General features: G+C 35.1%; 3 protein-coding genes, 1 long non-coding RNA gene and 2 pseudogenes across 5 annotated transcripts; 4 read left to right on the top strand and 2 right to left on the bottom strand.

The window, feature by feature from the left end:
* The first annotated feature begins 427 nt into the window (after positions 1-427).
* Positions 428-1,333, top strand: LOC120123874. The gene is made up of 2 exons (XR_005516230.1): positions 428-681; positions 1,034-1,333. It is a non-coding gene; the product is annotated as an uncharacterized LOC120123874 (long non-coding RNA).
* An 8,976-nt stretch (positions 1,334-10,309) lies between these two features.
* LOC120123842 lies at positions 10,310-11,931 on the bottom strand. Its single transcript, XM_039142656.1, has one exon. It carries the CDS (start codon positions 11,857-11,859, stop codon positions 10,555-10,557), a length of 1,305 nt encoding a protein of 434 aa, XP_038998587.1. The 5' UTR covers positions 11,860-11,931; the 3' UTR covers positions 10,310-10,554.
* A 10,756-nt stretch (positions 11,932-22,687) lies between these two features.
* On the top strand, positions 22,688-24,621 carry LOC120123859 (putative clathrin assembly protein At1g03050). The gene is made up of 2 exons (XM_039142669.1): positions 22,688-23,355; positions 23,470-24,621. Exons 1-2 carry the CDS (start codon positions 22,713-22,715, stop codon positions 24,561-24,563), a joined length of 1,737 nt encoding a protein of 578 aa, XP_038998600.1. The 5' UTR covers positions 22,688-22,712; the 3' UTR covers positions 24,564-24,621.
* A 13,085-nt stretch (positions 24,622-37,706) lies between these two features.
* Positions 37,707-40,698, bottom strand: LOC120123822 (annotated as a pseudogene).
* A 2,920-nt stretch (positions 40,699-43,618) lies between these two features.
* Positions 43,619-48,270, top strand: LOC120123863 (annotated as a pseudogene).
* A 7,641-nt stretch (positions 48,271-55,911) lies between these two features.
* Positions 55,912-58,801, top strand: LOC120123805 (3-hydroxy-3-methylglutaryl-coenzyme A reductase 1). Of its 2 annotated transcripts, none has more exons than XM_039142630.1 (4): positions 55,912-57,009; positions 57,113-57,294; positions 57,391-57,737; positions 58,355-58,801. In XM_039142630.1, exons 1-4 carry the CDS (start codon positions 56,021-56,023, stop codon positions 58,598-58,600), a joined length of 1,764 nt encoding a protein of 587 aa, XP_038998561.1. In that variant the 5' UTR covers positions 55,912-56,020; the 3' UTR covers positions 58,601-58,801. The 2 variants fall into 2 exon arrangements, 1 of the variants encoding a protein (XP_038998561.1); XR_005516220.1 differs by lacking the exon at positions 58,355-58,801 and adding an exon at positions 57,892-57,940 and having other exon boundaries at positions 55,913-57,009; positions 57,391-57,850.
* Positions 58,802-59,600: the final 799 nt, after the last annotated feature.

The raw sequence follows: 59,600 nt of genomic DNA, 5'->3' as shown, positions 1-59,600 counted from the left end.
TTTCTGGTTTACTGAGTAACCAAGCTTTCTGGTTGACTGATGATGCAGAAAAGGTACAGTAAGCCGTAACTCTTTGCATATTTGATTGTGTTGGATCTTCTATATTTGGCCCTTCTGTGATACTAATAAGTGGTGATGGCAAAGTTTTGTTTCGGAAAGTAAACTAATGGCTTGTTTTGTGTCATGGACTCGTATGGTGTCATGCTGAATTAGTCATTGTATCGGTGTAGTACTCGTATTGTTGTTGGAAACCAATTGTTTGTCCTTAGTTGGCCCGATAGTGTTTTAAGCTTTCTTTGTTGTTATGAGACTTGCTAGTTGGTTCTGAATTTGATATTGCCAGTGCCCCTAATTCAAGTTGATACATGCTTTCCCTTTTATGCACTTCTTTTAACCATGGATTTCCGTTTTCGATTCTGCAGAAATTATGTTGTTCAGTTTATTTTGGATTTAAAAATTCCATCCGCCACTTCGACATTGGTTTCTCAATTCGAAGGGAGCTACGTGCACCTCTCTTCACAGAAGTTCAGCAGCCATGTGGTTGAAAAATGTCTCGTGGTGTTAAATGACGAGAGCCGATCGAAAATCATCAACGAATTGCTCTCTACAACTCACTTTGAACTATTGCTTCAAGATCCACATGCAAATTATGTTGTGCAAACTGCTCTCCATGTGTCGGAGGTATGAGAATCGATAACTCTTCTAATTATTTACGAAAACTCAAATCTGCCAATCGCATCCCATCTTTGTGTCTGGCTTGTATGATCCTTTATAACATTTATATGCATCGGTATTGGACTCGTCGATGTTTTATGGTAGACAAATACTTGTACATATAGTGACAGCGTTAGGAACCGGGGATTAAATGATTACCGGGACGGATAAGGTCGAAATTTGATGCTCCTACTTCGAAGACTTTGTTTTCGAACCAAATTGTTTTGTTTGAGATCCTCTTTTATTTCATGTTACTCTAAACCTCTTACTAATCACAGAATGTGTCTCATATCTCCTCTTTCCTTCCCACTTATGTTAGAGATCTCTGCACAATTCACTTGTCGAAGCAATCGAGTCCCATAAAGCACTATCGCGCAACAGCCCGTATTCGAAGAGGATCCTCTCTAAGAAGCTTCTCAAAAAGTGATGTACATTCTCAAAAAAGAAGCCGTCCTCTGTCGTTTTGTGTCTCTGTTACTGTAGTTTTCTACCGTCCACTATAATCGTCGTATATATAAACGGAAACCGGAAGGCGCGCTTCGACCCGAGGTAGAGTCTTTTGTATTCTCGGAATGGCATGGAAATCCCTCCCTTGTGCTCACAAGAGTGTAAAAGATAAAGCAAATTTTGAACCAAGTTGCTTAAATTTTGGACATTGTATTATTTATGTTGTTTTGTTGGTCTCTCTATCTATGCCATTGGATGTTTATTTTGCAAATTTTTTTATGCCCCAATGAAGAAATTCGAAAATAAAAAATATAGACATTAAATTTATTCAATAAATAAATTAAGGGTAAAGAACGTAAATAGTCATCCGACTATAAGATATTGTTTTATTAAGTTTTTCAACTATTAAAAGTTATAAAATGGTCACTCGATTATTCATCATGTTTCAAACTCGTAGTTTTCTGTTAAAAAATAGACGATTTTCTGAGTTGAATGTTAACTTGTTAATTGTTATATGATAAAACTTGATCTTAAAATCTCAAATGACTATTATATCTCCATCATCACTCATGTTAACATCCAGTTTAAACAACTTTCATTTTTTTAACATAAAAGGACGATTCTGGAATATAATGAATAGTTATATGATCATTTTGTAATTTTTAATAAATGAGAGACTTAACAAAGTAAATACTCCATAATTGAAAGACCATTTTATAACTTTTAATACTCAATAAACTTAATAAAGTAGTATCCTATAATCGGAACTATTTACGTTTTTTACTCATAAATTAATCAAAATAAACTTTCGGTTCTTCAATTTTAAAAATAATGATTTATGAACATAACAAGACAAAGTAATTAGTGTAACCTACGGGAAGTAGGCAGTAATAGAAAATGTATTTGCCAAGTGTTTTTGGGACACGTGTTGATCCTCCCCAAGCCTTAGGGACGTTGACGTATCACGTTGTCCGAAACTGATCAGATCTCCTCGCCGTTCTATTCATCCACTAATTCTTTGATATATATATATATATATATATATATATATAACCACGTGTCATTCTTAGAGTCAATTTATTTCATATTTTAACTTTTACTTATTAAATAAATCGGATGAGATTAGGGATGGAACCGGTCGGGTTCGGTCAACTCAATCCAACTAGAAAATTATATATTTTTCATTTGATTTGATTCGACTCAAAAAATATTCACTCACTTGAATTTGATCCGAATTTTTAAGATAAAATTTGAATCTAATTCGACTTGAAATAATATATTTATTAAAAATATTATTTTTATTCAATAAAAATAGCGATTTAGTTAAAAATATATATATATATATAGGAGAATTATTGTAATTATCTCTAAATATATAATATAAGATTATATATTTTTTTGGTCAAATCAGATCAGATATTTTTTACCCTAAATTCAAATCTGATCCGAACATAACCTCTAAAAAACTCAACCCAACCGGAACTTATTTTTTTTTAAAAAAACTACATGATATAGTCGGATTAGCACCCATTGGCTTCGGGTCACATGCTCATCTCTAGATGAGATTAAAATACATTTGAGGTCCACGTTCGAGCATTAGAAATATTTGGAGTGTAAGCATTCATTGTTAAATAATTAAAAATTATATTTAATCTTCGTATTTACCTCATATTAATAAAAAAAATATAAATGAACGACTAAAATTAAGTTAAATATAAAACAATAATTATTTTTATAGAATATGTATTACATTTAAACGCATCTGAACCAATCACCTCTAAAAATTGTAGCAAATTTTATCATATTCGTTTGAGATTATGGGATCAAATTTAATCATATCTCAATCATAGATTAATGTTCAACTCAGATTGTTGTCAAATTTTTTAATGAAAAATAACAAATTTGGAACATATAATCAGTTGATCATTTTGTAATTTTTAATAGTCGATAACTCAACAAAGTAATTCCTATAGTCAAATATCACTTTATAACTTTTAATAATAAGAGATTCAACAAAATAACACTCTATAATAATTATTATTAATATGACAACATTTATATATTATATCCACATTTTAGCAATTAATATAAAATACAAGTACGAATATCAAAATGTATGTATGCTTATTAATAATTTAACTTGGGAAATGTTAGGGTTTTCTCGGTCAATGTAAAATATATTATTAGCGACAATGGTACAATGGTCGTTGGTTTCGAGTAATTTAAAGATTTTTTAATTTAAAAATATTAATATTTTATTAATTATTTTTACTATTGTGACATAATAATAATTTTAAATTTCGATTATTTTAAAATTGAATTGAAATAGATCATAAATAAATAAAATTTATCTTAACGTTTATTTTCATTAACTTATTATAAAAATTCTTAATGCCAAAATAAATTAGTTAATTGCAGAGCAAATCCTTCGAATTTCACCATTATTGCCCGTCTTCACACCTATGTTACTCATCTTCACCATCGACCTAGCGAATTCCTTGTTAAAGTTCAATGGCTTTCTCGCCCAGTAACTGCTGGATGACGGTCCTTGTTGACGGGTCGGTCCTCAACTTCTGGTCCAACTTGAGCACGCCCCGGCCGTTCTTCAAGTTGGTGAAGAAGGATGTGTCGAACTTGTCGGCACTACCGGTGTCCAATTCGACACGCTGGAAGTTGTTCCCGTTTTGCCGACAAAATGTTCGCAGCTGAGGGAGAAATGATCGGTTGATTGTCGTGTCCGGACCTTAGTGTTGGGAAATAAACGAGAACGAGTAATTTCCCTATAACTAGTTTAGTGAGAATGCGAAATAAAAGCGGAAAAATAATACCCGAAATTGATAACGGAGTTCAGCCAATTATGCATACGTCTCCGGACTGCTGCAGATCTTTTTCTAAAGAGAGAAAAATTTACAGGTGTTTACAAAACACTCACTACTCACAAGAAAGCTCTCTAGTATTGAGAGAAAGAAATAATTTGGGATGATTATGAAGCTAAATGAGCTAGGATATTTATAGTTGAAGCTTAGGGACTAATATTTGAAAATACCCTAAAGTGCAATGACTAAAATTGCATTTTCCACTTTTTTATTTCAAACAAAGTGGCCGCCTAATTTTGGTTAGCCGCCCATGTTGTTTCCTTTCAACAATATTGGCTTGAATATTCAACAATCTCCCACTTGAAGACTGATTTTAATCTGTCTTCACACCTCGATCAATGCAACAATATTTCTAGTTTTGTTATTCTAGTATGTCAACTGAAGCTGAACACAACTTCAGTTTGTCTGTAGTCACCGCCCTGTAAACCCACTTGTTATTGGGCAGTTTCTCCTTTTGATAAAAGTGTCTTCATCCCTTTCTCGCTCATATGGCCAAGCCTTTGGTGCCATAGGTTTGATTTTCCATCAGCATCTGTTACTGCAATGATATTCTCTAAGTTTGAGGTTACATAGAGAGTATCAATCTTCTTATCACGAGCAATGACGAGTGCTCCTTTGGTAATCTTCCATTCACAGCCTGAAAAAGTTGTATTATATCCTTCTCTATCAAGCTATCCTACAGAAAAGTTGTATTCTCTAAGTTTGAGGTTACATAGAGAGTATCAGTCTTCTTACCACGAGCAATGATGAGTGCTCCTTTGGTAATCTTCCATTCACAGCCTGAAAAAAGTTGTATTATATCTTTCTCCATCAAGCTATTCTACAGAAATCAAATTTCTTTTGAGACCAGGAATATGTCTCACTCCTTTCAGCGTCCAAGTGGTCTGGTTTGACAACTTAAATCGGATGTCTCATTTTCCGACGATCTTCAAGGTTTAATCATCAGCTAGATGAACCTTCTCAAAATCACCACCGACATAGTTCTCTATAATTTCTTGGCATGGGGTGGAGTGCCAAGATGCCCCTAAATCCAAGATACATGATTCAATCAGACTGTTGACTCTTAGAATCATGGCATCATCTGTCTTCTCTGTCATGTTGGCTTCCTGTGCACCGATATCTTTCTTCAATGCTTGACAATCTCTTTTAAAGTGACCATTCTTGCCACAATTATAACATGTAAAATCTTTCTTTCTCGTTCTTGATTTTCCCCTTCTGGATTTGGATCTGCCACGATTTGAATTTCTTTATGAAGTTCTCTCTCTAGACTCCGTGTGCAAGGCTGAGGAGGTTGATGTTTCACCCGATTCTCTTCGTCGAATTTCTTCGCTCAATACCAAATCCCGAATATCGTCGAATTTCAATTTACTGTTTCCCGACGAGCTGCTAACTGCTGTAACAGTAGCATTCAAACTGTCTGGTAGAGATGATAAGAGAATTAAAGCTCGAATTTCATTATCGAATTCAATTTCCACGGAACTCAACTGGGTTGTGATTGTGTTGAGTTCATTTAGGTGTTGAGTCACTGATGTCCCTTCCGCCATCCGTAAATTGAATAATCGCCTCATCAAATGAACATTGTTTGAGGCCGATGGCTTCTCATACATACTGGAGAGAGTTGCCATAAGACCCGCCGTGGTCTTTTCCTTTGCTATGTTGAAAGCAACATTTTGGGACAACGTCAGTCGGATAATTCTAAGGGTTTGTCTGTCGAGAAGAGTCCAGTCTTCATTCTTCATGCCCTCTGGTTGTTTTCCTAAGAGAGATTGATATATATTTTTTCGGTACAGAAAATCTTCAATATGCATCTTCCAAAAGTCAAAGTCCGCACCATCGAACTTTTCAATTTTCACATTCCCTTCGTTTGCAGCCATCGCTCCCACTCGAATCTGGCTTAGTTTGGATCGTTTCTGACAATTCTTGCGAACCACCGTGTATTATAACACCTCCGTCGATAAATTTGTATCGACGACAAAATTTTACTATTCATGAAATTCACTATTCATATGAATAATAATGAATAGTAACCTCGCAAAAATTGACAAAATTCACAACCAAAAGCTCTGATACCAGTTGTTGGGAAATAAACGAGAACGAGTAATTTATCTATAACCAGATCAGTGAGAATGCGAAATAAAAGCGGAAAAATAATACCCGAAATTGATATCGGAGTTCAGCCAATTATGCCTACGTCTCCGGACTGCTGCAAATCTTTTACTAAAGAGAGAAAAATTTACAGGTGTTTACAAAACACTCACTACTCACAAGAAAACTCTCTAGAATTGGGAGAAAGAAATGGTTTGAGATGATTTTGAAACTAAATAGGCTAGGATATTTATAATTGAAACTAAGATACTAATATTTGAAAATACCCTAAAGTGCAATGACTAAAATTGTATTTTCTCCATTTTTATTTCAAACAAAGTGGTTAGCCGCCCATGTTGCTTTCTTTCAACAATATTGGCTTGAATATTCAACACTTAGCCTGTAGCTGAATACCAAGCAAGCTGCTGTCCCTATTGTGTGTCCTTAAAAAACGAAAATGATATTAAGGGTATAAGAAGGGTATGTGCCCTCAATATTATCGAATATATATATATATATCAAGTCAGATATCAAGTTTTTAAGTAACGTGTATTTTCATCGGATCGAACATATTGATCAGAAATCCAACTTAACCTGATCCATCGTAATCGTATACGGAAAATCACTTACCAACAAGGACTACAAGATCTTTAGTGTCTAGACCAAAGCGAGCAAATTGTTGCTTTTGGGACTCAATGGAGCTCCTAAAGCTAGGCAAGCTGGAGGCATCCGATTGCAACGAAACCCTGCCATCTTTACGTGTAGGCACCTTCCAATTTATTCCTTTTGTCTGCATTTTCATTTCACGTATAATAAAAAGAAACTATCAATTTTGATCAGTTTGAGTACTTAAACTTTTAATATTTTCAAAATAATACCTAACGTTTAGTTTTATTTTCTTTTAGTACCCGTTTTTAAAAACTTAACGTGTTTAATACCTAAACTATTAGTTTTGGTCCGATTATTACATAAACTTTCAATATTTTCAAAATTTAACAGTAAATTTTGAATGGGGGGTTTAAAACGAAACAAAAACTAAAGTTTTTAACGACGAACACTAAAATGAAACAAAAACTATACTTTTGGTATGGTTTTGAAAAAAAATGAAAGTTTAATTATTAAAATGGATCAAAACTGATAGTTTAGGTATTAAATATATAATTTAAAGCTTCCACATCCTAGAAGCTTGGGTAAGGTTTACTTAGTCGCAGAGAAGATCCAGAAGAGTCTAAGACTGCACGTCTCATCATATCTTAACTCTGATATTGTGTCATTTTGGACTTAAAGGGTTTGGCGGCGTGACACATGCATATAGTGATGAAATTACCATTTTCAAAGCTATTAACGAGACAATCAAGGAATATCAAAATAACATACGTTACTACCAAAATTTGATTTTCTTTCCATGAAAAAACGCATAAAACTTCTTAAATTTCATTTATTGACGTGTAGTTTGTATATATTTTAAACTTTGGATTTTTTTCATTAATTTTCACTTTTTTATTTCCAAATTAAACTTATTTTAGTTTCTTAATTCTTTTTCTTTTTGTTTCCCTTATGATTCTATGGCTTCATTCTGACTAATTCGAACGGATTTCCGTTGCACACATTACTTTGGTGAGACTCAAACCCAAGACCTTGCTTAAGCGGTATCAAGCTGATTACTACTTGAACCAACTCGATGATTCAGTTTCATACTTCTCATTTAATTGGCACATTAATAGCGTTGGAAATTTAACAAATTTTATGCGATTTTCATGGAAAGAGAATCAAGTTTTGGTAGTAACGTATGGTATTTTGATTTTCCTTGGTTGACTCATTAATAGCCTTGAATAGGGTAATTCAATCACTACATGCGTGGCATAGAGTATATATACCCCCTAAACCATCAACCAATTTCACACAAAAACATAAGATCTTTTCTTGTAAGAAAATATTCAGAAACATGACCAGATTTACTTTATCTAATGTTGTCGTCATCGCCCTACTCTTCACTGGTTTGTTGTCTTTATCCCTTGATCTCGTAGTTAATAGTGTTTTATTTTCTAAACAATTGGTTAATAATATGTAATATTGCAGTTATTACTGTTGTACCTGAGACCGAAGCATGCTTTGAGTTGTCACAACAAGGGAGTTGTCAACTGGTGACTTGTAGGGCAGAGTGTTTAAAAAATCACAATGGCTTTGGTCAATGTACTGAGACTGGAGGAACACCTGGCATTCATCCTACTTTCTCCTGTAATTGTACTTATGTTTGCCCTCCCAGTTCATTTTAGTTTCACTACCATGTACTTCAATAATATACGAGATCCCTAATTAATAAATTACAAATTATTCTTATTTACTATTATTTTATCAATAAATGGTAGTTCGATCATTTTGATTACTTTTTCATATATATATATATAGTTTGATATTCCCGTGGCTAGTTTGTCTAATTGATGGTCTATTTTGTAAGGTGTTATTGACATAAATGTTTAATTTTTAAAAATGATCGAGTAAGAGTCTGATATCTACAAATATGTTCGATGAAGGACATAGCGGAATTGAATAGACTCAAACAAATTGTTGATTTGGTTATAATTTTTCCATTTGGACTTTTTTCTTTTCACTACAGCCCTCAATTTTCAAAAGATGGCCAAATTGCTTCTAGTTTTTTAATATGTTTATTGGACTGTTAAAATTTTTATTACATTGAAATGATAAATCACATGACAAATCAGGACTTGAAAAGTTCATTTTAAAGAACTCTGAGATTTTTCATAAAATAAATCCACCACCTCCCCGCTGTTAAGACTTAAAGGATGATTCATTATCAAGAAATAAAAAAGAAAATGAAAACTAAAAAATTTTCAAAAAAAAATAAAGAAAGAAAATTTTAGGACTGTTTCATAATTTTGAAAAGATAAATGTCAAATCATAAAGATAGAATGACTAAAATATTTACAAATCAAAAGTTCAATGAATAAATTGAAAATTTTATACTTTACTAATCAAAATTAAGGATGACAATTTAATCCTAATCCGACGGGCAGGTGGGATTTTTTTAATTCGGGTCAGAATTTTAAGTGGTGAGGTCAGGTCAGGTCGGGATGAAGGGTGAAAAAACTCCGACTCGACCCGAGGATAATGTTGGATGATATATATTTTCTAATCGGGTTGGATCAGATTCGGGTGGAGAATACCTATTTTGGGTCGGGTCGGGTTAACCAAAAATCCGACCTTGGTCTGATCCGTTGCCATCCCTTCAAAATAGAATTGAGAAAAAAGTTCAATGAAAATGATTTTTATGTCAATACTATATCTTTCAACATTTCATTGGACAATATCCTAAACCTATAACATCCTCCGGTCGAACAGCGTCGTGACTTTAATCAAACGGTCCATAACCTGTTCATAGTGCATAGATTCCTATAGTGCTATAGGAGAATGCGAATAGAACAAATTAGAGAACAAAAATAAACATTAAGTTTCCCTATTTCATATTATACATGATCCGCTGAATAATATGAATCCAGTCATTAACTTGCAATGATTTGATAGTGAACCACACAAAAAGAAAATCGAGGCCATCTCTTGGTCATTTGCTAGTAAGGAACATGATATATGCCGACGAGATAATATATATCCTAGCCGAAATCTCAATCGTTCTTGTTCATCAAAGGATTCATATCCAAATACCATGCATTAGATCTCTATAGTGTAATATTATTATGAACAAGTCAAGTAACCTCAGAGCACAGATTTAGTGCTAAACTGCAAGAGCGTTAAATCTCTAGGTATGGCAACAATGCATATATAAAGAACTTGGAGAGACTCAGCATAACAATATCCCGCCTACTTGGAGCAGCCAATTCATCAGACACGGAGTTTCTTAAAAACTAGTATAACGTATGCAGTGTTCAAATCATCAGTCATGAGCTATATAATCTAGGTATGTCAACAATGCAAATATAACGAACTTGGAGTGACTAGCACAACAATAGCCAGCCTACTCGGAAGTCAGAACTGCCAACTCAACAGGTACAGAGTTTCTTAACAATTAGTATAACAAATGCAGTGTTCAAAGCTATAATCTTGACCAAAAAGAGTGACCCCAAGTTCGATGAAGGGAATTGTATAGTATAGCTATAAAAAAATGTTTCAAAGAAAAAACAGAAGCCTTGAATCCTTAATACAAAAGGATTAAAAAAATTCCACACATCTTATGCAATCATAAATCCACAAGAATCAAATTCGACCTCACAAACGATAAAAAATTACTAAACACAATCTAGGAGAAGGCAGGGTCAATACAATTTCGAGGATGATAATGATACTAAACTAGTAGTTGTAAAATTGATTTTCCACATAGTGTGTAAATAATCCTACACAAAGATACCCGAGCTTAAATATGCACACATCCATTACCTGCACAAGCAAAACCATGAAATCACTTGGAAACCAATAGGATTTCCGGCTTCTTAGCCTTGCTAGGTGTGTTAGCATTGGAAGTCGTATCGGTTGCCCTCATTGCAGCTGCTCTTGCACTCTTATCAAGCCTTATAAGACTCTGCAAAGCCAAGATTGCTCGTGGCGCCAAATCATGAGAGGCCCTCGCATATAAACACCTAACTGTGACGGAGGCGGCGTCCTTCACCTCTTGGGAATTCAACGGACCAAACAAACAATGCCCTAAAATCGTCACCACCGGCCTTAAAAGTTCCCAAGGTAACGGGATCCTCACACCCTTTGCCTCCAAATTCTCAACATTGCCATTAATCCCCAAATTGTTCATCTCCACCACCACCACTTCCTTGATCACATCATCCTCGTAGTCCGCTTCATCACCGTCGCGGCTTCTTGTTCCGTTGCTAAAACCAGAATCCTCTCTACAAACTTGATCGTAACCGTTACTGTTTGCATTAACGTTTTCACGGTGATCATTGTCATCCCGGTCGAATTTTGTCTTGCAAGGACAATCTTGCCCGCCCCAAGCGACGGCAAATTTGCAGAAATCCAGTTTAGACCAAGCCGGCATTTGAGAAACTTGCTTGTAATAACAATCGAACACCGTTCCAACGATGATAGCTCGCTTAGTCGACTTAACTTCTAAATGTGGCTCGAGTGGAGGTGATAAAACGCCGACGGATTGTCCAGATCTGTCGTCAATGGACTTGTAACGAGGAGTGTGGTAAAGAGATGGTTGGGAGAGGTCTGGAATTTGGACGAGAAGTGGTTTTCCGGCACGGGATTTAGCTTCGGAAGCGTAAACGGCGAGGAGAACAGCTTCGAATCCGGCTAGCGACGGCAGAGAAGAAGAATCCGATGAGTGGATACGGGAAAGGTAGGTTCCGGAGAGAAGAGGTATAAAAGAGAGGACGAGAAGACGGAGATGAGGATCGGTGGATTGGAAAGTTTCGTAGAGCCATTGGCAGAGAAGGTCGGATCCGGAACCGGAGGTAGCAGAAGAAAGGGCCGAGGAAATCAGAGAACAAACCGAGGGAGACGAGAGGAGAGAAACGGCGGGACGATCGGAATCGGCCAAGGAAGAAACGATGCCTCCCCCAGAAGGGAGGAGAGCGGCGAGGGATAGGATGCGGGAACGTTGTTTGGAGACGGATTCCCACCAAGAGTGCATCGGATCGTTGTCGGTGGCGGCTGTGGAGGGAGGAGGTTGGTGGTGGACGATGGAGGAGGAAGTGGAGGAGGTGGAGGATGAGGGGGAGTTTGTGGAAGGGTTGCGGTGGAAGTCCATGGCGGAGATTCGGAGCTAGATTTGGGGATTGGGTGATCCGGAACGCGGTAAAGTCGGGTCTATTCGCGGCTTACTAGATTCTATGGACTATAAGTTTAATGAAGCTGACTTTCATTTTCATCTATTTCCGTATTTATTCCTCAAATTCAAGATTTAAATTTAGAGAAAATCGCCTCAGTGACCAAAAAAAAGTTATAATATACGATTTTAACCAATTTTTTTTGGATTTGCCAAAATGACCAACAAAATCGCAACGCGAAATAAAAATCGCAACGCGATCCCCAGAATCGCAAATCAGTTTCCAGAATCGCAAATCAGTTTCCAAAATCGCAACGCGATTCTTGAAAATCGCGATGCGATAGTACAAATTCGCATTGCGATTTTCCATAATCGCAACGCGAATATGAAAATCGCAACGCGAACACATAAATCGCAACGCGTATCCGTAAATCGCAACGTGTATCCGTAAATCGCAACGCGTATGGGTAAATCGCAATGCGTATCCGTATATCGCAACGCGTATCCGTAAATCGCAACGATAATACATAAAATCGCAACGCGTATCCGTAAATCGCAACGCGATATTTAAAGCGCCATTATAATCGCTACGCGTATTATCCCGTAATTCATAACCTAAAACCTAAAATCACAACTCAGTCCCATCTCCATCTCTCACTCTCTACGGCGAAGAAATCCGTCCCCATCTCCGAAGATTTCCGTCCCCATCTCCGGCGAAATCCCTCACAACCATTCACGGTCAGAAATCCCTCACAATATTCAGAAATGGAAAATCAACCTCCGAGGGTTAGTTTTTTTAATTATTTTTATTTTGAAATGTTTGCATTATTGTAGGTTTTTCATATTGAAACTGATGATAAGTTTACTGGTCATTTCAATAATAGATTAACCATTTCACTTAGATTTCATTTCGCGTTACGATTCTGTCGTTGCGATTTTCATTTCGCGTTGCTATTCTCTCGTTGCGATTTTCAAGTTAGTATTTGTCTTTGTCTTTGTTCTGTCTTTTGGTTGAAGTAATGCAATCCATTCAAGTTTCAATTTGCAGAAGAGTCGCAACGAGATAAATGAAAATCGCAACGAGAGAATGACTGTCGCAACGAGAGAATCGCAACGCGAAATGAAAATCGCAACGAGAGAATCGCAACGCGAAACCAAAATCGCATTGCGATTTTCATTTCGCGTTGCGATTCTCTCGTTGCGATTTTCATTTCGCGTTGCGATTCTCTCGTTGCGATTGTCATCTCGCGTTGCGATTCTCTCGTTGCGATTTTCATTTCAACCAAAAGACAAAACAGTGTTGCAAATTTTAGTTTCAAGAATAAACTACTACTTTTTATGTTTATTGTTTTTGGTATATCTTCACAGTGTAGTTTTTGGTATATCTAACTTGGTATGTTATTGTTTTTGTAGAAATTTTTTTCGGCTCAATTGACCTTGAGAAATAAAGTCAGCCTGGACACTACAATTGCAAAGAAGCTTTCACCTGCTCAAAGACAATTGTTTGAGGAAACCTGCTTCGGGCCATGGCTGAGAGTACAGCATCCGGGTGGAGATGCTAATTTGACCCATTTGTGGCTTCAGACCATGACATCAAATCTACCCGACAGTATACAACGTGGTGAGGAAGAGATATGGTTTCATTTTCCACCAGCGTATACTTGCTTTGGGCGGAAGGAGTTCTGCTTAATCACTGGTCTACGATTCGGACACGATGATGTAGGCCGGTACACTCGTCATATCGCCCGCCCATCATGGTTATCCCGGGTTTTTCCGGATGAGTCAATGGAGAAGCCGAACCTACATGTCGACGACCTGAAGAAATTATTTAATAAGAAAGCTGGTTTCACTCGGATGGAAGACGTCGATGTTGTCCGAGTATGCCTTCTACTACTTGTGTATGCCGGCTTTTTAGGCAGAGAGGCCAGACAACCTATTCATCGGGAGCTAATAATATTGGTAGAGGACCTGAATGCATGGAATCTGTTTCCGTGGGGTTCGTATATATGGAAAGCTACCTGGACTAAGTTGTCGTCTGCCTTTGATGACCGCAAAAGTTTGCGGGGCGATGGGTCCAAATACACTTTGTCAGGCTTTGTTTGGGCCTTTAAGGTAAGAATTTCTATATAATGTTTCTAAAATTATAATTAATTATTTAACAATTACTAATTTTGTTATTATATTGTTTGTAGATTTGGATATTCGAGGCTTTCCCCAGCATGCGTACATATGCAATAAAAACGTCAAATGATATTCCCAGGGCTATTTCCTGGAAGAGGAAAACTCTGTTGGATTGGGAAGACTTAATACCATATGCCACAATAAATAATGTAAGTTAACACAAATACTTTCATATAATATATAACAAGTTATTAATAGTAGACGTTTAACTTTGTTTGAGTTTTTATATTTTAGGAGGCCAACATTCCATTACAAAGACTGACACCCACGAGGAAGAGCTTGCCACTGATTGGTGGCAAGCTAGTCAGAATTTTTTTGATGGCACGGATGATGAGCAGCATCCACTTCCTCCAATTCGAGAGCCATCACCTCACCTAGAGCCATCACCCGATCGACCCGACTATACATCTCTAGAACGAGAGCCATCACCTATCCCGTCACATCATCGAGCCTCTTCTCCACCATCACCTCATGATAGGCGACCGGCAAAGATGCCACGACTCCTATCTCCCTGTTCTCCACCTCCACCTCAACGGGATGAGTCAAGGGAGTTACGTGATGAGGTCAATGCCTTGCGTGAGGAGATCGGTATTCTACGCGATAACGATGGTGCATGGCGTGTGGAGGTGTCAACTTTACGTGGTGAGGTTGCCGCTCTACGTGAGATGATAGTATCGTTGCAGAATGAGGTTCATACTCTACGCAACGAGGTAAGTTTAAGATTTTCCATATTTAACTTAATGATAAATTTACTCGTAATTTCACTTAGATTAGCCATTTCACTTAGATTGCTTAGTAAATTTATTCGGTTGCTGCCAATTCTGCTAAACTGTGTATTCTTTAACACTGTGAAATAGTATTTGTCTTTGTTTTGTCTTTTGGTTGAAAGTAAATTTGTTCGGTTGCTGCCAATTCTGCTAAACTGTATATTCTTTAACACTGTGAAATATATTTGTCTTTGTTTTGTCTTTTGGTTGAAAGTAAATTTGTTCGGTTGCTGCCAATTCTGCTAAACTGTGTATTCTTTAACACTGTGAAATAGTATTTGTCTTTGTTTGTCTTTTGGTTGAAAGTAAATTTGTTCGGTTGCTGCCAATTCTGCTAAACTGTGTATTCTTTAACACTGTGAAATATATTTGTCTTTGTTTTGTCTTTTGGTTGAAAGTAAATTTGTTCGGTTGCTGCCAATTCTGCTAAACTGTGTATTCTTTAACACTGTGAAATAGTATTTGTCTTTGTTTTGTCTTTTGGTTGAAAGTAAATTTATCCATTCAAGTTTCAATTTGCAGAAGAAGAAATAGTTTACTTTCGCAACACGAAACTTAAAATCGCAACGCGAAACCAAAATCGCAACGCGAAATGAAAATCGCAACGACAGAATCGCAACGCGAAACCAAAATCGCAACGACAAGATCGCAACGCGAAACCAAAATCGCATTGCGATTTTCATTTCGCGTTGCGATTCTTTCGTTGCGATTTTCATTTCGCATTGCGATTCTGTCGTTGCGATTTTCATTTCGCGTTGCGATTTTGGTTTCGCGTTGCGATTTTAAGTTTCGTGTTGCGAAAGTAAACTATTTCTTCTTCTGCAAATTGAAACTTGAATGGATTGCATTACTTCAACCAATAGACAAAACAAAGACAAATACTAACTTCAGGGTATTAGTTTGAAACATATTTTTCTTTGTTATCTGATGCATTTTGTGAACTATGATAGAATAATGACTTGGGTGAATACAATGCAAGTTTGAAACATATTTGTCTTTGTTTTCACTGTTTAAATATCATGTCTGTTTATTTACTAATTTTTGTATTTAATTATTTAGCGGCCCGATAGAGTGGATGCTTTACGTCGGGTTATGCTTGCACGACGGAGTTCACGCATCAGACAGCGTGCACGTGCTATTAAGTCTCCGTACACCCCAATAGTGCGAAGACACCGCAAGAAGAAGCCCGACTCGCCTGTCATCCCTCAAGAGTCCACTCCTATCGTTGAAGAGGCCCCCCATATCATTCCTCGAGAGTCCCCTCCCACCGTTCAAGAGGCCACTGTCATCATTGAAGAGGTCCCTCCCACCATTCAAGAGCCCGATTCACATGGCGTCATATGTAGGCTTCTTGAGAAACCCTCTGTCGTGCCGGACATGATGGATTCAAGTTGGCTCTCGTATGAGTTACCGGCCAGTACCATACCGGTATCTGAAGAGGAGAGGGAACAACTACCGGACACAATTTTGGATAACACCCTTTGGGCTAAGACCGCAGTTGATTTTATCTACATGAGCGGAGCAAGGGGTGTTTCACTGACATATGCAAGCTCACCGATGATATCTTTTTGTTGCTTGAACGGCCTTGGTGGGGCGTATTATTAGGGGTCGAAGACAATGGCTATTTCGATGGGGGGGTAAGTCTTATATTTTTCTTATATTTCAATTTGATTAATTTTTTTTTAAATTTATGTAAGTCACTAATATATGTCTTTTTTGTAAAACAGCATATCGATGCGTGGGTGACACGTCTTCTAATAATAAGAAAACTTAAGAAAAATAAAAATATACGATATACAATAATGCCGACGTCTTTTCACGCCGTTCACTTGAAGAATGCACGAGATGAATCATTTGATTTGGGCAATGGACAAGCTAAACTTTATCCTGCATGGTGGGAGGTCGATAAGGTTAGTATTTATTTAGATTGAGTTTAAAGGTTTTATGAAATAAGTGCGCAAATGAATGAATTATTACTTATGATTGCAGGTGTTTATCCCTGTTTTGGAACGTAAACATTGGATTCTCGTCGAGCTTCAGCTCCCATCCCTTAAGACAATAGTGTATGACAGCATGATAAATTACATATCATTGGCTGATTTAAGAGATGTTATTAAGGGATGGAGCTCTCATTTGGCTAAATTCTTGGATGCGATCAATTATTGGACTCGTTCTGGAAACAAGAAGCCAAAGAAGCTCAATATTACAGTTATTAGAGACGAGACCGCGCCACAACAAACGAGCGGAGCCAGAGGAGATTGTGGTCCTCTCGTATGCTTGGCGTTGGAGCGTTTGACGACGGGAAGCATCAAGTATCTACCTCCCACCGATAGAGATAAAGCTGCAGTAGGCTTGTGGTTTCGGCATTATATGGCTAAATCGATATATACGAGACGCTGCCTACCTGCATCCGCGTTATAAAAATGTCCATAAACAATTGGTAAGTTTATATACTTATAAATGAAAATGTTTGGTTAATTAACTAGAATTCAATAATTTGCGTAGAAAGTGTTGTTTGAACAAATGTTTGGTTTCTGCAGGTTAATCTCAGAAGTGAACTGCGTGAAAATGATGTCGAGCTGCAAAAGTTGATTCAATAGTTTAATTGATTGTTTTTTGATTGTTTAATTGATTTGTAAAAGTTGATTCAATAGTAGATGATCGGAAATAAGAATTATTGCTTATTTTTGATTGTTTAATTGATTTGTAAAAGATGATTTGTAAAAGTTGATTTGTGTAATTGATGCGAACATAATTCTTATTTGTGCTTGTTTAATTGATTGAAATGTAATGGTTGATTTTGTTGATTTCAATCTGCATTATGTTGAAGGCAAAAATGACTATCGCAATGCGAAATGAAAATCGCAATGCGAAATGAAAATCGCAACGAGAGAATCGCAATGCGAAATGAAAATCGCAATGCGGAAATGAAAATCGCAATGCGTTTATAATTTCGCATTGCGATTATCTCGTTGCGATTTTCATTTCGCATTGCGATTTTCATTTCGCATTGCGATTCTTTCGTTGCGATTTTTATTTCGCATTGCGATTTTCATTTCGCATTGCGATTTTCATTTCGCATTGCGATTTTCATTTCGCATTGCGATTTTAATTTCGCATTGCGATTCTGTCGTTGCGATTTTCATTTCGCATTGCGATTTTCATTTCGCATTGCGATTCTCTCGTTGCGATTTTCATTTCCGCATTGCGATTTTCATGTTGGGATTTTCATTTCGCGTTGCGATTGTATTTTCCGTGTTGCGATAGTCAAATGCATGCCTAATAGTGATAACAACTGAATAACAAGAGTTGGTTAAGTCAAAATGGTTGGCCTGAGTCATTAATTCAACTGAAAATGTTAAAAGTTCACACATAAAATCCACATAATACAACGTTTGCATTTAAAAATCACCTAAGTTAACAGTCTCAAAAGGTGAAGCCAATCGTGATTGGGATTTTAAAGATGATTGCCTTTTGCTTGACACCATATGAGCTTTGGATTTGATGAGGATCCATATTTTGGTAGAGGAAAGATGATTTTGATGGCACTGGTGATCCACATGTCAACCTTGTATGACCACTTTCCTTGCACCGACTACATGTCGATCTCTTCTTCTCTTCACCCTTAGACGGTATACGATCGTGACTTTTTGGTCGGCCAGGTAGCCTTCTGTCCATGGCTGGTGGCAAAACTGTTTGTAAGTCATCTGGTATGTCCCACTCAGAAGGATGTGGAATAGGGTAGACAATCTCGGCATAAGTCTGTCGATAAACTTCTGTAGTGTAGCAATCCATAGCGTATGCGCTTGAATCATCTTGGTTTAAATGAAGAGCAACTTTTATAACATGGCCACACGGATAACCAGATGTTTGCCATTTCATACAACTACACGTCTTTGCATTTAGATCGACTAGCCCATTTAAGTTATTATCCAGTACTTGAAACAAAGTGTTTGAACATGGTTCAACTCTCCATGACGTTGACTTCACAACACGTTTCGTTATCTTTTTTCAGTCCATGGTGTAACACGATGTTCCAATGTTCCTGTAAATTTAAATAACAATACTTAGTAAAATATAAATATGATAAGTACGAATTCAAAGAAATAATACCTGCATGGTTTCTTTTCTTGTAGTACCACTGTTGAATAGAGGCTCGAAAAAACTCCATTAACATAGTAATGGGTAATTTCCGGGAATGACGACTTAGAGCGTTGATTGATTCTGCACTATTAGACGTCATGAAACCATATCTTGCTCCAAGTTGATGTACTCTTGACCATCTTTCAAACCCGACATCTTCTAGTGTTTGAGCACACTGAGGCAAAACACGTCTTAAACAATTTATATGCTTATTGAAATCCACTTCCCGATAAGCTTTTACAGCCTTCCAGTATGTCCATTTGTGCTTTTTTATACCAGCAGACCTTGATTTTAGATTTCTATACAAATGAACACCACAAAGTCCATGAAAAGCATCTGGGAAACACCTTCTAACAGCGTTGTCAATTGAGTTTGCCCTATCGGATATGATTGTCAGATTGCTAATAGGACCTATGCAATCCCTAAGATGCCCCATAAACCATGTCCATGAATCAGAGGTTTCAGATTTGCCAACCCCGTAAGCTATTGGCAATATCCCATTGTTAGCATCCATGGCTACTGCTAATAAGTTTACTCCAAGGTATCGACCTTTCAAATGTGCTCCGTCAACTATAATAACTGGGCGCATGCAAGTAATAAACGAACGAATCTACAAAATAATATACACAGAAATATAATCATTTAAATGTGAAATGCATGTAACTAACAAAAATGAGTCAACAAAATTATATTGATTTACTAACCGTAGCACCAATGGCGATAAACAGCAACTCAAAGCGTCCATCTCTATCTGTTTTGATATGAGTTACCGACCCAGGATTTTTCAGCTTTAAATTGTGACAATAAGCCGGCAGTTGGGCAAACGATGCTTCTGGCGACCCCCTCAACAATTCCAAGGCATAACATTTGGCTCTCCAAGCTTGAGAATATGATATACTAATCTTGAACCGAGCATTCATGTCAGTCATAATTTCATGTCCCCGATATACCCTGCCATTCAAAACATTAACTCAGCCAGAAAATCACCAACACCTTTTTGTTTGCCTGTCTATGGTGAGGAAAAACTTGGGTTCTTGAACATGTATGTTTATCAATAAAAGTCCTAACTTGAAACATTTTGCAATCTTTTATTCTCTTTGCAATCATACGCCACGTACAGTTTTTGTCAATCATACACCTTGTTTCGAAACGATCTTTGCTTGATTTGTTAACTTTTAGTTGATAGCCATCTTCCACACATTTCGTATATAAAGCTATCTTCAAGTCTTCCTTTGTATCAAAACAATCATCTTTCTTGATACGAATAACTTTTGTGTAACAATCAACTGCTTTCTTTATCAACTCTTCTTCCGGTATCTGAAGTAATTCTGGCATATTCCAGTTATACGCCCGTGGCATTTTCTTTTCTTCGGGGACTTTTTCTTCTTCTTTTTCTTCTTCAGGATTATATGAATTACAGAATGGATGTTCAACATGTTCATTCACAGTCGTAACTTCCTCCTCATTATCATCAACATTACATTCTTCGGCAACGGCTGTTTCATCATCAAAATTCGGGTATTGACCAATATCAATATCATTACACGCATGGTCTGTTTCTTCTTCTGAAACATCATCAAAATCCGTGTATTGACCAATATCAAGTCCGGATATTGACCAAGACCAAATTTCGAATACTGACTAGTACTCACAATTTTTTCTGTTGGCTCATCATCGTCTAACTGGTCAATACGAAACCGGAATTTGGTGCTGAAAGTTGATTGGGATTTGGATTAGAGAAAGGTTGTGGGTTTTGAGAAAAACTTAGTTGATTACTACCCGCTACTGACCCAACAATACTACTTCTAGGTTCAACAACATACAATGTAACATCATCTTGTGAAACCCTAATGTAAGCAATGAATCGTTCAACATCTTCATTGTCGGTTAACAAATAAACTTTACCATTTCTCTGATAAGATAGCCTAAATCCACTTAGGGGCTCTAAATTCAATTTATTTGAAACACGTAGCATTAGAGTTTCATAAGTTAACTTTTGTAAAGACAATTTTAGTTGAAGATTCATGGGTAAAGGCATATATTGTAAAACACCATGAACATTATCCCATGACCCTCCAAAACACAAATCTATCCAAACATGATCAACATTAGATGATTTCATGGTTGTAAATTAATTTACTAAACAGACGAGCTGCGAAACTAAAACCTGTTGCCGGATTGGGAAGGATGTCGTTTGATATAGGAACGGATGTCGCCGGAGAGAGTGATAGATGGAGATGGAATGAGTTGCGATTTAGGGATTTAGTTTATGATTTCAGTGTTATATACCCAAAATTTCAGTGTTGTGATTTACAGATTCTCGTTGCGATTTACGGATTATCGTTGCGATTTACAGATTCTCGTTGCGATTTACGGATTATCGTTGCGATTTACGGATACGCGTTGCGATATACGGAAACGCGTTGCGATTTACGGATACACGTTGCGATTTACGGATACGCATTGCGATTTATGTGTTCGCGTTGCGATTTTCATATTCGCGTTGCGATTTTGGAAAATAGCAATGCGAATTTGACTATCGCATTGCGATTTTCAAGAATCGCGTTGCGATTTTGGACACTGTTTTGCGATTCTGGGGATCGCGTTGCGATTTTTATTTCGCGTTGCGATTTTGTTGGTCATTTTGGCAAATCCAAAAAAAGTTGGTTAAAATCGTATATTATAACTTTTTTTTGGTCACTGAGGCGATTCTCTCTTAAATTTAATCAAAATAAATATTTAAAAATATCATATTATTATAATATTATTGAATGCCTTAGTGATAAAAAATAGGGTCAATTATACAAATGTTGCATCGGATATTGTTTTATTTAGTTTTTCGATTATTAAAAGTTTTAAAATAGTCATTCGACTATAGAGTGTTATTTTGTTGAGTCCCTCGACTATCAAAAGTTACAAAATGCTCACCCAACTATTCATTATGTTCCAAACTCTTCTTTTTTCGTTAAAAATTTGATGCCATTCTGATTTGTAAATTAACATGCTGATTGAGATATAATAAAATCTAGTCTCATAATCTCAAATGATTATCATATCTCAGTCAACATAGTAACTCTCTATAATTGAATAATTATTTTATAACTTTTAATAGTCGATGGATCATTTGTGTATTTTACCCTACAAATAATTAAAAAATTTGGATTCAAATAAGACTTTATTACCAAACTTTACCCTCTCTCCTATTTGTATTTTTTTTTGGACAAAAATGAGAAATTGAACGGATTTAGAGTACAATGAATGAAATACGATAAGAGTAAAATTTAGTAATGATTGGTGTAATTTATCCTAAAATATATTTATAGAATTATAGTAAATAACCCAAAGACAAAGAATTTCCTTTGACACGACACAAACTAATCAAACCCAAATTTTCTATCTTAATTCTTAAACAGAATTCACGTTTTCTTTAGCAAATAGCCAAACAGAATCTGCCATGCCTGCTGTTAAAAACATTTCTAGTTTTCTTTGTTCATGCTAAAATATAGGGTAATAAATGGCAATGGCCATGCATGCATGGTTGATTCAAAGATCGAATTCTGTTTGGTTTCCAAGGAAAAAAAACAAAGGCGAATCATAGTTGAAGAGGGAAAGTTAAAGAAAGTTTAACAAAGGGGAAGAGTGGGAAATTTTCTTTCATTTTCCCATCAACAATCTTCTCCATCGATTGTTGTTGGGAATTTCTTTTAATTGGTATTTTACTTAATATTTAGAACCTTAAAATCCATGGCGAGCAAGCTCAAAAGGGCCATCGGCCGTGTTAAAGACCAGACTAGCATCGGCCTCGCCAAAGTCGGCGGCAGCACGTTACTTTCCGATCTCGACGTAGCCATCGTCAAGGCGACGAGACACGAGGAGTACCCCGCCGACGAGCGACACATCCGAGAAATACTCTCATTGACGTCGAGTTCGAGGGCCTATGTCAGCGCGTGCGTTAACTCCCTCTCGAGACGTCTCAACAAGACCAAGAACTGGACCGTGGCGTTGAAGACGCTCGTGTTGATCCACCGTCTTCTTGCCGAGGGCGATCCGGCGTACGAGCAAGAGATCTTCTTCTCGACGAGGCGCGGGACTCGGATTCTCAACATGTCCGACTTCCGCGACACCTCGCGGTCCAACTCGTGGGATTTCTCCGCGTTCGTGAGGACCTACGCTTTGTACCTCGACGAGAGCCTGGAATTCAAGATGCAGGGGAAGAACGCGAAGCGGAATATGTATAAATACGACGAAGAATTCGGGGAAGAAAATAACGATAAGGCGGTCGTCATTCGATCCACTCCGGTCCACGAGCTGAAAACCGAGCAATTATTCCAAAGAATGCAACAATTGCAGCAGATTCTTGAACGTTTCTTAGCTTGTCGACCAACAGGTTCGCATGTGTATATATATATAGATATATATATCTAATCTTACTAATGAACACCTATATGACATGGATTAATGGTGTACTATTTGTTTTTGCATGATTGGAAAAAAAAAACAGGTGAAGCCAAATGTAACAGGGTGGTCACGGTGGCGCTTTATCCGATCCTGAAAGAGAGTTTCCAGATATATTACGACATGGCGGAAACAATGGGAGCTTTGATCGACCGTTTCATGGACGTTGACATGTCGGATACCATGAAAATCTACGACATTTTTTGCCGACAAAGCCAGCAATTCGATGAGCTCGATGCTTTCTATTCGTGGTGTCGGACTTTCGGCGTCGCACGCCCGTCGGAGTTCCCCGAGATCGAGAAGATCACCCAAAAGAAACTCGACCTCCTGGATGAGTTGATTCGCGACAAATTGGCTTTGGAGCAAGGAAACACAAGTAAAGAGGAACCAATGGAAGTACATGAGGAAATCAAAGAAACCGAACCTGAAGAAGATATTAACGCGGTTAAAGCATTACCACCACCGGAAAATCTCTTCGAAGAAGAACTGGAGAAGAAAGATGACGATGATAACTCTAAAGCTATAATTGTGCAACTAGAGGCAGACTTGTTGAACTTAGGGGAGGAAGCGATTTCGAGTGAAGACCACGCCAATAAATTGGCATTAGCATTGTTTGACGGCCTTGCACCGGCCGTTCCGTTGCCGGGACCGAGATGGGAAGATTTGATCAAAGACGAGACCGATTGGGAAATTGCACTCGTTCAATCCGTGAGTAGCTTAAATAATCGAAAGGCGGAACTCGGCGGCGGTTTCGACAAGTTGTTGCTCGACGGAATGTACCAAAAGGGCCAAACAATGGCGGCGATGCAAAGTTGTGCAGCAACCGGAAGTGCAAGCAGCGTCGCGTTCGGATCAGCCGGAAGACCAGCAATGCTAGCACTGCCGGCACCGCCTTCATCGAACGGTTGTGATAAGAACAATAATGGATCGATGCAGGTCGATCCCTTCGCGGCGTCACTCTCGGTGGCCCCTCCACCGTACGTGCAGATGTCGGACATGGAGAAGAAGCAGAAGCTCCTTGTGGAAGAACAGGTGATGTGGGAGCAATACAGAAGGAACGGAATGCAAGGACACGTTGGACTGTCGAAAGTAGAAACGTATCCGTACAATCAAGGAGGGTGGTATACTCATGGTTATTGAAGCTTCAAAATTGTTCAGTGTGGATCGTAATTGTGTAACCAAAGTGGGAACATTATGTTCTTCCTTTTAATTCTATTGGTTTGCTTTACCTAACAAATTTCACATCCATCAACAACCAGTTTAGAATCAATCATTACTATCATTATTTCAAATTCACTTTTTATTCGAATGTCGTATAGAATCGCGCCACCTCTATTAAGTGGTGTTTTTCACGTCTATTTTACGACGAGTGTTCTTAAAAATATTCGAGTAAAATATGTTAAAACTTATTATTTTATGCAATAACATTTCAAAATTTTATGAATATTCATTCAAAAAAAAACAAAGATAAAATATACGTGCATGAATATGTAATTAAATGTATATAACATACTGCACATGTAATTAAATATTCTGGATTTTCCGGAATAGGTTAGTTTATTTTATTTTTTGATTTGATATTTATTTGGCTGCAGGGATGACGACGGCACAAATATTGCAAAAACTTATTATAGAAGTGATTCTACTCTCTCAGTTTACTTCGAACGTCAAAATTCTAATATAGTTGGGTAAACAGCACAAGGAGATCTTATTTCATCGAAGAGGAACCCAAAAAATGTTGATATTCCTATCAAAATCAACAAAGAATCATAAAAGAATGACCCTTTTCTTTACCATGATAAAAGAATCACAAGTGTGAAAAAAGGTGAAAGCAAGAGGAAAGGGAAGGGTTGAAAAACTGTCATTCCCTCATTTTGCAGAGTTGAAGGTAAAGTTACCAGAACTCACATATTGGGTCCAGTATGACTTGTACTTGGCGACCGCCAGATCCAACCATGGCTTATTGTTCCATTGTAATGGATGACGGCTGCATCTTCTATCGCTTTTTTGTTGAGGGCCGGATCGTATCCGAGTCCTAATACGTGTTGCGGAATACGGCTATTGGATATAACAAAATCGTAACTGATAATTTGAGAAAATAAAAATGATGATAAAAAGAGACACAAAATTTACGTGGAAAACCCCTAAATAAAATAGGGTAAAAATCACGGGCAACGGTAGAAGAATTTCATTATGAGAAAATAGGAATTACGACTTCTCTCGATCTACTAAGGAGGAAACAATGATAATTCTCTCTTGATAAAAAAAAAAGAGAAAACAATTCTCAAGAAACTCTATAAATTCTCTCTAGTATTAGAAGAAAGCTAGAATACTTTGGGATGATTTTGAAACTAAATGAGTTAGAGTATTTATAGTTGAAACTTGAGGACTAATCTTATAAATACTCTAAAGATTAAGGACTCAATTTGGTAGTTATGCCTTTATTATTTCAACAATTTGCAGCTACTTTATTGACTCCACAATTCCACTTGCACACTTGCACATTCGGTGCATTAATGCACCGAATAATTGGTTAAATTTCAACAATACGTGCCATTTTCGGTCCAGCGGATGAGTCAGGTTATGGAAAGTGATCAGTCCCGGTGGCAACGTGCCAAGCTTCCAAAGAGTTCTATCCTCATTCTGCAAAATAGTTTCTTCATCAGTGACAATCCAAGTGGTTTCTAGATTCAGCTAATATGATATAGAGACATGAGTTTCAATTGGCCTTTTGTAAATATTGACCAAAGGCTCGAATTTCGGATTGAGCCGAATTTAGATAAGCATTATAACAGTTTAACATTAATACCGTAAATAGGTCCGACTTGAACACAACCCATTGAAGGACACATCTACAAGGAACAGTAATGAAATAAGAGAAGAGCAATAGTGAAGCAATACCAAATCTTGCCAATGATGATATATGGCTGTGATGTTTCGCTTTCTCCACTCTTTCAAATCAAAAATATTCATCCCGAATGCCCAACCGCAAGCATTCGGTTTGAAATTCTCTATGATTATCGGATTGGAGAAGTTGAGATACTTATCGAATCTATGGAAGCTCTCTTTACAGGTCTCCACTGCTCCATTTACCATTCCTTGCAGATCAATATCCCAGAGAGGCGTCAAATCCTTTTGAACTACAATGTCATCATCCAAAAACAGGATTTTGTCTAGCTTCGGATAGACTTCAGGAAGATAGAATCTAAGATGATTAAGCATCGATAAGTATTTCGAGTTCCTATATTTGAGATTGTCAGCACCAACGGAGAGAGAGGAAGCGTGATTTGCCTTGAAGTAATAGTCTTTAATTCTAACAGATGCGAGTTGTCGAAGAACGGAGCAGTAAGACGAATTCAACCACTTGAAATCATCGATGTTCTTGACCTCGACTGTTGCGTTTTCGGGAGTATTCATGATGAACCACATCCTCATCGCTGCAAAATTCAGTTTATCGGTCACTACATGGAAAACGTGTTTCTCCGGCTCGTTCGCGTGCACTACTGTTGAATTGACAACCACTGATGTGGCCAGTACATTATCGGAAAAGATTGCATAATGGTATAAAGAAGGATCTTCAAGCTTTTCATTTTTTGGATCCTTCTTGTTCTGATATCCATGAATGTAGTAGTCTGCTGCTAGCTGCAGAGTTAGGCAATGCAATGGTTTCGGGACGGTTTTTGCGGCTAACTGAATCAAGAAGGAACTCTCTTTCTTCAATGAATTGAGATTATCTTCCGCTGGCTGAATCATGGCTCGAAGTTTTCTTGCAACTACGTAGCAATCATAGAGTTCATCTTTTGCCATAGACAATGCATGCCCCATTGCTTTCGCACTATCAAGTGAACTGCAAATACAAAAGTTCTTCATGAAACCCTGTAACACACATACCTGATAACCAAAGATTAAAAGTAGCATAGGAGCAAATAAAACCATATACAGGTAACTAATTGCTCACTTCTATAGTCGAGGGACTATTTTGATGATCAACCTATAGTATAGGGACCTGTAAAATAATTTAACTAAAAAACCAAAACAAGGGACATAGAGCAGCAATACCCAGGATGAAGCTCGGCATCAGAGTCAGCATCTCCAATAACATATAAACTTTCTCTGACATGTTGCAAAAGAGAATTGTAAAGAACAATTTTGTTCTTGGACTTGGCAATGTTTGCATATACTTTTGCCATGATAATCTGGTCACGCATAAGCTTCAAGGTGGAATCAGAATTAGGGTTCTCGTAATCTCTTCTCCATATACTGTATTTTCCCCGGACAACAATGTCATTGTTTTTCAAGCTCTCAATTGCTGCTGTTGCTTGCATCTGTTTGTCAGCCTCTTTATCTTGGCGAATAAGTTTTGCGGTACGGAGTTCCCTCCTCTTTTGCCGCAGCATCTGAATACCCCACATGCTATCACAAATATAGACCATGAAAGAAATTGGAAAACACAATATAGGGCCTAGATGGTTTACCTGGCGCTTGAACTTCACAGGGCTCCATGATGGCCGTCGATGATTTTCAACTTCATCTTCTCGGAATTGATCGTCGTCGGTAGAGTGTCCAACATTTTTTTCAAATGGTGTGGCAGTTTGACATGATTCTTTCAGCTTAATTACCTAGGAAATAATAACTCAACTATTGATGCCAAGCCATGTTACTCAGTTCATGCATTTAATTTGGTTATACAAACTGTTACGAATTTGAACACCATGAATAGGAAATGGAATCTGAAGTTTCGATATCAGATCATGAATTGCAAGAAACCAGCGTAACACAATCAAATAGAAATACCTGTGATTGTGAACCCTTTACATTGATAGGGTTTTCGAGAACCCACGAAGCAGAAAGGTCCTTCATTTTCACCCTACTTGTTCAAATAGTTCCCGAAACATCACTGTATGTTGCAATTATGTCAATGTCCTGTATGAAACAAGATATATATGAGCACCCTTCATGTTAGTAGTGTAGTCAAAGACAGATAAATTCTGCTTATTACCTTCTCATCGCCATTGAACATTTGAGCTGCAGAGGAAACGTCTCTTTCCTGCTCGTCAACGTTCGGACTGATGGTTAGTTTGTGCAACATTAAGAAATCATGAATGCAGGCTGTGGTACTGCACGCTATGATTAGTTATGAAGCAATTCCGAATTTCAATAAATCAAACTACAATGTAATTCAAAATCTACAAATTGTAAAGGAAATCTCTGCCATACAACGGGTGATATGCAGGCAGCGGTATCAACCACTATGTTTACCTAGGAAACAATTCTGAATTTCAATAAAACAAACTACAATGTGATTTGAAATCTATGAAAGATAAAAGAGATCTTTTTGTGATACAGCGGCCAACCTGCACCAGCGGTATGGAACACTATGATTAACTATGAAACACTTAGGAATTTTGAAAAATCTAACTACAAAATGAATCAAAATCTAGAAGAATATAAAGGAAACCTTTCTGTCATGCGGTAGACGATATGCAGACAGCATCATCAAACACTATTATAGCTATGAATTACCTTTGTATTTCCATTAATCAAACTACAACGTGATAAGCTAATAAACACTTCTGCAATACACTGGTTGATATGCAGGAGGCGGTTTCCAATGCAGTGATAAGCTAATAAACACTTTTGAAATTTGATAAATCAAACTACAATACGACTCAAAATCAATAAAAAAAATATAAATGAAACCTTTCTGTTCTTCGGCAGTTGATATGATTTGAGTTCTCTTCCACTGGGAAACAATATTGAACAGATAATTAAGGTCGATTAAAATTAGGATAAAAATCACTCAAAATCCTAGAAATGATCTCACATTGTGTCGTCATCTGATATTTCAGCATCAACAATGATAATACTGGAAAAAACCTGAAAAAACAACCATTAATGGTGTTAGTATACATACGGAAAATCAATGATAATTACAATTAGAACTGGCATAGAAAATAAACAGAGTAATCAGATCATTATCTGATAAACATTCCGCATTTTTATTTTACAACAATCTTACAGTTACTTTGGATCCTAATTTAATGAAATCAATGCGTAAAGATCTAAAACTTTTGATCGATCATTGAAACGGAATAACTAGCTAATTTAAATCCAAATTAATCAAATTGAAACAAAAATAAAAAAGGATACGAGAGAGCGAAACATATCAGAATACGTACGAGTGCAAAATAAGTGAGTAGCAGGGAATTGGAGCTCCACAAAGTCCTCGAAGCTGCTTCCATGGAGACGAGAGAGAGATTTTGGTCTTCGATTTTGCTTGAAATTCAGCGGGAAAGTGACGAACAGGATCAATATAACTTATTTTTTTCGAACGCTTTCCTTCCTTTCTTTTTAAATTATATCAAATTATTTCTCAAATTTCTTAAATCGCATGAATATTACTCTATTTTAATTATTATGGTATTGATGCGATGAATTAGTTGGTTATTTACATGTTGACATGATAATTTACAATATTAATACGATAATTTATGTATAAATAATTAGATGATAAATTTTAAATTTATATATATATTTGGTTTTTATAAAAAGTTTGATAATTCATTTAATTTACCAATACAAGTAAAGGTAAATTATACATTTAGTACCTAAACTATTGATCTGTTTTTGTATCTAAACTTTTATTTTTTTCAAAATCATATCTAATATTTAGTTTGCATTTCATTTTAGTATCCGTCGTTAAAAACTTAACGCATCTAGTACTTAAACTATCAGTTTTGGTCCGTTTTAGTACCTAAAATTTCAATCTTTTCAAAATTTAATGTTAAATTTTGAACGGAATACTAAAATGAAACAAAAACTAAAGTTTTAACGGTGATGTACTAAAATAAAACAAAAACTAAACTTTAGGTATAGTTTTAAAAAATTAAAAGTTTAGATACTAAAACAGACCAAAATTGACAATTTAGATGTTAAATACGTAATTTACCTTACAATTAATTACAACATTAGTATAGTAAACCGATATACGAATGAACTTAACAACACTTAAATTTAAACAAATAAACCTCAAATACGACTCCAGAATGCTTAATAAACACGAGCATAGTTCAAACAATATGAACACGAACTAAAAATTTATTTGTTCAAATTCGATTCATTCGTGGTTCTTTTGCTTGGCAAAGACGCAAGCAGATAAAGGCTTCAAGAAAGGCTGGCATGTCCCCTCAGGTTTATCTTCATGGATCCGGCAGTGTTCTTTCTGGATTTTATATTGTTCACTTAAACCGAAAACTGCCATCAGAACACAAACATGATTCAGCAACTCGCCACCTCTCCTCAATTGTTGACCATGCTCTTTCCACCCACAGTTTGTTCACCATGTCCCATTTTGCTTCGAGTTCCAATGCCTGCAACTGCTCTGCAAGTCGGGTGCCGTAGAAGAGGACTGATTTCGTTGCTTCTCCTTTAAGTTCTTCTAATGAGTCGGTTTCGACCCCTAACAACTTGTGGCAAGCTTCGTCTACCTTGCCTCGGATTGTCCCTCTTCTCTGTCGGAAAATCTGATGGCTTCAGCACAAGTGTCTCTGTACCTTATCTCGCCAATCCCTTTGGGTAGCATATCTGGATGCATGACGAGAAGGTACATCATGTAATCTGATAACCCTTTGTTAATTTTGGATTGTTTGTCAAGATTTCCAAGAGAATTGGATTCCTTGAGCCTCAAGGCATCATCATGGCAAATAAGTTGAGTAGCAATGTGCCAAAGAAGAAGTTTGTGGTCGAAACCTACCTCGATTGTGCTCCATTTAAGAAGCTCCAGGCATCCCATTTTGTCCAGCACATAATCTCCTCTGTAATTCAACAGTTTCTTGCACGAATTGACGTCAAACGTATGGATGATATCGTCACTTCTCTCCTTCAGCTGCCAGAAGATGAAGCTTTTCAGATCGGCATCCACGTCTTCTTACTCGATGTTCAGACTTTTCACCAGCATTTCCTCGATACCGATCATGTCTTGAAATTTTATCCACAGAGAATCCACGTCCTGTTTTTTGAGGCAAAATTTGATCAAGTTGAACTTCGATATCTTTCTCGACCATCTCTTGCCAATTCTCACATGTGTTATTTCTGCATAGAGCAGTAGCCATAGCTTTGTCCAGTCGGAGCGCATAAGAAGGACGAAACCGTAAAACTCAAGAACAACCGCTCCGATCAGCAGCGAGTACGAGACCGAAATGTCTGCTAGTGAACTATTTTTGTAATCAGCAAATTTCATGAACAAAGCCGATTAAACGAGGGATGTAAAAAGGATGAAAACCCGATGCCTGTAGCCCTCGATTTTATAGTAAAGATTTGCTAGTTTGGTGTAGAGCGCATCATACAAAAGGCCGAGCTCACCTTCCACCAGTTCAAAAGCTTCTTCGGGTGACTTGGAGCTGACCATGGAGTGACAAATTTCTCGCTCATTGTAACCAAGGATAAGATCTGCAAATAAATATCTAAGCCTATTGAATAAGTAGAAAGCTTGAGAGAGAAAATCTTCTTGAGATTCCCGAATATCTTTGAGGAGACAGAGACGGCGACTCCGAGCTTGTACCTATTTTTGTAATCAGGTCCGGAGTCAGTAAGATAACGAGTACGCATCAGAGCGAAACCGTTCTCGACAAACTTAGTCCAAGTAAGGAATACTGCGCCGACAATCCATCTAAGATGATTGTCGGGCAGTGATTTCGAAGTCACATACAATGCGACTCCGAACTGGAAAATAATCTCCAGGAATTTCCTCGGCCACAGTTCATTTTCTTCTAGAGAGTAAGCAGAGATGGTGTCGGGGCCGCCGAGGTGCAAGATAAGGAATGGTGGCCACAACGACGGGATCAAGTTTTTGGGCACGGTTCCTCCGTTGATCTCCCGGGCAAGAATGCCTAATGCTACGTTTACCACCATGCCTGCCGACATGTATGCCGACCAAACAAGAAACTTGATCCATATATTTGTCGAGTGTTTCCGTACAGAACCTAGCGTTGTGAGTATTACTTGTAATGACAAGCTGAGTAATAGTAGTGGTCGGATCTCCCACTCATCCCAAACTTCAATTATATTTGCATTGGTTAATCCGGATCAACCCGCCGAACACTTGGTTGTAGTGGATGATAAGCGTAGTTATCATTAGATTTTAATCGAATTAACCGATTAAATCAAATTAGTTCGGTTAATTCAGTCATTCACCGAATTAAATCGGTCAGGGAACGGTTAATAATTTTTTCAATATTCGGTTAACGATTAATTCGGTTTGAAATCGATTAACTAAAGGAATTAACCAAAATTATTAAATAAATATTAAATATATATTTTAAGTTCAAACACGCTACACAATTATTATTTTTAACCACACTAAATTTATTAAATTATCAATACCTAAATATCTTTATTATAATCAAATTAAGAAAATAAAAAAATTATAAAAAACAATTTATAAAAAAATTCAGTTAATTCAGTTAACCAACCGAAATAACCTAACTTAGTTTGGATCAGTTAATATTTTCAAAAAAAGTTTGATTCGATTAACGGTTTAAGAAAAAAAGTTTGGTTAATTCGGTTAATGATAATTCGATCGGTCAGTGGTCGAATTAACCATTTAAACACCCTAGTAGATGAACCTCCCAATGAAAATTTTCTGTATACATAAGAACTTGAACTCGAAACCTTGCTCAAACGATATCAAACAATTTACATGCATTTGGTTCATATGAGACATAAAAAAAAACACTTAAGTCTTTCCAAAGTATGTGGAAAATTATTTATAAACAATTCAAGAATACATATCGAAGCTATTGAGTGATCCATAATTGATTGTTTAACGAACAAAACTCTATAATTGTCATGCCTCTCTAAACAGTGTCGATGGAGCCGCCAGCTAGTCGTGTTTTGGGCAGAGTTCAGTTGAATGCTTAAAAACTGAAATACCAGTCATGCTATTTATAAAGTTGGACTATCTTTTAGGGTAAACTACATATTTAGTCATCCATCTTTTTCTAGAGTTCCATTTTGGTCATGTAACTAATTTTTTCAAAAACATACCTACCATTACGCTTTGGTTCTATTTTGATCACCCACCGTTAAAAAGTTAATGGTGATGTTGTAATGCCACGTCACCATTGAAAAAATAAAAAAATTATCACGTTGTCATAACATCCCGAAAATTTGAAAAATTAATTTCATGGTTCATTTTTTACTAAAATTGGATTTTCCTTTTAAGATAAAAACATAGTTCGAGGAAGCCACCACTAATATTCGTTTAGGATGTGATTGGATAATCCAAAAATATTTTATCATTTTGATAAAATTTAGTTTTAAAAATTATTAAATTAATGTTTTGGTCTACTTTCTAGAAAAAAGACTTCGAGAGTCGATTACGTGTGTGGAAGAGTTAGCACCCTAACAACGCTCGAAAATCGGTATCTAATGAATTAATTATTGTCTTTGCAATGGGATTTATGAATTTAAATTTAAATTAGTGATCCCCTTTTAGTTAAATAAATACAATGTTATTTGACCAATTAAAATTTTAGAGAGAAAAACTAATAATTCATGCATTTAACTGGAGATATTTAATCACCTAATATAAGGTAGAGTGACATTCCTCTTATTTCCAACTAAAGCAGTGCATTATCAATATTTCTTCTCTAAAATTTTGACCACCCACAGTTAAAAATTATGGTGATGTTGACGTGTCACCGTAAGATAATGCCACATCACCATTAAAAAAATCATCATGTTTGTAGTTATGTTTATTTTTTAATAACGGGTGATCAAGACGTAACGTTGCGTATAATTTTGACCAAAAAATTTGTTGTTGATCAAAACGGAACCGCGAAAATAAATGAATGACTAAAAATGCAGTTTAACCTATCTTTTATAAAGATGTTCTTAGCAGCTAGCTTGGAGGCTTTTTCTGTGAGGATTTTTATTCTATTCGTTGCGTGGCATTCAAGGGCCATTACAGTACTATCTATGGAATTGTAAAACGAAAAGAGTATATAAATTTCGAGTTAAATCATTTTAGTTTGGTAGTAATTTATTAGATTATTTTAATTTGGGGATAATTAATTTTGGAAATTAAATATCTAAGTTTGAATCATTTTAATTGATTATTTTAAAACTAATTTTAAATAAATTGTCTCATCCAATCAGGTTATATAACTTGGAATATATTTGAAATATGGTCTTAAAAACGAAAAATGCAGATAGAAACAGAAAGGAAATAAAATAAAATAAAATAAAATAAAATAAAATATTAGGAGAACATAGACGATGGGAATAAAAAAAAAGGAAAGGGAAATGGAAAGGGTAAAGATATTATTTTATTTTTATCTTTATATCTTTGTTTATTTATCTTAACTTCTTTTACCATCAATTTATTTTTATCTTTATTCTTATATTTAGGTTGGTGTGGTTTCTAAAAATCAATTTTAAGTAAAAAAAAATCATTTTGACGGTAAAATTAATGCCAAACGAATGAAAAATGAAAAAAAATTGTGGTGAAAATCAATCACAAAAGTTAGGATTTCTAATTTTTTTAATTTTAATTTTGTGTTTGTAAACAAATTATAATTTTACTCTTACTCGGGTAACCAGGTACCCGGAAAAACTCAATTTTGTGACTCAGGCCCGACCCAGGAAATATCGGGCCGAGTACCCGACCTAGTCGGATAACTTTTTTTTAGAACATTACCCGATTTTTTAAGTTCTGGTTGCAAGTCTAACCCGACCTCTATGGTCAAAGATTTGAGCTTTGAAAAAGCTCAATTCGTTTTGATGACCACTAAGGACATTATCAGAGATTCTCGTCTCAAAAATAACGAGATTCGAATTCAAAAGGTCCTTTACATCCATGCATCAATTCTTATTCCCATTGCTCAGTATTGGATTTTGATTCAATCTAAGTAAAGGGAAGTTCTTTAGTCTGGGGATTTAATTTCCTGATTTTAGTTTATTATTTGATCACTAAATAAAAAAAAGTATCAATTAAGGTACTAATGTTACATAATTTAATCGATCAGGTCACCGCCATTTAATTAATAAATATAATTACTGACGTTATAATTTTTAAATTCGTATAATAACTTATTTAATTCACACTTTTCTATACATCTTATCATTTTTTTTGTGTAATCTACAATTACGTAAATATATAAAAGAAATAAAGTACAGTAAATTATAGAAAAATCACCAAGTATTGAGGGAAATAAGAGTTAATTGCATTATATGTCCTCAAATTATGATTCTCATTTCAAATTAGTCCTTAAACTTTTAATCATCCAATTTCATCTCAAAATTATGACTCTCGTTCTAAATTAGTCTTTAAACTTTTGAACATTCCAATTTCATCGCCAAACTAAGAATATCAGTCTAGACTGGTCCCTAAACTTTGCATCTTCAATTTTATCCACAAATCCATCCAAATTTGTAATCCATTCCAACCACAGTTTAACCTAAATTTTATTTTTTTCAAACATATAATAATATAACTTGGTCTAACGATTTTATTAACAATGGATGTGATTAGTATATACGTATAATTTATAATTAAATTGAAATGTTCAAAAAGTTTGGGGATGAAAATGAAATGTTAAAAGTTTGAGAACTAATTTAGAACGATAGCCATAATTTATCGATAAAGTTAAAATATTTAAAAATTTAGGGATCAATTTAAAATGAGAGTCATAGATTAAGAATGTATGATGCAATTAACTCGGGAAATAAATACAACCTTTGAAAATGTTCCGAGAGTTTCTCTCTATTTCACCCGTGTATGGTTATTAGGCACAAAACAAATTAACAAACCCCTGAATTAGCAGCAAATTTCTCCTCTTAAACTCTTTAAATAACATCTCATCTCCATCCTTAAGCTGCACCAGCCAAAATTTATTGCTTTTTAGCTTAACCTTCAAAAAAAATAAAAAGATGGCAAATATGAGTTTAGTTGTGTTCTCATTGGTCTTGGTGCTCTCAATCCAGTTCGTGATAGGGCACGAAAACTCCGTTACAAGTGAATTAACCTTCATAGAAGGTACCATCGAAGATGCAAAAGACACATTCACGGATTTAAACACCGACGACGTGAAAAACATGGGCAAAGATATCCAAGAAGCCCTGGAAAAAGTTATCACGAGCAACAAGGTTGTTAACGTAGCACTTTCCCCGGAACAGGAAGAGAAATTCGTCGAAGCCACCTCGTACCTAACCTCAGAGACAATCGTGGGTGACGGATTAATAGAGCCCAAAGTCGCAGAGGAAATAGCATCGAACCCCGAGGTTTTGCCGGAGGTTGCCGAAGTCCTTCAAGAGACGGAAAGCACGGCGGACAACGATGATGGTTTGATCGATGAGGAGGATTAGCGGAGGGATTGTGAAGCAGTATCACTTAAACATGTACTATAATGGCATTGCACGAACCACCTACGATGTACGGATACATCTAAATCTAATATAGAGCCATCTGTTAAGCTAAAAATTCAATAAACTAAAGCAAATTTGAAGTTTATCTGTATATGGCGTTTGAGCATAATCCAATCATTTTCCCACTTTAAGTCATATTCCAAATGAACCTCTGAATCAAATTATCAAACAATATATTTTTGGGTTAAGTATATAAATAGTCCCTAGACTATTAAAAGTTATAAAATAGAGAGTCACTTAATTGAGTCTATTGACTATTAAAAGTTACAAACTAGTTACTTGATTATTCATTATGTTCCAAAAGCATCATTTCCCGTAAAAATTTGACAGCAATCTAATATGTAGATTAACCTGCTGGCTGAGATAGGATAAAATTTGGTCTCATAATCTCAAACGACTATCATATTTCAGTCAGCGTGTTAACGTCCAACTCAGATGACCGTTAATTTTTAATGGAAAAAGATGAGATTGAAACATAATGAATAGTTAGTGACCATTTTGTAACTTTGAATAGTCGATAGACTTAACAAAGCAACTTCCTACAGTCGAGAGACCATTTTGTAACTTTTAGTAGTCAATAGACTTAATAAAGCAATATCGAGACCATTTGTGTACTTTATCCTATATTTTATATTCAGCACATAATTTTTAGTAGACAAAAAACAAGTTTTATAATTTAAATTCATATCGAAATACGAATATCAAACACAAATAACGACGAATATCGAACACAAATATTCATAATACACATAGAATATCGAAGACGAATACTCGTATACCAACATATTCTGCTACAGCTCATAGGATCATAGGGAGTAAAAAAAGTAGAGATTTTACAATTTGTAGACATTTCCAAATTTCTTTAAGGTTTAATTTCACTTCAACTGCAGGTAATATTCCATTAAAGTTACAGTAAGATATTAATGAACTTACTGGTGTTGGTTTGAATCTTCTGTTGCTATACACCCTCCAAAACTGTAGCTTCACGAGCTACTGAAACTTCCTGCAAAGTAAACATATTGTTATTGCAAACATGAAACGACACGTACATTTCGTGTCATAATCGTGTTTAATATATCGTATTTTCGTGTCAAAATCGTGTCCGTTCCTTTGCATTGTGTTTGCATGTTGTGTCGAGTGACGAGAACGGAAAAGAAAGCCCTGAGCTTCGATACCGTGTTAAACATCCAACCTAAAACCAATTGGTTATCAAGTGGTGTGGCTTGGCTTGAAAATAAGTTCACAGGCAATGAGGCAATCCTGTATGATCAACTCGAATATAAAACTACGAACAACCTAGATTTCAACTGATACGAGCTGACACCACTTTAACCTATGTTGCTCGGACTCTTCATTTTTCATGAAGTACCCATCAAATATCCTCCAAATATATAGAGAAACTTAACAAGAATCTAGCCATACCATGTCAGATACATACCCATGTCTAACGGTTACACCCGAGTCTAAGTAACATAGCTTTTTGTAGTTGAATCCGATAAATATCTCTCGTTCTATGCATCTATATATCTATATAAGTACAAGTTATATATAAATTTACCTTCAACTTTCCATCACTTGAGATGCAGCATCTTGATGTAATAGCTTTTCCTTGATCATAAAGCCACCCAACCTCACTGCAGGTTTCACCTCCACTTTCTTTTAAAGAACACCATAATTGTTTGGGAAGTAATATGAGATTGCTTTCATCTCTTATTGACTTCATAACTCCATTTTCTTTGAGCTCTTGAAGAAAGTTCTGAAGTTTTCACAAAAAAAAATCACGGTAAGACAAATGATCAGGTTATATAACAAAAAAGTCAAACACAATGGTGTCGGGCACATACCCGACAGTTATACTCGAGTCCGTGTAACATAGCCCATAGGTATACACAAGTAACTTCTGTTGGTTACGTATGTTTATTTGGATCAGCTATGTTTCTTAGAAAATCACCTATTTAGTATTCACACATCTTCACTTACTTACTTGTTACTCAGATTCGGATGTTAGTGTCGGATACGAGTATGTATCCGACACGGGTATGGTCAGGCTTTTCTAAGTTTTCCCATATATTTGTAAAATATTTGGAGGCCGTATCTCCATATCCGTGTTTCAGATACGAGTATTGGGCATGGGTATTCCAAGAAAAAAGAAGAGTCCAAGCAATGTAGGTTTTTTAGATTAGAGAGGGAGAATACTGAGCTACGTTGCTCCGGCTCTTCGTTTTTCTTGAACCGTGTTTAACAACCACATCCAATACACATTCGGATAAGGATTTTGATCCTTTAAACAATCCAGCATCTGGTGCTTACATCAAACAAACATAATGATAAAAACTAAGGATGTTAAAGAAGAGCTCAGAGCGACAAAAAAGATAAAAATGCTTAGCAAGTGAAGGAAAAGTTTTTCACTCACATCCCCAGAACTACCAAAACTGGCAACTGCATTTGGCCCCTGCCATACACCAGCAACATCAGAGGCTTTCGTAGGAGCTGTCGAGGCAAATGCAAAATCATGAATAGCACATCCACCTAGCTGATCACCATTCCTAAATGGGCCATACCATTGTTCGCAAAAGACTCTAACGCTCCGTAGCACAAACTTTGTACCATCGACCCGAACAACATGAATTATCCTTACACGAGACTCCCTATCCCGAGGATTGATCATGCAGTGCTCCAACTCCAATAGACCATTATCTGCAACGGGCCAGACAGCAGTGTAAGATCCACTAGAATGATATGCAAAGGCTGAAACTTCATTGTCTACGCCCCCGATGTTCCTCTCATCAATGCTATATCGTGTTGCGGCATCGGCTTCACATCCAACAGTTGGAAGTAATTTATGTTTTTGTAAGTCATGATGTTCTCCCCTAGTTCAGCAAGGGTAGGGCACTGAGTTTGCCAATCATAAACCTTAACTTCCCATTCCCTGAAAGCTTCGGGTACTACGGATTCGGGAAGTTCAATTGGATTCCCTTCAACGGAGAAATCAGCACCAAATCCATCCCACTCACCAGACACATTCCTAGCAAATTCTGACCAAGCTTCACAAATAAAAGAACAACAAGATCACAATTTTGCATGATAACACCAAGTCACTAACATTACATTCATTGTATCTTCAAACCTACGATGTTCGGACTTTCATTTTTTTCGAAGTAACGTCCTGCACTTACGTCCTACGCAAATATGGACAAGAATACTGGATATAACCCTCCCAAGAATCTTGTTGAGAACCTCTACATCTTTCAAATACAGTATTCATAATTATTCAAGACTCTATTCCACACAGAATCATGTAGGACACTATACCCAACACTTTTACTCTATGTTACTCGGACTCGGGTGTAAGCGTCCGACACTTTGGCACTGGTAATTCATGAAAAATGAAGAGTCCGAGAAACATAGCTTATTCCGGAATTCAAATAAAATAGCTTCCGACCCATTTCTAGAATAAGTTCATCAAATTATCAACTTTTCTTTTATTAAGTAAGGAGATTGCAAAGTTATATCTTCAACCAATTTGACAATGAAAGCAAGAAACGAAAAACAAGTGAACCACAACTTACTGTTGTCAGCAGCATCTGCGGTGAGATTGGAGTTCTGAAGCTGAACATCAGAAACAGCAGCCTTCGCTAAGCAAGATGAGGTGAAAATTCTACCATTTTTGCACTGATGAACACATTGATTCTCCGAAAACGACTGGAGATTGAGTCTCGAATGAAGTTGCTGATGATTAACCGCCAAATTCACATGCTTTGGCAACGAGAAAGATAAGAAACGAACGGCTCTGTTGTGAGATATTACAGTGCTAGCTGCTGATACTGCCATTTTTGGAACCTTTTGATGATCCTTGTAGAACCCTTTTTTTTATTTACCTTATCTTAAGCTTTGTCTCGGAACATCAATGGCTTCCAAGTTCAAAGGATTAGAGAAACCACAGCCATTGCAAATTACTATAGGTTGAAATTACAATTTTAGTAATTAAATTATCAGTTTTAATAATTTTAACACTTAAACTTTTAATTTAAAAAAAAATACCTAAAATTTAATTTTTGTTTCATTTTAATATCATATCGATAAAAACTTTAGTCTTCATTTCATTTTAATACTTAGTTCGCAAATTACTATAGGTTGAAATTACAATTTTAGTAATTAAATTATCAGTTTTAATAATTTTAACACTTAAACTTTTAATTTTAAAAAAATACCTAAAATTTAATTTTTGTTTCATTTTAATATCATATCGATAAAAACTTTAGTCTTCATTTCATTTTAATACTTAGTTCAAAATTTAATGTTAATTTTGAAAAAAAATTAAAAGTTTAGGTAGTAAACGCATTAAGTTTCTAACTATAGATACTAAAATGAAATGAAAACTAAATATTATATATGATTTTAAAAAAATTAAAAGAATAGATACTAAAATAAATCAAAACTGATATTTTAGATATCATCATCTCTTTTAATTTTGGTTTAATATTGAATTTAACCCCTAAGCTATATCCATTTTCTCATTTTGGTATCTCAACGTTTTCTACTCATTTTGAAGCTCAATTCGTCATTGAACGAGATTGAAATGACTATGATAATGGTAAAGATTGATTTTAAACATCTATTTTCCATTTGTTTATTTAGAGTAATGTATATAAATGGTCTCATGACTATAAAGTGTTGCTTTATTGAATCTTCTAACTATTAAAAGTTATAAAATGATCTCTGAATTTTTTAAGTCTATTGACTATTAAAAGTTACAAAATGGTCACCCGACTATTCATTGTGTTCTAAAATTTTCCTTTTTTTCGTAAAAATTATGGCAATTTAAGTTGGACATTAATTCACTGACTGATATATGATACAATCTGATCTCTTAATCTCAAACAACTATCATATTCCAGTAAGTGAGTTAACATCCAGCTCAAATCGCTATCAATTTTTAACGAAATGGGACGAGTTTGGAACACAATGAATAGTCTGGTAACCATTTTGTAACTTTTAATAGTCGGGTGACTCAAAAAAGTAACAACCTATAATTAAGAGATCATTTTTTAACTTTTAATAGTCAGAGGATTCAATAAATTAATATTCTATAGTTAGAGGACCATTTATATACTTTACCCTTTATTTAAATGGACATAGTAAATAAATCTAAAAAAATAATGGAAACATTTATTTCGATTAGAAAAATTAAACACCTAAAATGAAAATATAATATAATTACTTATTTAATTAATTCGTAATTAGAATCAAAACTTTTTACTATTGTTATTAGGGTAAATTTCACATTTAATACTTAAATGATTTATTTTTAATTTTTTAAATTATACTTAAAGTTTAATTTTTATTTTATTTTAATATCATACCGTTAAAAATAATATGTTTAGTATCTAAACTATCAATATTTGTACCTAAACTTAAAAAAAAATCAAAACTTAACGTTAAATTTAGACGGCAATACTAAAATGAAACAAAAACTAAACTTTGAGTATGATTTTAAAAAAATTAAAAGTTTATATACTAAAACGGATCAAACTGATAGTACTAAATGCATAATTTACCGTTGTTATTATAGTTAAGAATTTTATGTTTAAACTTTAGCTTGTATAGAAATTTTACTAATAAATTAAAAGCCTAAAACTTAAGGGAGGGAATCGTTGGCGGTAAGTATAGTGAATAGGTGGACGGTCATGATGATCTTATATTTTTTCTTGAAAAATAAAAACATTAGGTCAATTTCCTCTATTAGTCCTTATTTTATGTGTAATTTATATAATTTAGTCTCTATAATATAGTTTAATGATTTTTAATTTATGTACCTTTAAATTTTAAAATTTTGATCCTAACCCAAAAAAGTAGTAATTGATAAGTCTAAGCCTGTAAACGAACTGAACGTTTAACAAACTGTTTATGAACCGTTTGGCAGGAAGTTCATTTATGTTCCCTTATTTATTAAATAAACGAATATGAACAAGATTTTATGTTTGTTTAATTAAATGAATAGGCATGAACAAAAGGCTCGTTTGTTCACTTGCATTAGTGAACGTTCGATAATCTGTTTGTTTATGTTCGTTTATATTCTCGAGACCCAATAAATTTTAACCTTAAACCCATTTATATTTTTAAATTCAATAAATTTTAAACCCAAATAAAAAAAATACTCAAATCAATTAAATAAAATATAAATCATAAAATTATTTGAAAAGAAAAAAACTCTTATAAAATATAAACCCAAATAATTTTATGTTTGTTCGTTTATGTTCGTTGACGTTCGTTCATTGTGTTCGTTTATCATTTAAACGAACAAACACAAACGGACACGAACAAGCTAAATTTCTTAATGAACGAACACGAACAAGAAATTTAATTCATTTAGTTGTTCGTGTTCGTTCGTTTATTCGGTTAAAGTTAAACGAACGAGCATGAACATACCCAAGTTCGTGTTCGTTCGATTCATTTATACGGCCAGATAAGTCCTATAACTTACTATATTATTTTTGTGTTATTTGATTCGGTCTGAAATTTCAGATTTCAAAATTACAACAACTAAATTGACAAATTAAAATTTATATCATATGTAATAATATAGGGATTAGTAACAGAATTTGACCTTTACTAAATTCACCCCCTTACTTCATCGTAGCCGTTCATCTCTTCCGAAAGAGGCTTATATCAACGGCTGAAACTGCAAGCCTGTAAATGCCAGCTTACTAATATGTATCAGTCTCCTATCTTCTCCTATCACAGTATCTTCAACTCCGTTTTGTCGTTTAAAAAATGGCGGTACTCGTTGCTGGGACGCCATGGATGAGAATCAGAGTAATCCCTGAACTCGCTCCTCCGCTTATTTTCCGGCGCCATTTCCGTAGAAATTTCTACGTGCGCGCTTCAGTTGACTGCAATGCACCGGTCAGAGTCCGTTTCGCTCCTTCTCCGACCGGCAATCTCCACGTAGGCGGCTCTCGAACTGCTTTCTTCAACTAATTATTCGCTAGGTTTGATTTCTTCTTTTTTTACATCTTGTGCGTTGTTATCCTGTTTCTAACTTGTCGAATTTTGATGATTTTCTCTTTTCTGCTCTTAATTTTCTCTCTCTAGATCTAAGGAAGGAAAATTTGTGCTGAGAATCGAGATACTGATTTGGAGAGGTCGACGCGAGAATCGGAGGAGGCTGTGCTTCGAGATTTAGCTTGGCTTGGACTTGACTGGGATGAAGGTACTATTTATATGTCGTTGCCATTGTCTTTCTGCTTTAATTAAATTGATTTGAAATTTATTGCTTCAAATCTTCAATTTTACATGTATGGTTCGATTGTGTTTGTCACTTTTAGCGTTAAGTTGATATTGATTCTCTCACTTGCCATGTAAGCCCTGGCATTGGTGGGGATTATGGTCCTTATCGACAATCTGAGAGAAATTCTATGTATAAACAATATGCTGAGAAGCTCTTAGAATCCGGTCAGGTTTTTCGTTGTTTTTGTTCCAATGAGGTAATTGATTTCAAGACATTTCAAATGCTAGATATTTGCATTTTTGAATTACAATTTTTGTCCTTGGTTTCATCCTAATGCCTCTACGAATTGGAATAAAGCTATTCCTTTGGAGTCAAAAGTGTGAACTTTGTGTCTCACAGAACATAACCTTTAATTCAAATGAACTATGATTCTGTGTTCCGAAGCATGCTCGGATTTTAACATTTAACTAATAAGATCATTCTTCATTCTATAGGAACTTGAGAAAACGAAGGAAATTGCAGAGCTAAAGAAACTTCCTCCGGTACACTCGGGGAAGTGGGCCACTGCAACAGATGAAGAAGTACAAGAAGAGCTAGCAAAGGGAACCCCATATACATATCGATTTCGTGTTCCAAAGGAAGGGAGCTTGAAAATTAATGACTTATTCGAGGTGAAGTAAGTTCAATTGATTGAACTATTTCTCCCCTAATAGCCTTGTGACCAGCGAACTGCAATTTTTTGCTCTGTTGATTTGAGGATTTTTGGCGGAAAGCATCATTGGCTTTAAGTTTCAGTGGTCCCTCAACAACAGAATGTAGATATAACTGTAATTTACTTTTATAGACACTAATTTGTTTGATAGTATCATGAAGGTTAGCTGGAAATTGGACACACTTGGGGATTTTGTTTTAACGAGAAGCAATGGTCAACCTGTTTACAACTTTTGTGTTACTGTTGATGATGCTACCATGTCTATTTCACATGTTATACGGTAATTGAGAGAATAATTGATTATCTTTTTGCTACATCTAATATATGTTTTGTCAGTACATTTTTCGTCCTTTGTTCTCACACTCTTTACTGCATTTCAGAGCAGAAGAGCATTTACGTAATACTCTAAAACAAGCCTTAATATACAAGGTAATGTTGAAAGGCTTCAGTTATTTATTTACTTTTGTTAATATTTAGTGGCTTTTGGAGTTTCTGGTTTCTTTTCACCAATATAAGGAAGCTAATCTTTAAACTGGAAAAAAATTGCTACAGGCTCTGGAATTCCCCATGCCTTCCTTTGGCCATGTTTCTTTGATTCTTGCACCTGATAGGAGCAAATTGTCAAAACGTCATGGTGCAACTTCAGTTGGTCAGGTAGTTATCTTCATTCTACTTTGTTCCATGGAAAATGTTGTAAAATAATCGTATCATCTCCTTGGTTTCCATGGGGTCTTCAGTATCTTTTTCAATTGAGGATTAAAATTTTCCACGTTTAACAATTATGCTGTACCAGTTCAGAGATATGGGGTATCTGCCTCAGGCAATGGTGAATTACTTGGCACTTCTAGGTTGGGGTGATGGAACTTAAAATGAATTTTTCACCATTGATCAACTTGATTAGTTTTCCCTTTCACTTGTGTTGATCCATGTGCCTCTCTATTTCTAAGTCCTAACCAGTCTGCTATTCCTCCTCCCCTCTCTGTGAAAAAGTGTGTGACTTCTCTATACTTAGATGTTATATTTGGATGATTTCAATTTGACTAATTGTCAATTCAATCTTGTTTTCATGCAATTCACAGTTGAAAAATTCTCAATTGGTCGTGTAAACAAAAGTGGTGACTCTACCACTGATATTTGTCATGTACCACTGATATGCCTTGGTCTTGTTATTTGAGGAAGGGATATCGGCACCTATTATTAGGTTTGTTGGTTTTTAGTAGGGACGAGCAAAGAAACTGAATAAACCGAAAACCGAGCCTAATGGTAGTGTTTGGACCTACTATGAAATACAAGTTTAAAAACTGTGGAATACAATTTCTAATTAATTTAAGTTCTTTTATAATGTAAAAAATAAGTATTTTATATTTAGAATAGAGAAAATAACTTCAAAATACTAATTGATTGTTTTTATTTACTAAAATATTAATTTTTTAGAAATATTTATAACAATAAGTATGAAACTGTATCAAATAATGTCCAAAAACAAAGCCATTTTTTTCAAAATAAAGTATAAAAAGTCTAAACATAACATTAATATGGAAAAACCGAGAACCAAACCAAAATATCATAGACTGTTAAAAAAAATTCAAAAAATCTGACCAAACCGAACCAATCTCACCATTAGTTTTTAGGGTGGCTAATTGCTTATTTATGTAGCATGCTATGGGAATCGGGGTAAAGACAAAAGAGCTCATAGTTGAATGGCTGCCTTATGTGTTCCTATATCAGTTTATCATGATTTGCTAGTGTTTTAAAGAAGATAGTAGGTGATATATGCAAGTTCCAAGCTTGATCAAGTGATTCACATGGAATTATCGCTGAATCTGATAATGAATATTGCAATTTTCCGTGACATTAATTTACAGTGCTATAGAAGACCTAAAACTTAAATTATATATTTCTTGTCTGCTAAAAGTTGCTGCGTTTATATAATTTTCTAATTTATTTCTCTTTTGAATTAAAGGTGGATGAATGGTCAGCACTTAAGAGCACTTCCCTCTGAGGAGTTGTCCAAGCTTATTGGTGAGCGCTGGAAAAGTACTGGTCTTCTCACAGAGTCAGAAGGACCATTTGTAGATGTAAGTTTTTTTTCTAAGACGTATTTTGAAAGTATTCTATTTTTCACAAGATTATTATAAATAATGGTATATAAATATGTCCAAAACAGGAGGCGGTTCAGTTGATTAAGGATGGGATTGACTTGGTAATAGATTCTGATACGGCACTCTCAAACCTGCTGTCTTACCCATTGCGTGATACCTTGACAAGGTGATTATTGAATTCTTGCCCTTATGTTTCGGTCTTTATTCATTTTCTAACTTTGGTAACATATTGCTCCGACTCTTCATTTTCCGTGAAGTACCCTTCCAATATATGGAAAAACTTAAGAAATACACTCCCGAGTTAGACACATGCCTGTGTACAATAGTCGCACTTAAGTCTTGAGTGACAGAGATAATATCCTCAGATTTCCTGTTACTATGACCTACAAGACACCCGGGGCTCGGGTTATGTCAACAAATCCCAACATTATGTCGTTTATGTTTGTGTTCTCTGCAGTCCTGAAGGTAAACCTACTGTTGAAGATAAACTTTCTGAGATTTCTGCCTCCCTCTTAGCTGCCTATGATAGCGGTGAACTCTGGTGCATCGGAAGAAGGCCATGCTGGCTGGCAGAAGTGGGTGAAGGGCTTTGGCAAAACTCTGAAGAGCAAGGTTAGCTTCTAATCTTATTCATTGCCTCTTACAGGGTCCTGATTTTTCCTTTTCTTGGCCTAGCTGAGAACCTCGAGTCCAATTCAAAATAAAGATTGAACTGTTCAAGCTTGGTCAATTACCTTGTAAAAAAATGAGCTCGCTTCCCAGTGCAACTAAAACTAATAAGTTTGATTAGGCTCGTATGAGTTACACTAGTCAAGTATCAGGATACTTGAATCTGCTTCGCTCGAGCTACTCTTGACAATGACTAGCTGGATTCGACTATTTTTCGAGCTGAACTCAAATAGTTTGTGATTACAGATGACTCATTTACATTCGCACTTGAACCGATAATCCATGCATGGTGCTAACCATATATGTCTGATGCTATTAACTCTTATGGCAGGGGAAGTCGCTGTTCATGCCCCTGAGGGTGTTACTAACAGGAAAACTCCATGGCCCTGACATGGGTTCTAGTGTAATCCTGATCTACAGAGCCGGAAACCACGGCATCGTTGCTCCTCAAGCTGGGTTCGTGACCTTGAAAGAAAGGATCGAAACGTTGAGACAACTCGACTGGGGAGCACTTAAGCAGGATCACCCCTGCTTTGGAGTCTGCGGCTACGGTATCGAATTAAAAAAAAATCTTCCATTTTTTTTAAAGTTTTTGCAATATAACAATTGCTCATCCTTTTGCCTTACCTAAGCTATTGATGAGATGTAGTTTGGTGTCATAATGGTTTAATGTTTATGAATGTGATGAATATTTAGTGTTTAAACTTCGATACCTTTGAACCACGGGGACAGGCTTTTATTTCAATATATTGAACATTTTCATAGCTGATCGGGTTTAACATTCCATTATATAAAAATAGAGTTAATTGCATCATATGTCCCTAAACTATAACTCTCATTTCAAATTAGTCCTTAAGCTTTTAAATATTCCAATTTCATCCTTACAATATGACTCTCATTCTAAATTCGTTCTTAACTTTTGAGCATTTGAATTTCATCCCCAAACTATGAATGTCATTCTAAATTGATCTCTAAACTTTTAGATATTTCAATTTCATCCCAATTTCATCCAAATATGTAATCCATTTCAATCATAGTTTAGCCTAAATTTGATTTCCCCCCCCCCAAACATGTACTAATATAACTTGCCTAATGATTTTATTAACAATAGACGTGATTAGTATAAATGAATAATTTAGGATAAAATTGAAATATTTAAAAATTTTGGGTACAATTTTAGGATGGAGATCATAGCTTTGGGATGAAAATGAAATGTTCAAAAGTTTGAGGATTAATTTAGAATAATAGTCATAGTTTAAGGATGAAATTGAAATGTTTGAAGTTTAGGGACTAATTTGAAATGAGGGTCAATGATTGGGGACACATGATGCAATTAAATCATAAAAATAAGGGTAAACTACGTGTTTAGTATCGAAACTATCAATTTTGATCCGTTTCAATACCTAAACTTTTAATTTTTTAAAAATCATACTCAAAATTTAGTTTTTATTTCATTTTGGTACCCTTGTCCAAAATTTAACATTAAGTTTTGAACAAAATTTGAATGTTTAGGTACTAAAACCGACCAAAACTGATAGTTTAAGTATTAAGCGCGTTAAATTTTTAACGACAGAGTATTAAAATAAAACTAAACATTACGTATGGTTTTGAATTTTTTTTGAAAGTTTAGGTATTAAAATGTATCAAAACTATAATTTAGTTATCAAATGTGTGATTTACCCCAAAAATAATTGAACTTTAAATACATGGACTTAATTTATAATCTACATATAATACAGAAATTACTAAAAAAAAGATCACTTATTTTCAAAATTTAAACTTTAAATTGATTCACTTATGCTAGTTTACAAGTAAAAAGAAAAAATAACCTCAGTGACCGAAAATGCCTTATAATATACGATTTTAACCAATTTTTTTTGGATTTATCAAAATGACCAACAAATTCGTAACGCGAACTCCAATTTCGCAATGTGAATAGTAAAAATCGCAACGTGAATTGGAAAATCGCAACGCGAATTTAGAAAATCGCAAAATCGCGTTGCGAATTTTAGAAGGTAACTCTCTACTTCTAGACTGCGATTTTAAGTGGAAAATAAAACTTATCTACATGTATACAGGAATCAGCTTTTTCTTAATATAATTCAAAATTTAATTTTTTAAATGTATTTCATTAGTCTGAGTTAAGGATTCTTTCAAATTTTAAACTTTAATTAATTGAATTTAGAATAATTTGTAATGAAGATTGGCAAATGAAATAGATTTGTTGTTCATTTACATATAAAATTTTTCACGTGTACAAATATTTTTTATAAAAATTATTTATGTATTTTTCCAACAAATTATTATAGATGGATGATAAGAGATAATTTACATATAGATTCGTTGCGATTTTACCATTCACGTTGCGATTTTAATATTCACGTTGCAATTTTTACTATTTACGTTGGAAATTTGACTTTCGCGTTGCGAATTTGACTTATGTGTTGTGAATTTGGAAAATCGCAACGTAAATTTGGAAAACGCAATACGATTTACATATTCGCGTTGCGAAATTGAAAACTGAGTTGCGAAATTGAAGTTCGCGTTACGAATTTGTTGGTCATTTTGGCAAATCCAAAAAAACTTGATTAAAATCGTATATCATAAGGTATTTTCGGTCACTGAGGTTATTTTCTCAAAAAATTATTTTTATACTTTAGATATTTACACTCGAGCTTGAATGCAAATCAACACCGTATGAACACTTGTATCTGTCACCAAACTTAGAGATAGTGATAGTACAATGCATGTGACACTTGCAAACAGTGTAATGAACATTAATGACATGGACATGTTTGGTTAAAGCATTAATAATGAAAGAAACACGACATTCGCATGGCATGTTTGATCCACGCATCCGACTTGATCGGATGTAGTAATATGTATGAAAGCAAGAATCATATAGAATCACAATTTGACATATCTAAACGAGGCATGTAGACTTGTCCATACTCCCTCGTTTTTACCCCTCTCTTCTATTGGAATTCCATCATCTTTACCAGATAAGTTATTGATTGCACAAGTTCTGAGAAGCTACTCGTAATTAATATTTTTATCTTTTATCTCAGTAAATTTATCAAATTTTTACTTTTAGTGATTGGTTTTAGGGTAAAGTATATAAAGGGTACCGACTAGAGAGTGATGCTTTATTAAGTCCACCGATTATTAAAAGTTATAAACTGTCTTCCGATCGTAGGGAGATTCTTTGTTGAGTCAATTGACTATTAAAAGTTACAAAATGGTCACTCAACTATTCATTATATTCCAAACTCATCATTTCTCGTTAAAAAATAGACGGTGATCTGAGCTGTACGTTAACCTACTGATTGAGATATGATAAAATCAGATCTTATAATCTGAAACGGTTATCATATCTCAGTCAGTATGTTAACGTCCAACTCAGATGACCGTTAATTTTTTATCGGAAAAGGACTAGTTTGGAACATAATGAATAGTCGATACAACATTTTGTAGCTTTTAATAGTCGAGGGACCATTTTGTAACTTTTAATAGTCAAATGACTCAATAAAGTAATATCCTATAGTCGGGGGACCATTTGTGTACTTTATCCTTAATTTTATTAAAATATATTTTTTTATCATGTTAAATATATTATTGATAAAAAAAGCTATGTATTTTTAAAGTATATGAATGAAGTAATTTTCAACTCTATTATTAAATAAAAAAAATGCCATTCTCATTTTGTACCATTTGCCTAATTTCATTTATTTATCCCTTAGGTTCACACACCCCTTATGTTAAGGACTTCAACTCCCGCTAGGAAACAATTAAATATTTGACTTCACCCTAAATATTAGAAGTCTTGTTTGGAATATGAAATGATTTCCAATAATTCAATTTTAATCAAATTAAAATTTGAAAATTAATTATCAATTGTTCAAAACTAAATTCGAATTATAATTGTACAACCTGAAATTTCTAAAACGATAAAGATTTTCATTGAAAATTTTTTGAAATATTTACAAATTACTTTTATCAAAAAAAAATATTTACAAATTACCATATGTAAGTGAGACATGTGGACTTGTCCCTAGACTCTTGTTTATATTTTGGGTAAACTACGTATTTAGAACCTAAATTAACGGTTTTGGTTTGTTTTAGTACTTCAACTTTCAATTTTTTTAAAATCATACCTAGTGTTTAGTTTTCATTTTATTTTAGATCTCACCTTTAAACATTTAATGAGTTTAGTACCTAAACTATTAGTTTTGGTTCGTTTTAGTACATAAACTTTCAATTGTTTCAAAGTTTAATGTTAAATTTTGAACGGGTACTAAAATGAAATAAAAACTAAAACACTGTTTGGAGTGATTTTTTAAATGCACTTTTAGCTAAAAAGTCCATTTTGACCGTAAAATCAATGTCAAACGGTTAAAAATGATGAAAAAAATTACAGTGAAAACGACAGTTTCACGAAGAGTCTAAGTAAACCAAATTTCAAAAAATTCAGAGAAGCACTCGGAATGGTCTGCAAATCATCTATGGAAAGAAGTTTACATTGAGGGGGAGTGTTAAAGGACAATGCAAATTCTAGGGTCATTTATGTTAAGAATACTCTAGAATAATATAGAAATTATAGATGTGTTGAAATATCCATTAAAAAAATCTAGATATTTGTAATATTTAATATTATAAGAATTATCTATTAGAAGAATTTATATTTTTAATGTTAAATGGTTAAGATGTAAACATGTGTCAACAATCTAATAGCCACTAGAAACTATAAATAGAGGTGAGTTTTACCATTATACTAAGAGTGAAAAAGTGAGTTGTTTCATTTCACCTGTAATGATCTATATGTCACTAATATGGTTTATGCTCTCTAGACTCGAATCATTTTGGGTTTTCTGTTTTGGGGAAAATGTTGAAACTAGGAGGTGAACCTATTGTTGTTACTTTCTCCACTTTGATTAATGTACTTTGTAAACAAAGAAAGATCTCATGCTTTTAATTTGTTCTTAGAATTCTTAATGGCAATTGATTAAAAACAATTAATAGTTTGGTTTGCGTTGTTTATTATTGTTCTAGATTTAGTCCATAGAAGTCACGCTCGATCAATTAAATGCTGGGGAAGAGACGAGACACATACTCATTGCGATGTTTGTCAGTCTCACATTGCAATTGCAAGCATAAGAGAATTGTATGTTGTCCGCACTATGAGACGAGATTCACAGAATAAATTGCGCGATTGGTGGTGTAAACCGTCAAATTGTTGAGAGGAATAGGAGGGGAAGACATGAGAGACCTAGAGTTGAAGAGGCAAGACCTGAAAACCGAGCGGAAAGTGATAGTCGAGCAGCTCAATGAGATTGGTCTAGAGGACGAGAGAGACCTCGACTATGAGCACAAAACTCATAAAGCAATCATAGAAGTATTCGAATTGAAGCTTCGGCAGAAGATAAGACAGAGTCGAGACTGCGTGATTTTAACTATAGAGGAGTTGGATATACTGTAAGGAATTCGGAAGCATTATTCTCCAATTATAAGTCATGAACCATGTGCTTGTGGCAGGCATATAGTCACTTTTCATGTAAAAGCACTCTCTTAAAAACCTACATATAATCATTTTTCATGTAAACATACTCTCTTGAAATTGTGAAGGATATCATTGCATAATGTGAATATTAATATGAGTTCCAAAGCCTTAGCTTGTGTCCTTAAAGGTATTGGGACTAAAATGCAATTATTTCAATTTGAATTAACAAAAGTTAAAAAACCAATGGTTCAACTAAATATACTCGAACAATTAAGTAGTCATATTAGCAGAATATTTTTTTCTATAGATTTTCTTTTCTGCAAGATTACTCGAAGAATATATAAACAAGGTATAAAATAAGTGTATAACTTTTTTCACAAATAGGTGTTCAAACAATTTTTGACTCATTCAAGTATCTAAAGTTATAAATGTTACCACTTTAGGTGTCTGACGTTAAAAATGTTATTATTTTAGGTGCCTCAATTCTAATGACGGTTAAAAGTTGTTACGTGACACATCACAAATCTAAAATTTTAAAATGTTATTTTATTTAAATATTATTAAAAAAATTAAAAAAAATTAAAACAAAACGTGTGCTCCCTTCCCCTCCCATACTCTCCATCCACTCTCTTTTTGTCATTTAATTTTCATGGCGAAACGGTTAAAATTCAAACGACCGACCGATCAAAAAGACAAGGGGTCGATTTCCACCGTCGATTAAACAGTCGATTACTATGATTGATTAAATGAATTTAAGAGATTAGATATTTGAGATTTTACGGATCAGATATTGAAATTTATAGATTTGAGAATTTTAGGTTTTGAGATGGTATTAAGTGTTGTAACCGGTTAGTGGGTGGTAAACGACGTATGGGTGGCCCACCACCAACTAATGAGTGGCAGGAGATGACTGACTGTTGGAATAAATGAGACTAAAATAAGAGATTTTAAGAGTTTAATTTTTTTGGTATTTTAGAAAATATTGGGGTTTCAAAAATAAAATATTTTAAAGTTTTTTAAAATGAAATTATAAAATTATCAGATTGTGACTCATGTCACTTAAAGTGGTAATATTTGTGACGTTAGACACTTAAAGTGATAATGTTTATAACTTTAAGCACCTAAAATTGCTGTGAAAACGATGATTTCATATCAATCACAAAAGCTAGGATTTGTAGCTTTTTCATTTTTAATTTTGCGTTTGTGAGTAAATTATAATTTTACCCTTATTAATGCATGGACTCCACACTATTTACATTTTATTTTAAAAATTTTATATTAACATCCTTAAAAAATAATTTATTACTTAATAATTTATTTTAATTATTTAAAAGTAAATAAAAATCATAGTTTATATATTGAAATATTAATAGTGAATTATTATGAAATATATTTTTATTATTAATGAGTTATCTTAAAATATTTTTTATATTTTTATTATAATTTTAGTGATTTATTTTATATATAATAGTATTAAAAAATGTAAATATAATTTAAATTATATATTTTTAATTTATAATATAATGTCTATAATGAATATTTTATCTTTTCAAATTTATTTTTTAACAACAATCTCAAACAATTAATTTTAAAAGTAAATTTTAATATGTACTTCTAAACAACACTTTTAAAAGTTTTTTTCAATTGCACTTTTAAAATCACATTTCAAAAGTTCTGTTAAACTGGCGCTAAAGCTTTTAATCATAGTTATCAAAATCGGATCGGATTGACCGGTTCAATCGATTGAACCGAGAATCAGTTGCATGTCGGTCCGGTCAACTCCCAAAACCAGTTTTGCAATGAATCAATTGAGAACTGATAGAAACGGCTAAGAACCGACAAAACCGGTGTGAATCGCCGGTTCTGGTTTTTTAACAAAAAAAATTAAATCAAACGACATCGTTTGTTAAACAAGCCAAGTCGAACTCGAGTATTGCTGAGCTTGACTCGAACTCAAAAACTTTAAAAGTAAGCACAACTCGACTAAAAAATTCGCGAGCTAAAATTATCAAGCTAAGCTCGAACTCGAAATATAATATTAAAACTCAAACTCGAAAAGGCTCGAACTCAAAAATATTTCAGAAGCTCGATTGAAGCCCGAAACTCGTGCTCGATTGAAGCGAAAGAATAGTTCGCTCTATGCTCACCACAAGGCTTCGTGATTTTGAATGTTAAATTACCTCTATTATTTATAGAAATCAGTTAGGATCATCTTCTATGTTTCTTAGCCATGTGAGATTGTTTTGTTCTCCTATTTTTGCTCTTCTATACTCTTTAGACGTTTTTTTGTAGTGATACATATATTAATATTGCTTTGAATATTATGTAAAATTAAAAAAAATTATATAAACCGATTCAACCCGGTTGAACCAGTGAACCAATACCTTCACTGGTTTAAAGTCCGGTCCGATTTTAAAAACATTATTTTTCATATTGATGTACCTAAAATGAAATAAAAATTAAATTTTATGAATGATTTTAAATTTTTTAAAAATTTAGACAGTAAAATGAACTAATACTAAAAGTTTAAATGTAATTTACCTTATCTTTAACTAAATTATTAGATAAATAAAAAAAGATAATATTAGATATTTAACTAAAAATGTTATTTTTTCAAACAACCAAACTAAACCATGCACTTGCAAAAGGACAGCCTTAAAACTCTTTTGAGTCATCCCTTGTTCAGTCTACAGCTGTAACACGTGCCAACACTCTGTCTCTTCACTGACGCGCCATTTCTACCATAATCACGCGCGCCCTCTCCGCTTCTCTTCAACGCTCGACACGTGTATTCCCGAACAAACTCTATAAAAAAAAGTTTCTTTCGCCTAGTTTCGTTCTTCCTCGGAACGTACCGGAACTGTTTCCCACCCTCTCGTTTTCATTTCCCTATTTTATGCTCTCATCCCCCGCCGCGCGATCCTCCGTCTGCTTCCTTCGCCACCGCCAGTCCCGACCGATATGGAGAGCCAGCACCGGAGATCTAATACCAGTTCCGTTCGATCTCACAAGCCGACGAGACCGGTTGCTCTGGAAGACGATTCCACCAAAGCTTCCGACGCATTGCCGCTCCCTTTGTATCTGACGAATGCGGTGTTTTTCACGCTGTTCTTCTCGGCTGTTTATTTTCTTCTCTGCCGCTGGCGGGAAAAGATCCGGAGTTCGACGCCTCTCCACGTCGTCACATTTTCCGAGATCGGCGCGATTCTGGCATCCGTCGCGTCGTTTATTTACCTCTTGGGATTCTTCGGGATTGACTTCGTTCAGTCTTTGGTTCTCCGGCCATCGGCTGACGTTTGGGCTTCCGAGGATGACGAAGTAGGAAATGAGGTTTTGCTTCGGAATGAAGATGCCCGTAAAGCCCCTTGTGGCCAAGCACTTGATCGCTCGCTTCGTTCTTTGCCCCCTTCGGCACCGATTGTGACTGCCGAAAAGGTGTACGACGAAATGCCTGTGACAGTAATGACCGAGGAAGACGAAGAAATAATTAGATCCGTTGTGACTGGAATAACACCTTCTTATTCTTTAGAATCTAAGTTAGGTGATTGCAAGAGAGCGGCTGCGATCAGGCGTGAGGCTTTGCAGAGATTGACGGGGAAGTCATTGTTGGGATTACCCTTGGATGGATTTGATTACGAGTCGATATTGGGGCAGTGTTGTGAGATGCCGGTTGGGTACGTGCAGATTCCGGTGGGAATTGCCGGTCCTTTGTTGCTTAATGGAAGAGAGTACTCGGTTCCTATGGCAACCACGGAAGGGTGCTTGGTGGCTAGCACTAATAGGGGCTGTAAAGCTATTCACTTGTCTGGTGGAGCTACGAGTGTTCTTTTGAGAGATGGGATGACTAGAGCTCCTGTTGTGAGGTTCGGTACCGCTAAAAGAGCAGCTGATCTGAAGTTGTATTTGGAGGATCCTGAAAATTTCGAGACCTTGGCTGTTGTTTTCAACAGGTTTGTTCTGTACTGTTTTCAGATTCTGGATTTAATGATTTGAATTCAAGTTAAAATCAATGCTTGTTTGTTCAAGAGTTTTGGGTATTTCGAGTGGTTGCAGATCAAGCAGATTTGCTAGGCTTCAAGGCATAAAATGTGCAATTGCAGGGAAGAATCTGTATTTAAGATTCTCATGCTTTACTGGTGATGCTATGGGGATGAACATGGTTTCCAAGGGAGTTCAAAACGTTTTAGATTTCCTTCAATCTGATTTCCCTGACATGGATGTCATCGGCATCTCTGGTGTGTCTCATTTGCTTGGATTTATATTTACATTCTTCATATTTTTCATTGTTGGAGACAAGATAGTTGAATTTTCTTAATTTATTATTGATATAGGAAACTTCTGTTCCGACAAAAAGCCTGCCGCGGTAAATTGGATTGAAGGGCGAGGCAAGTCGGTCGTCTGCGAGGCCATTATTAAGGGTGATATAGTAAGGAAGGTCTTGAAGACAAGTGTGGAATCTCTGGTGGAGCTTAACATGCTTAAGAACCTTACTGGTTCTGCCATGGCTGGCGCTCTGGGTGGATCTAATGCTCATGCCAGTAACATTGTCTCTGCTGTCTATATTGCTACTGGCCAAGATCCGGCTCAAAATGTCGAGAGCTCTCATTGCATCACGATGATGGAAGCTGTTAATGATGGGAAGGACCTTCACGTCTCTGTCACAATGCCTTCCATTGAGGTAACAATATAATGATTTGCTATCTGGTTAAGTATTTTTCACTACCAAAACTATCTTGCTGAATTAAATTGTGTTCAATCCTGCTCCATGACTATGGGATCATAGAAACTTGGAAAAAGAAAGAAAGAACATTATGGAATCACATAAACTTGGAAAAAAAGTTAGAAGATACTTGTATTCGATACATACTTATGTGGTTCTTGTACCCGAAATTGAGTAGCATAAGTTAAAACATTATGGGATCTTAGAAACTTGGAAAAAAGGAAGAAGGTGCTTGTATTGGATGCAGACTTATGTGGCACTTGTACCCGAAATTGAGTAACATAAGTTAAAACACCATGGGATCATAGGAACTTGGAAAAAAAGTTGGAAGATACTTGTATCGGATAATGTCACTTGCACCCGAAATTGAGTAACATAAGTTAGAACACTATGGGATAATAGAAACTTGGAAAAAAGTGGAAGATACTCGTATATAGGATATATATCGATACTGGCACTTGCACATGAAATCGAGTAACATAAGTTATAACACTATGGGATCATAGAAACATGGAAAAAGGTGGAAGATACTCGAATATATGATCCATGTCGATGATATATGATTTATCTTTTAGGTTGGAACTGTTGGTGGTGGAACCCAGCTTGCATCACAGTCGGCCTGTTTGAACCTTCTCGGCGTGAAGGGTGCCAGCAAAGAATCTCCCGGAGCAAACTCGAGACTGCTTGCTAGCATTGTAGCCGGTGCCGTCCTTGCCGGTGAGCTGTCGCTGATGTCGGCACTTGCCGCCGGGCAACTGGTGAACAGTCATATGAAATACAACAGGTCGAGCAAGGATGTTTCCAAGGTTGCTTCTTCTTAAAAAAGCCTGGAAAAATTGGTGTGAAGTTGAAGGTGGGAGGAGACATCATCACCTCTTTGTAATAAGCTTTGAAGTAGAGAGTTGGGTCTATTTTGTAATTTGCTTTATATATTTTTGTATTTTGTACTTTTCTTTCTCTCAACTGATGTAATCTGAGTTATGAAATTTGTGTAAAATGATAGGATTGCTGATTAACCCTTTTCCCCTTCTCCCAATTCATTGATATAATTTTTTTTATGATTAATGTAGTTTGAGGAACACTTTAACACCCTGGTATATATAGAGATATGATTGTTTAAATATTAAAGGGTACTCTTATTAAATTAACAAAAAAAATCAATATGAAATATTTGAGAGTTATCTTTAAATAAATATTATATTAGTGCTTAAATTTTTAATTTTTTTAAAATTACACCTAACATTTAGTTTTTATTTTATCTTAATACTTTTAATGTAAAAAATTTAACACGTTTAGTATCTAAACTTTTATTTTTTTTTCCAAAACTTAACATTAAATTTTAACAGGGTATTAAAATGAAATAAAAACTAAACTTTACGTATGGTTTTAAAAAGATTAAAAGTTTAGGTACTAAATGGATTTAAATTGATAGTTTAGGTATCAAATGCACAAATTACCCTCAATATTAATTACTTTTAAGAAAACACTTAATTAGACATCAAGTATTTTCCCTTAGCCTCCGAGTCACCAAGAACCCTTCATTGTGTAATCGGTATTCCAAATTTTAATAAGTTTCTCTCTTTTCAGCGCTTTTTGGATTAATTTTAGACAACCTTTTTTCAATTTCGGCGACTAATTACAAAAGTCCTAAACTTTTATTGACTATTAGTATAGTTTAACCTTAACTTTATTATTAAATAAGAAAATTTGTTTTTTGTAGTAATAATAATACAAGTAAATTATGTGTTTAGTACTAAAACTATCAGTTTGAGTATATTTTAGTATCTAAACTTTTTTTTTAAATCATAGTTAAAATTTAGT

This window comes from Hibiscus syriacus, unplaced genomic scaffold, assembly GCF_006381635.1.
Source record: "Hibiscus syriacus cultivar Baekdansim isolate YM2019G1 unplaced genomic scaffold, ASM638163v2 tig00110403_pilon, whole genome shotgun sequence".
Classification (NCBI taxonomy): domain Eukaryota; kingdom Viridiplantae; phylum Streptophyta; class Magnoliopsida; order Malvales; family Malvaceae; genus Hibiscus; species Hibiscus syriacus.
Note: the sequence above shows the minus strand (reverse complement) of the source record. Positions and strands in the feature narration are given on the sequence as shown.

What these genes read in the sequence shown, in the direction of transcription:
- LOC120123842 (XM_039142656.1), bottom strand. Translation starts at nt 11,859, where the DNA reads ATGGACTTCCACCGCAACCCTTCCACAAACTCCCCCTCATCCTCCACC.
- LOC120123859 (XM_039142669.1), top strand. Translation starts at nt 22,713, where the DNA reads ATGGCGAGCAAGCTCAAAAGGGCCATCGGCCGTGTTAAAGACCAGACT. An exon ending in CTTAGCTTGTCGACCAACAG is followed by an intron (nt 23,356 to 23,469) that starts GTTCGCATGTGT and finishes AAAAAAAAACAG; the next exon opens with GTGAAGCCAAATGTAACAGG.
- LOC120123805 (XM_039142630.1), top strand. Translation starts at nt 56,021, where the DNA reads ATGGAGAGCCAGCACCGGAGATCTAATACCAGTTCCGTTCGATCTCAC. An exon ending in TTGGCTGTTGTTTTCAACAG is followed by an intron (nt 57,010 to 57,112) that starts GTTTGTTCTGTA and finishes GAGTGGTTGCAG; the next exon opens with ATCAAGCAGATTTGCTAGGC. An exon ending in GGATGTCATCGGCATCTCTG is followed by an intron (nt 57,295 to 57,390) that starts GTGTGTCTCATT and finishes TTATTGATATAG; the next exon opens with GAAACTTCTGTTCCGACAAA.